The sequence below is a fragment of the Salvia splendens genome, chromosome 7, assembly GCF_004379255.2.
Source record: "Salvia splendens isolate huo1 chromosome 7, SspV2, whole genome shotgun sequence".
Taxonomy (NCBI): Eukaryota; Viridiplantae; Streptophyta; class Magnoliopsida; order Lamiales; family Lamiaceae; genus Salvia; species Salvia splendens.
This window is the reverse complement of record NC_056038.1, coordinates 8,838,660-8,909,939: the sequence shown is the minus strand read 5'-3', so window position 1 is coordinate 8,909,939 and position 71,280 is coordinate 8,838,660. Positions and strand designations below refer to the sequence as shown.

Here is a 71,280-nt window from a genome sequence, read left to right as displayed (position 1 = left end):
TACACCAGACTATACGGAGTTTCACCGTTGGAGGTTTTGGGTGTAGTTCGGTAGGACCATAGGACTTGAGGGAGATTTTCTACCCATTGTCCTTTGGCTTGTTCTAACCGAGCTTTTAACCCTTTCACCAGAATCCGGTTCGTTACTTCCGTTTGTCCGTTTGCTTGGGGATGGGAGACCGAAGTGAACCGCTGTTGAATATTCAGCTCTTGGCACCAATTCTTGAACGTCTTGTCGGTGAACTGAGTCCCATTATCCGAGATGAGGATGTGGGGTATGCCAAACCGGCACACTATGTTCTTCCAGACGAAGTCCAATGCCTTTGAGCTCGTTATCGTAGCTAATGGTTCAGCCTCCACCCACTTCGTGAAGTAGTCCACGGCAACGATAAGGAATTTCATTTGCCGAGGAGCTTGAGGAAGTGGTCCCACTATGTCTATGCCCCATTGCATGAAAGGCCAAGGGCTTTGCATAGTGTATAGATCGGTCTGCGGCATCCTTGGGACATTTGCATGAATTTGGCACTTCGTACACTTCTTGACGAGCTGCACTGCCTCTTGTACCATGGTTGGCCAATAATATCCCCATCTCAGAACTTTTTTAGCTAAAGCTCTGGCTCCGATGTGGCTACCGCACGATCCTTCATGAACTTCTCTGAGGATGTAGTCCGTCTCTTCTGGTCCTACGCACCGCAATAACGGCTGGAGGTAAGACTTTCTAAAGAGGACTCCTTCATGAAGTTCGTACCGAAGTGCTCGGCACGTGATCTTCCGAGCTTCTCTCTTATCCTCGGGCAATTGTCCTTGATCCAGATACTGCAAGATCGGCGTCATCCAGTTCGGCGAGCTGGATACTGAATGTACCTCGGCTTCATCAATGCTTCGATGCATTAATTCTTCCGCCTTTGAGCTCGGATCTGAGGCCAACTTACTTAAGGTATCTGCTCGGCTATTTTCCGCTCTGGGAATGCGGATTATCCGAAAATAGGAGAAACTTCGGCTGATGCTTTGCGCTTTGTCCAAATACTTCTTCATTCTCTCGTCACGAGCTTCACTTGTACCCAACATGTGATTTACTATGACTTGTGAATCACAATGGACTTTGAGAGATTTGACGAGCAGACTTTGCGCTAACTGGAGTCCGGCCAGGAGGGCTTCGTACTCGGCTTCATTATTAGTAGTGGGGAATAGGAACCGAAGTGAGTAGGTTACCTCGTGTCCGTCGGGAGCGACAAGTAGAATACCAGCTCCACTTCCCATCTTGTTTGAAGCTCCATCTACGAATCCGCTCCAGCAGTCCGGCGGCTCTACTTCGGATTCCAAGGGCTGTGCTAGTTCGGCATTGGCAGAATTTTTCTGTTCGGCAATAACAGGAATTGCTTGATCGAACTTTGCTTCTGCAAGAAAATCTGCCAAGGCTTGTCCCTTGATGGCTTTCCGAGGTAGATATTCAATTGTGTGCTCTCCCAACTCTATAGCCCACTTGGCGATTCTGCCTGATGCTTCTGGTTTGGTCAACACTTGCCGAAGTGGCAGATCAGTTAAGACGCATACCTTGTGAGCATAGAAGTATGGCCGCAGTCTCCTTGCTGCATTTACTAATGCCAGAGCAATCTTTTCCAGAGGTTGATACCTGGTTTCTGGACCTCTTAATGCTCGGCTTGTAAAATAGATGGGAAGCTGCTTTAGGCCTTCTTCTCGTACAAGCACCGCGCTGATGGTTTGATCCGATGCCGCTAAGTATAAGAATATTACTTCGGCTTCGGTTGGAGCAGAGAGAAGAGGAAGCTCGGCTAGATAACTTTTGAGCTCGTCAAAGGCCTTTTTCTGCTCGGCTCCCCACTCGAACTTTGGTGCCTTTTTCAACACCTTGAAGAACGGCAGTTGCTTTTCGGCTGCTTGGGAAAGGAATCGATTCAGTGCGGCTAGACATCCGGTTAGCCTTTGCACGTCATGTATGGACTTCGGCATTGCCATGTTCTGAACGACTTGAACTTTTGAGGGGTTTGCCTTGAGTCCGTCCTTTGAAACCCAACAACCCAGAAACTTTCCCGAATCTACCAAAAAGGTACACTTTTGGGGATTAAGTTTGAGGTTGGCTTTCTTGAGCACGTTGAGAGTGGACTTGAGGTTGTGCTCGTACTCCGAAGTGCTTTTGCTTTTGACGACTATATCGTCAACATACACTTCGACCTCCTTTCCAATCAGGTGCCGAAAAAGCTTGTCTACCATCCTTTGATAAGTGGCTCCGGCATTCTTTAAACCGAATGGCATCTTTTTATAAGCGAAAATGCCGAAATCAGTAATGAAGGCCGTTTTTGAAGCGTCAATCTCATCCATTAAAACTTGATGGTATCCTTTGTACAGATCAAGAAAACAAAAAATTTCAAAGCCTATCAAAGCTTCTACTTTTTTATCTATGTTCGGAAGGGGATAGCAATCTTTGGGACAGTGCTTATTTAGATCGGTGAAATCTATGCACATCCGCCATCCTCCTTCCTTTTTCTTGATCATGACAGGATTGGCCACCCACGAAGGATACTTCACTTCGAATAACACATCCGCCTTCAATAATTGACGGACTTCGTCATGGATGACTTGACTTCGTTCTGCCGCAAAGAGTCTTTGCTTCTGTTTTATCGGCCGGACTGAAGGATCAATATTTAACCGATGAGTGATTACCTCGGGGGGCACTCCGGTCATGTCCAACGGAGACCATGCAAAGACGTCTTTATACTCCTTGAGGAGCTGGATGGTTTTTTCCCGAAGTAGGGGCGTTCCCGCGAAGCCGATCTTAACCGTTCTGGATGGATCGTCTTCGTACAGCTGAACTGTCATCGAGTTCGGCTCCGGTATGACTTCGGTCATCGCCTCTGACTCCGGCTGCTGTGATTGCTATGCTTGGTGGTGCCGATCTGACTGCTCGGCACTTCTAAGCGCAATTTGCAGACATTCCTTTGCTCTCTTTTGGTCACCTCGGATGACCGCTATCCCTCCTTTAGTAGGGATCTTGATGGTGAGGTGATAGGTGGAGCAAACGGCCCGAACTGTGTTGAGCCAGTCTCTTCCCAGGATGACGTTGTACGGGGACCGAGCTTTCACCACGAAAAACTCAATCATCGTACTGGAGCTAGTAGGCGCTTTCCCCACCGTGATCGGAAGGCTGATAATACCTTCAGGGCGGGTGTCCTCCTGGGTGAAGCTCTTCAGGGGAAGCGGAGCCGGACTGAGCCGAGCTGGGTCCACTTCTAGTTTGTCGAAGCACTCTTTAAAAAGAATGCTAACCGACGCTCCTGTATCCACAAACACCCTGTGGATCAGTTTGTTTGCCACTCCGGCTTGGATGACAATGGCGTCTTGGTGAGGAGAGATGGCCGGGACAGGATCAGCAGCCGAGAACGTAATCACTTCGTCCTGCTTCAGCCTTTTATGCGTTGGCTCCTCTCGATTGGAGCCTCTGCGTTCTGACTTTAGGGACGACTTGGTCTTCCCGGCAGGGAGCGCGTCAATAGTCTGGATTACTCCATCATATTGCGGCTCGTCATCGTCTTCGGGATCCGGCTGCCTTTTCGGATCCTGAGGAGCGCAGTTCGCACCACTCTGCTTTTTATTCTTCTTTGGCTGCTTGCTTCGGTATTTTTTCAATGTCCCTGCCTTCACAAGAACATCGATACCTGCAGCCAAGTTTCTGCACTCCTCAGTATCGTGACCGTGGTCTTGATGGTAGGAGCAGTAGCTATCCTGTGGTCGGCGCGCGGCTGATTTCGTCATCCGCTTTGGCTTTTCGAATAGGTCAGAGTGCAGTTCGAAAATTTCCACTCTCGGCTTGTTCAGCGGTACGAACTGAACGGGCGGCTTCTCGGGATTGAGACGAGGTCCCAATCTGTCTTGCACCGGAGCCCTTTGAATTCTTTCAAATGGAGTCCGGCGAGGATGCCCCTGATCGCTATGATCGGGCTTCCTTCTGTCTCCTCGGGTCGACGAGCTGTCTAACGACCGTTTGCGACGGTCTGCCTCATCGGCCCGGGAGTACTGGTCCGCAATGTCCCACATTTCCTGAGCTGTCTGCGGACCGCACTCAACGAGCTTTCTGTAGAGAGCTCCGGGCAGGATCCCATTTTGGAATGCCGAGATGACAAGCAGATCGTTGAGATCGTCTACTTGCAGGCATTCCTTGTGGAATCTTGTCATAAAGTCGCTGATTTTTTCGTCGCGACCTTGACGAATGGAAAGCAGCTGAGCCGAAGTGATTCGGGCTTCCGCTTTCTGAAAGAACCTCCTGTGGAAGGCATCCATTAGATCTCGGTAAGATCTGATGCTGCCCTGGGGGAGGCTATCGAACCACCTTCTCGCGTTCCCGATGAGCAGTTCGGGAAACAGCTTGCACATGTGGACCTCGTTGAGACCCTGGTTCGCCATGTTATATTGATAGCGCCCCAAGAAATCGTGAGGGTCCACGAGCCCATCGTAAGTCATCGACGGAGTTCGGTAGTTCTGTGGTAGGGGAGTTCGGGTGATGTCGTCCGAGAACGGAGTCTTCAGTGCTCCGTACACGGCGAATCCGATATCTCGTCGGTATGGAGGAGATTGAGTTCTCCTGTGATTCCGGTACCGAGGAGGAACTGGAACATGTGGGGGACGGGGATTCTTTCTCCTGGGAGATGCGACACTACTGCGGTAGTGACTTTCTTGTGCGGAGGGAGAAGGAGAATCCGTCGTTTTCGTCTCCGGCTGCTTTTGGCTTCTTCGCAGGAAGGTTAAGAATTCCTCCTGCTTCGCCGCCAAAAACTGCTTGACAGCCTCATTCAAATCGGGCTGCTGGGAAGACTCAGTGGGACGATTCTTGGAGCGGCTTGTTCCTTCGCCATGAGAACTGGTGGTGGATTTATCCCTAGGCTGTTTTCCAGACCTATGGGATGGATTGGCTTCCTCCTGGTTCTCACGGGCAGGAATACGGGTACTCTGCGATCTGGTATGCATTTTTTGGGTGGAAAAAATGGATCAAAAATTCGCTTTATCACAAATTTTGTTCTCTGTTTCCCACAGACGGCGCCAGTGATGGATCCGCGAATTTTTGATGTTAGTAAATGTTGGTAGAGAATGAAGATTACGATACAGAGAATTTACGTGGTTCGATTTACTGAAGTAAATCTACGTCCACGGGAAGAAGGGAGGGCAAGATTGTATTGCTTGATCTGGGATTACAGCTTACAACACAGACTTGCTATATGATGTTTTATCTCTAGAGAGCTTAACCCTTTTCTATCTGATCTAAGTTCTATTTATACATTGAACTAAGGTCGTGGTTTGCAGCCCCACTAACAAGATCGTGGGTGAGCAATAACTGCTCAATAACTGCTTCGTACCACTAAATAGATCGTGGGTATAGCGGAGGTCGTGGAGGCCTTTCATGAGTCCACTAACTCCTAGTTCGGTCGAATGCTGAGACCGAACTGCTGGACTTTACCGATCAGCTCTTGCCGATCTGAGAGGAGAGCTTGACTGGTCGGCTTTTACCGAGCTGTAGGCTGAGTCCGAACTCTTTGGTCGTGCCGAACTCTTTGGTGCCGAACAGATACTCTTTCTTGGGCTCTGGGCTGATGGGCCGTCACTGTTATTGGGCTTGCCATTAGGGTTTAGTTCGTACCCCATCAGCAACAATACGTGAACACATCCAGGGCGCCTCTGGCGTGCAGCTAAGTGCAGCGGCGTCGCTCCTTTGTGGTCTCTAACATTCACAAAACGAGAGTATCCCCTGCAGTAGTTTATTATTTAAGACTAATCAAATAAGTTTATTACAATCAAACATAACAAAATTAATCTAGACGGTTGCGTACCATGAAGCCGCCACCTGAGAGCTACGGGCTGCAGACAGAATAACTTCAACACAATCTGAGTGACCATGGTATGCAGCATGGTGCAAACAGGTTCTTCCGTTCACGGAATCAAACATCAGAATCTAACCCAAAATATTCAATATTAGCCATATTTTCATGAATATGTAAGATATGTAGATTGGACATACATAGGCTCCTGCTTCAATAAGCTTGGTCACGCATGAGATCTTGCCATGCATTGCAGCCAACATCAATGGAGTCTACATACATCATAATCATCAAAACAGATTCAATAATGAAGAACTAACTAATTAATATAGAACATTTCTACTAAAGAATTCCTTGTACAAACACAAAACATAAGGCTATGTGACCTGTTTATTCCGATTCAACAAATCCGGCTGCATCGAATGCTCCAGAAGGAATGAAAGGACCTAAAAGGAATAACCATATCAATATAAAAAAAAGTAGTACTACTTGTTCATTCACAAAGTCAGAGCTGGAGCTGGCCATGGGCAGCAGCAATATGTAAAGCAGAATTGCAATCATACACCGTAGAATGATGAATGAGAGTTGGATTCCTTTCAAAAACTGCCTTAACAGTCTGTAAATCGCCCAACTGAACAGCAGCAAACAGCCCCTGCTCTTGACTAGTCTTGCAACTCAGCCCCTGACCTGACCCATTGTTGTTGTATCAACAGAGGAGGAGGTGCTTGATCAGATAGAGTGCTTTCTTCGCAATTAGATATTTTGGTGCAATTTGTTGGATTGCTTACGAAATTAAATATGTACAAGTCAATGATGTTCATGTATTGTTGTTGCTACTTCCACTCTTTCAAAGGGAGTGATGGATAAGATTGACCACCTGCAAGTGGTTCACTGCTTGGAAACTTTCCTTACACTTTGATACATATGCACATCGTCTCATTAGGATCCAAAAACAGATGAACAACCTTCATTATTTTGTTGACGCTTTTAGTTAATTCAAAATAATATTTTTGTTGTCACTTGTTACATACTACAACAATATCTTTTTCAATTAACTAAAACCATAAATTTACGGCCCTTGGTTTAAGCAATCGATTATATATTGACTTTGAACTTTCACTAACCCAATCTGTATTAACTATTGGTATCAACTTGGTGTTGGACTTTCAATTCTAATTAATTATTGGATAATTGATAAATATACTAACTACTAAAAACAGGATACTACTATTATTCTTCATCATTCACTACACCTAATAGATTTCTCTTTACAAGCATTTATACAGTGAAGGATCACATCATCAAATTATACTGAAATGAATATGTACACACGCGTACATTGTTATATACTATATACCATGAAAGATAAATTATTAGTATGTCATTAAGATTCATTTATCGTTCAAGATCAATTATTCATAACTATTAACATAGTGTTACGTATTCGGTTATTAGTGGCCTAGACTACCTCCGACAGTTTATACACATCATTATTGTAAAGTTGATTAGTAGTATATATTTGAATGACACATGTTAAACTAGAAATGTCAATGTCGAATCCACTTAATTTTGGGGCAATTCCATTGATCTCGCGCTCTTCTTGTTCGATCGAACCGTGTCAACAAAATAATTATCAAAATATTCATCTTTAATAAAAGAAGTTTAATTTTTTGGGTCCATTCATCAAACCAAAAAGTGTATCCAAAATTATCTATATCTTGATAATTACTAATTGATACTACGTAAGGTGAGTCACCTTTCTCACACTGGATTTCCGCCAGGTCTGTTGCTGACCGCATCTGATATTCCTCATCACTCTTCTTTTTCCTCCTCCTCCTCCTCATGCGGCGGGAGCTATTTCTGCATATCGCAAATACATTGGCGGCCCGGGAAGAGTACTTCCAAGAAGGGTTCGACGCTATTGGTCGTCCCAGTCTCACGACGCTTCAAAAATGTACTGCAGCAATCCGTCAGCTTGCTATTGGACAAACGGCGGATTTATTCGACGAGTACCTGCACATTGGAGACAGCACTGGGAGACTGTGTTTGATGAACTTCTGCAAAGGCGTCCGGGCAGCCTTCACCGACGAATTTCTCAAGAAGCCAAGCACCGCAGAATGTCAGTTTTTGCTCCGACTTCACGAAACAGTGCACGGATTCCCCGGGATGCTCGGCAGCTTCGATTGCATGCATTGGCAATGGAAGAATTGCTCTGTGGCGTGGAGGGGATCATACACGAGCGGCCACAAAGGCACCCACCCCACCGTTATACTCGAGGTTGTTGCCGACTATCGGCTATGGATTTGGCATGCGTTTTTCGGAGTCCCCGGATCGAACAACGACGTCAACGTGCTCAACCAATCCAACCTCTTCAACGAAATTTTGAATGATAAAGCTCCGTCCATCAACTTCACCGCTACAACCGCCAGTATAAAATGGGGTACTATCTTGCCGACGGCATCTATCCGAAGTGGCCAACCTTCGTGAAGACGTTCAACAGGCCGATAAACGAAAAACAGACTCTTTTTGCTAAGAAGCAAGAGGCTGCTCGCAAGGATGTGGAGAGACCGTTTGGGATTCTACAAGCTCGATTCCACATTATCAAATCCCCGGCTCGTACGTGGTTTATGGAGAATATGGTTGACATCATGTATACGTGCATAATTTTGCACAACGTGATTGTCGCCGACGAAGGACCTAATGCGGGAAATTGGTTCGACCCTGAAACCCATGGAAGCTCTACCGCAAGTAATCCGTCTCGCAGTAGAGTGCATTCGTCTTTGCAAGAGCGACTGTGTGTTCGGGCAAGGTCACGTGATTCTATCGCCGATGCCCAACTCCAGGAGGATCTACTTCCATCTACTAGACTAAAACGGCCTTGATAGACCATTCTTCCATCATCCCAAACCAACAATTTTGAAGAGATCGGGTGCAGGGTTTTAATCTATGAAAAACTATATTTAATACAGAAACGCAGAACAATATCACACGTATGACTTTTTTAGATCATTGTTAATCTATTTTTAGGTCATGCTAACAAAGAATGGCCTAAAATATCTTAACATGACATTAAACTCAAATCTTATAATATGACCTAAAACTGCTTAATTATGACTTTACGTGTTTTGATTAATTATTGACCATTAGATCATCTAATTCTAAGGCCAAAATTTGGACTGCATTTCTAGATTTAGATGCATTCTTGTTTTGATTATTTTCTTGTGTAACTATAAGCGCTTTTATACAATAATTTACACAAAATATGTTAAAATTTGGTGATATTATATAATAAATAAAATATTTTTAAAATTCGTGAGGGGGCTATAAGCCCCTCCTTGTGTTTATGTGTTTCTACTAGTGGGTGCGGGTATCCATTTCAACATACTGCCTATTTGTATTCATATCATATGGTCATAATTATAGTAGTGATGCCTCGAATCATGAATGAATTAATGTTGGCAGCAGCAATTGAAATGCTTCTGCATGGCCAAAACATTTATAATAAGTGTAGCACATTACTTAGGGATTTGGATCCCCTGCGCACATCACTGCACCTCACAAAACAATAAAAAAATATTTTTTTTTATTATTAAAAAATTATTTTGTGAGGTGCACCGCAGTGATCCAAATCCATTACTTAGACTGACATTGTCAGTTAATGCTTCCACACATCTCATTAATTGAGCTTAGCTGATTAATGATTAATCGCACTAACTAACACAATTAGCTTAGAAGTTAGAACCATCTTTTGTCCGTTAATGCTTACCACACCTCATTAATTGAAAGATTTGTTGGGATTTACGCACACAAGGCTTACACACACTCAATAAGATCACACACACACTCACTGTTGTATGAGATCACACAATGCAGAAAACACACACACTCACACTTTGAGTATTGAAGATGATAAGCTTGGAGAGAAAACTGGAAAACTCTTTATTGATTAAACTCTTCTCTAAACTACATACACGGTGAGCTATTTAAAGCTCTATAATCAAGTAGCAACTGCTACTAACTAACTACAAGAAGAATCAAGAAAGCAAGAAGAATAACCGCTACATCTCAGCTAACTAACTGCTGCTCCAACGGCTAGTTCGGCTAGGTTGCTTCTACCTTCTCGGTTCAAGACCGAACTCCTTCCTCGGCTCAATACCGAACTCCTTCTCGGCTTACAACCGAACTCTTCCTTCTCGGCTCATTCCAGCTCAACGCCGAGCTTCCTTACCGAGCTTCCATACCGAGCTTCCATACCGACTTCTGCCTTCTTCTTCTTCTCGGCTAGTTCCAGGCTAGTTCCAGCTCGGTAAGCCGAGCTTACCGAACTCCTTTCTAGCCGAGCTTCTTCCAACTGAAATGAGCACTCCATTATTACAATTCTCCACCTGAGGGCTCATCTCAGTTCTTGCACAAACATTGATCCATTTCTTGCAATGGTCAAACTTGTCTCTACCTAGAGACTTCGTTAGCATGTCAGCCGGATTGTGCAAGGTGTTAATCTTAATCACCTTCACTCTCCCCTTTTCAATCTGTATTCAGCTTGGATTTGTCCACCAAAATCCATGTTTTGTTCTTGAGTAAAGACTCTATTTCCTCATTCATGGCTTCAATCCATCTTTCTCTATCTTTACTCTGCATAGCTTCTTTATATGTGAGTGGATCTGCACCATCAATACCTTCAGCTGCACACAGAGCATAATACACAACATCAGAGAACTTTGTTGGTGGCCTTGTTTCTCTTCTAACTCTGTCCCTTGCAAGCTGATAGTCCCTGATAGAGTCTGATATAGACTCACCAGCCTGGTTGCCCTGAGTTGGAGCCTCTTCTTTATCTGAATCAGACTCACTCCCTGAGTCAATAACTCCACCTGCTCCTAGGCCAACCCCCACAGGCTCCACCTTGAAGAAATCACCCTCATCTTCATTGGAGTCCGGCTTATCTTTCAGGAATGGCATCTGATCCTCCAAGAACACCACATCCCTACTCACCAAGACCTTCTGCTTACCGGGCTCAATACACCAGAGCCTATACCCCTTAACACCTCTCTGATACCCCAGCAAGATACATTTCAGAGCCCTAGCTTCAAGCTTACTTTGCCTAGCATGAGCATAGGCTGCACACCCAAACACCTTGTATTTTGAGTAGTCACTGTGAGCTCCATACCACATGTAATCAGGAGTTTCAGATTTCAGGGCAGTAGATGGGCATTTATTTATGAGATAGGCTGCTGTATACACAGCCTCACCCCAGAATCTGCTGCTCAAACCAGACCCAAGAAGTAGGCACCTCACCCTCTCTAGGATTGTCCTATTCATCCTCTCCACAACACCATTTTGCTGAGGATTACCAGGAACAGTCCGGTGCCTCTTCATACCCTTCTCTTTACAAAACAGATCAAACTCAGCAGACAAGAACTCTAGGCCATTGTCTGTCCTTAAGCATTTAACACTTCTACCCTTCTCTAGCTCAACCTCCTTACACCATATCTTGAACTTTGTGAGTGTTTCAGATTTTTCTTTAAGAATATATACCCACAACTTTCTTGTATAGTCATCAATGATAGCTAGATAATACTTTCCTCCACCAATTGAACACACCGGTGAAGGCCCCCAAAGATCACTATGTATGTAGTCTAAAGGGGCTGTAGAAGAGTGAATACCTGTAGGATAGGGTGCCTTCTTAGCCTTTCCAAGTATACATTGCTCACAGGGGTCCATCTTGTTGAAATCTCCAGAGATCAGACCCTTCTTGATGAGTTCTTTCAAGCTTCCTTCGGCTGGGTGGCCCAATCTCTTGTGCCATAGCATTATGGAATCATCTGACACTGCATTGCTTTCTCCATCAACAGCCTTAGCCTTCAGATAATAGAGAATATGCTCTCTGTCAGCCTCCATCATCACTGCATCTCCAGATTTCACAAACAATTTTCCTTGACTCATCAATATGGTGAACCCTTTCTGTTCCAGCATTCCCAATGAGATGAGGTTCCTCTTTACTTCTGGAATATACCTCACCCCAGTTAGGATCTTTATAGAGCCATCTTGTAGGCTTAGCTTTACCTTCCCTATTCCTTTGATCTGACAAATGTGGTTATTACCAAGAACAACCGTACCCGATGCTTCTTGAAGATCATGAAACCAGCTTCTATTGGGGCACATATGGAAGCTGCACCCCGAGTCCATAATCCACCTATGACTGACCCCACTATTACTGATATTCATGAGTTGAGCCGGGGGATCAGCACTCTCCACACAATCAGATTGATTGTGTCCCTCTGAGGCCATCTTTCTCTTCCATGCATGACAATCTTTCTTCAAATGTCCAGGTTTCTTGCACCAATAGCAAGCTCTGGTTTCCTTCTGAGCATCTAAACTTGAGGGTTTAGGGCCCTCAAACTTCTTCTTGAAGTTCTGCTTCTTGAACTTCTTCACATTCAAGGCCTCTGCAGCTTGAACATTGGAGCTTGCAGAGTCTCTGTTGGCTGTCTTCTGGAGTTCTTTGGCCATCAAGGCTGAATAGACTTCTGCATAGGTGATAGGTTTATCTCTTCCATAGATAATTGCATCACTTAGCTGGTCATACGAGCTAGGCAAGGCATTCAATGTGAGAATGGCCTTATCCTCATCTGAGATCTTGACATCAACAGATCCCAGGTCATCAATGATCTTGTTGAACTCCTCTAGCTGCTCAATGATGGACCTATCTCCAGAAAAACTATAGGCATACAGCCTCTTCTTGAGATACAGCCGGTTAGCCAAGGATTTGGCCAAGTAAACTTCATCTAACTTGTCCAAGATCTCCACCGCAGTCTTGGCTTCTTGAACTTCCCTCAAGACCTTATCTCCAAGGCACAGAATCACTGCAGAATGTGCCTTGAGCTGCATCTCCTCCATCTTTGCCTGAGCTTTTTCATCAAGCACTGGAGCCTTTCCTTTCTCATCTGGTTTTGCAAGAACTGCCGCCAAGCCTTGTTGAATTAAAACCGCCTTCATCTTCATCTTCCACAGGCCATAATCATTCTTGCCTGTGAACTTCTCTGCATCAAGCCTTGCTGCCATCTCTGAAACCGTTTGATCCTCTGCAAATCAGCTTCAATATCCCTTTCCCACAGACGGCGCCACTTGTTGGGATTTACGCACACAAGGCTTACACACACTCAATAAGATCACACACACACTCACTGTTGTATGAGATCACACAATGCAGAAAACACACACACTCACACTTTGAGTATTGAAGATGATAAGCTTGGAGAGAAAACTGGAAAACTCTTTATTGATTAAACTCTTCTCTAAACTACATACACGGTGAGCTATTTAAAGCTCTATAATCAAGTAGCAACTGCTACTAACTAACTACAAGAAGAATCAAGAAAGCAAGAAGAATAACCGCTACATCTCAGCTAACTAACTGCTGCTCCAACGGCTAGTTCGGCTAGGTTGCTTCTACCTTCTCGGTTCAAGACCGAACTCCTTCCTCGGCTCAATACCGAACTCCTTCTCGGCTTACAACCGAACTCTTCCTTCTCGGCTCATTCCAGCTCAACGCCGAGCTTCCTTACCGAGCTTCCATACCGAGCTTCCATACCGACTTCTGCCTTCTTCTTCTTCTCGGCTAGTTCCAGGCTAGTTCCAGCTCGGTAAGCCGAGCTTACCGAACTCCTTTCTAGCCGAGCTTCTTCCAACTGAAATGAGCACTCCATTATTACAAGATTCATTGAGTTACTGACACTGACGCTTTATTAGAACTCAAAACATAACAAATAGTAGTAGAAAACCTCAAAAGATTGAATTTCTCATCTCGGTCGATCTATTTGTTAGAAATTCTTGTATTCATCTAATGAGCGCAGCGAAAATTGCAGACAAGAATAACAGATCTTGATTCATAATCATATTGCAAGTTGAACACGTAATACACAACGGAACTAAATCTTACTTGTTGTTGTGTTTTCTTCTACAATTGTGTCCTGCAAGTTGAATCCACTACTATCGAGGTCCACGTGTATTCTGATCCGATGCAGGAACAATTCCTCGGTACAATCGCTCTATAGAGAAAGCTAGGAATTCTCTACAAAGCTTTACGTATTTTCTCTCTAATGTTACGATATTTCTCATCTCCCACAATGGAGAATAAATAACCATTATATAGACAAAGAGTCATTAGGGTTTCATGATTGTTGGGCTTATGGACTAATTATAATTGTAGCCCAACTATAATTATTTAATCCATATTAATCTAATCTAGCCCATATCCTTTCAATCTCCCACTTGGACTAGCATTAGATATAATACGCAGTTCCAACTTTGTACCCTTGAGAGGATCAAAATACACTTATAGTGTGACCCTTTAGGCCCTCATTATCGACGACGATCTAATCGAAGTCTGCACATAACTCCTAGACTGCGTTGGCAGCGTAGCTCGATATATGAAGGACGTTTACGTGAATTCGGTAAACAAGCCTTTACACAAAGTTTATAGTAACATCCTTTCATTCACGAACCACCCGATTGAGCCTAAGATTTGTCATGTGTAATCCAAATAGCTCAATCACTTTATCTCATCTTTATTAAATGACCCATTCGATCATATTCAATTACTTTAATTAAATATATCTTTGCATTGGCTAATGACTTAATGGTCAAGTAATATAGAGAATTTGAGTGTTCTCTCGAAATTCTAATCGAGGAATGAATCTCATTCTTGGCTCAACTACCATTTCTATTTATCTTATGATGTACCCAACACAAGTCCGTGTCTTAATCCTCCGAGGGGAGGCAAAGCGTTGTACAAGGTCAAAGCACACCACTCAACAAACAAAATGTGTAATGACCTCAGATCCAAGGACTATTATATACTTCATGTACTAATAAACTGTAGACACTCAACAAAACAGTTTAATAGTAGGGTATACCAATACTCTCCAAAGTATACCATGTGTCCATCACGAGTATCTAATATCTCATAGTTGTGAGAACAACTACATTCTCGAAGAATGTGATGCAAACCTCATGCTAACCTATAACATATCACCAATATCACATTCTTGATGATCATTGGTTATGGCTATTTTAGAATTATAATATATCATTAATGTCTCACACCATTAACGACAGTCACAATTCAAGGGAACAATATTTAGAATAAAATCAAACATTTAAAACAATTATTCCAATAAGTGCACAAAACCCATAGGAAATAAAATTTTCATATAATGTGATCAAGTAATATTGTCTCAACACAAAATGTTTCTAAGACATATAACTGTAACTCCCACTGATTCAAAGCCATCTACCAACATGCATAACACCTAAGCTCTCAAAGTGCTTGTTGTGTTTGCTATACATAACGGTTTGGTGAAAGGATCAGCCAAGTTATCATCAGTGGGTACTCTTTCTAATTTTATGTCGCCTCTTTCAATTATTTCTCTGATCAGATGATATCTTCTGGGAACATGCTTGTTCCTGTTCGTAGCTCTGGGTTCTTTTGCTTGCGCAACAGCACCAGTGTTGTCACAATACAAAGGTATTGCACTATTGGCACTCGGAATGACACCCAGTTCTTTGACGAACTCTAACAAAGCAACAGCTTCTTTGGCAGCTTCAGATGCAGCAATATACTCGGCTTCGGTGGTGGAATCGGCAGTTGTACCTTGTTTGGAACTATTCCAACTCACTGCTCCACAATTGAGGAAAAAAACATATCCAGACTGAGACTTATAGTCGTCATGGTCTGTTTGGAAACTAGCATCAGTGTACCCAGTAACTGATAACTCTGGTTGTCCACCATAGACTAAGAAATATTCTTTAGTCCTTCTAAGGTACTTAAGAATAGTCTTAACAGTTTTCCAATGTTCCTCACCGGGATTTTACTGAAATCTGCCTGTCATGCTAAGCGCATAGGCCACATCTGGCCTAGTAGAAATCATGGCATACATAATAGATCCTATCGCCGAAGCATACGGGATCCTTTTCATGATGTCTCTTTCTTTGTCATTAGAAGGACAATCCTTCTTTGACAATACAATGCCATGTCCCATTGGAAGAAAACCTTTCTTAGAATTCTCCATTGAGAAGCGCCTTAGCAACTTGTCTATGTAAGTGGATTGTGATAATCCCAACATCCTATTCGGTCTATCTCGATAGATCTTGATTCCAAGGATGTAGGAAGCATCACCCAGATCCTTCATCATAAAGGAACTAGAAACCATTCTTTCACGGATTGCATCATGGAACGATCGCTTCCCATAATCAAGATGTCATCAACATATATGATAAGGAAGACATCGTTTCCATTCTCGCGTTTACTATAAACACATGGGTCCTCTTTGCTTCTGACAAAACCAAACGATTTGATTGTTCTGTCAAAACAAATATTCCAACTCCTCGAAGCTTGCTTAAGTCCATAGATGGACTTCTTTAGCTTGCACACTGCATTCGGCCTTTCTTTCGATACAAAACCTTCTGGATGTGTCATATAGACATCGCCTTCTAATTCTCCATTGAGAAATGCGGTTTTGACATCCATTTGCCAAATGTCGAAATTGTAGTATGCAGCAATTGCAAGTAATATCCTAATGGACTTGATCTTAGCAACTGGCGAAAAGGTTTCATCATAGTCAATGCCTTCGCGCTGACTATAACCCTTTGCCACTAACCTAGCCTTGTAGGTTTGTACTTTGCCATCTGCATCTCTCTTCTTTTTGAAGATCCATTTGCAACCTATGGGGTAAACCCCATTTGGCAAGTCAACTAGTTCCCAGACTAAGTTGAAGTACATCGAGTCCATTTCAGATATCAAGGCTTCAAGCCACTTCTCTCGATCGGTGTCCGACACCTCCTCAGTATAGGTCTTAGGCTCATCATCATCTAAATCAACTACATCATCTTGGTTCTCAACCATTAGATTCAGTCTCTCAGGTGCACGACGAATCCTTCTAGGCCTATTGAGTTGGTTTTCTTCTGGCTCGGGCTGTTCATTCTGATTGTGAGTAGGCCCAGGAATATCACTATGATCTTCTTGAGGTAGATGTGATGCAACTATTGTATCATCTTGTATTTGATGCATCTCATTGTCTTGAGGAGGTTCTTCGAGAGTCCCTCTAAGGTCTCCTCTAATAGTATCTTCCCCTCCCAATAGATCATCAAAAACTCCTACTGAGTTATTGTTCAAACCATTTGACAATACATCATCCTCATTGTTAACTTGTGGTTCTTGAATTTCTTTAAGATCAACAGTATTTTGACCTTGTTCCTTGCAGACATAACTGTCTTCAAGGAACGTCACATTCCTTGATGTTATTACCTTGTGATTTTCAGGACAGTAGAAATCGTATCCCCTAGTTTGTTTAGGATATCCCACAAAGTAACACTTCTCACTTTTAGATTCCAACTTATCAGTCATTTGTTTCTTAACAAAAGCTGGACAACTCCAGGTCCGCATATAGTTAAGACAAGGCTTTTTGTCATACCATAACTCATATGGTGTTTTCTCAACTGATTTAGATGGAACTCTATTCAGAATGTAAATATCAGTCAATAAAGCATGACCCCAGAGAAATAAATGAAGACTAGCTAAACTCATCATGGATCGAACCATATCTAATAATGTTCGGTTTCTCCTTTCAGATACTCCATTCATTTGTGGTGTACCAGGAGGTGTCCAGTCCGACTGAATTCCATGCGATTTCAAGTAATCAAGAAATTCTCGGCTCAAGTATTCCCCGCCTCAATCTGATCGAAGAGTTTTTATACTTTTCCCAAGTTGTTTCTCAACTTCACACTTAAACTCTATAAATTTCTCAAAGGCCTCAGATTTGTGTTTCATAAGATACACATATCCGTACCTTGTCAAATCATCAGTGAAAGTAATGAAGTACGAATAACCACCTTTTGCTTGAGTTGGAAACGGTCCGCACACATCTGTGTGGATCAACTCTAGCACATCATTAGCACGCACCCCTTTCCCAGAAAGTGGCTTATTAGTCATCTTTCCTTTGGGACAGAATTCACAAGCACCATATGATTCAAAATCAAATGAATTTAGATAGTCTAACTTTCTCAATCTCGCTATCCTTTTCTCATTGATATGACCATGTCTACAATGCCAAAGATAAGTAGCATTATCCGTATTACATAGCTTAAGTCTTTTATTTTGTACATTGAGAATATCTAGTTTGCATTCAAGCATATATAATCCATTCTCTAAAGAGGCATTTCCATAAAACAATCCATTATTAGAAAACGAGCACCTGCTGTTTGCAAAATGGAAGGAAAAACCTTCGATGTCCAACATCGAAATGGAAATAATATTCTTTGAAATAACTGGAACGAAATAACAATTATGTAAATCTAGTCTATGTCCTGAGGGAAGATCTAATCTATAAGTTCCCACGCGTTCGGCAGCAACTTTTGCTCCATTTCCAACACGTAGGTCTACTTCCCCAGGCCTCACTTTCCTGCTGTCAATTAAACTTTGCACATTATTACAAATGTGTGAACCACAAGCGGTATCCAATACCCAGGATTGTGAGTTATTCATAGACATATTTATCTCAATGACAAACATAGCTGAGCTCTCACTCGTTGCACCTTGTGCCTTGAGTTTTGGGCAGTCTCTCTGCTACTCCGTGAAATTTGACCTAGTCAATTTGTTTGTTTCCATCATACACTCATAAGATAAGTTTGACATATTATCTGAACAGAAAATAAAACGAAAAGCAAATTAGAAAAGCATACAAAGATCACAATCGCACTAATCAAACAAGAGTTTATTGTATTGATTAGCTCCCACTAATTTTAACATATATTATGCCCCCAAACATAAAATATGAATTTATATCAAATATAAATTTTAGTGGTCCAAGATCCAAGTCTATATAGTTGTAGCCTCTGCGAGGGCTGATGACTACAATAATATCACCAGGTAAGCCTCCAAGCCAATTGTAACAACAATTTTACAATTCTTGGTTTATTAATCTAATTAATATGCGTCCATAAATCATTTGGTTGCGAGGGCTACTCAAAATAATTTAAGCAAGTCAACCCCATCACACGATGCCAACTATGCATCTATGAATGTTCCTAAACCTTGTGGATTTAGAGTAAACGCGAGGGCGCAAAACTCATGGTCGAAAAGGCTAGGAGCATCAAACAATTGTGATGGACGACGCGTTTGTTTCAAAAAACAAGACTTATATTTTGTGGGGAAAAGTGTGATACTAGTTCTGTGAATATAATATCTGATATTAAATTTCAAACATTTACTGGCCGCCGCCTACCCAGACATAGTATAACACAAACTACAAATACTGGGCGCCGCCTACCCAGACATAGTATAACACGGACTACACATACTGGACGCCGCCTACCCAAACAATAAAACGGTCTCTAACTACTATAGTTGAATAAATAAACATAAAATCAAATAGCATGCTTATCACATAAGAAATCAAATAATGCTCAACAAATAAAATCAAATTTTATTCTCTAATTAAAAGTGGATTTAATTATTTATATTAATTCTAAATTAAAATAAAATTATAAAATATTAATCCAATTAATATTTCTTTACAAATTAAACGTTGACTAACCATTCATATTAATTCTAAATTAATATACTATTAAATATTCAATGATTTAGTCAACCATTCGTATTAATTCTAAATTAATATATTAAATATTCAACGATTTCCACGTATATTGAATATAGTTCCGGCTTAATTGGGAAAAATACGGTCGGGCCGCTGTTGTGGAGAAGGAGTCGGGCCTTCGGCCCTGCTACAATATCTCCGGCGAGATGGCGGTGGATTTGCCTGAACTGACGTTCCAATTTAAAAGCGGCCACCGACGAGCACAATTTCAATACGCGATAGTCGAATTCGGAGATCGTCGATAAGTTCGGGCTTGATGAAGGAGATCAAGTGCATCGAGATTATCGAGAGCAGGCCACCGCCCTTCTGCACATATTATGACGATCTCTCGACGGAGGGGATTAACCCAACCGCCGCGCGCCGCCATGGGCTCAAAGCTGAGGAGCCTCATCCCCTCCGGAATCGGAGATGCGAAGCCTGACCAGCCATCACCGGAGAAAGACGTGACAACGCTGAATCCTTCACCGTTACCACCGTCAGAAAGTTCACGCCGCTTTTAGATCCGCCGATTACGCCGCCGCAATGCTTCCGCATGTGGCCGCTAAAAACGTGGCCGCTGGGAAGTTACAGAAGAATCGATTGGAGTTGACGAAGAGGCGCAAGATTAAGGTGCGGCCGGAGCTCCGGAGACCGGAGACGGAGAATCGCCGGGAGACGGTGTAGGGATTTTGAAATCCAATTTTATTACGTAAATTGAAATCTAATTACATTACGTAAATTTTGATTGAAATCTAATTTCAATTTTCCAACTTGAAATCTAATTTCTCATGTGGATTGTTCATTCCCAGAATTCAAAATTTATTCCAATTACATTACCACGGTTAATCCACAAATAATTCGCAAACAAAATAATTATGAATCGAGCCCTAAGCTCTGATACCACTGTTAGAAATTCTTGTATTCATCTAATGAGCGCAACGGAAATTGCAGACAAGAATAACAGATCTAGATTCATAATCATATTGCAAGTTGAGCACGTAATACACAACGGAACTAAATCTTACTTGTTGTTGTGTTTTCTTCTACGATTGCGTCCTGCAAGTTGAATCCACTACTATCGAGGTCCACGTGTATTCTGATCCGATGCAGGAACAATTCCTCAGTACAATCGCTCTATAGAGAAAGCTAGGAATTCTCTACAAAGCTTTACGTATTTTCTCTCTAATGTTACGATATTTCTCATCTCCCACAATGGAGAATAAATAACCATTATATAGACAAAGAGTCATTAGGGTTTCATGATTGTTGGGCTTATGGACTAATTATAATTGTAGCCCAACTATAATTATTTAATCCATATTAATCTAATCTAACCCATATCCTTTCACTATTAAGGTGACGTTCGGTTGTCAGGACTAATATCATGAGACTATCCATCTAGGATTAAGTTGTGAGATTATTTTAATTGGAGGGAGATGCTAAGACTAATTATCATGAAACTATCCATCTAGGATTAAGTTGAAGAGTTCAATCTTATGAACCAAACATGATACATATTTAATCAATTTAATCTTGACAACCGAACACCCACTAAATGAAACCAAAATTAGTAGTAATTCCAATCAATCAACCTATACAAGAGGAAAAAAACAAAAAAACTGGAATGAATAGAAACCTAAATGATTGCAATCTAGGGATTTATCGGCAGCGGCATCACCTGCACCGCCGCCGCTTTGCTAAGCTTAACAAAAGGAACATCATCGACTTCCTTCTCTTGACTACTACTCCTCCTCTCCGCTTCCTGCTTCCTCATAAATTTATCCTCTGCATCCTTTAAGAACTTGAACGTCGGAGGCGGCGAGGATCGCAATCTGTTCAGCTCCGCCTCCGTCATCGCCTCGCCGGTCCACAAATTGGAAGCCCTAAACGCCGGCGACGGGATAGGGCTGCCGATGCCGAAGCTCATGCTGTTGCTGATTCTCGATTTCCCATCCTCCGATTCCAAATCCTCCCTGCTGCTTTCCTCTTTGATCGTGAACAGGAATCGCGGCGGTCCGCACAGGTTGTGCAATCTCATCAACTCCGATTCCACCCCTTCCTCGCCGTAACCCTTCGCCTCCGAATCCGATTTGTTCAGCCCTGCTTCGACGTCTTCTTGTTCGAACTGGCTTCTGATTGAATTCGTAAGCTCTCTGCTGCTGCCGCCGCCGACAGAATCCGAATTCTTCCAACACAGGGGAAACGAGAATTTCTCCAGATTTTCGATTTTGGCGCTGCGTGAACGCACTGATCTCTTCTTCCGCCATAGCAGATAACAAAGCTCTGCAACAAACCCCATTAGAATGAAACCAAAAACCAAACTCAGCGCAATGCCTAATCCACTGAAAGATCCAATTCAATTACAATTGCAGTGATGTGAGATTCTTTGAATATGTGTAGAGATTGAGCCGAAACAGAGAATTTGGAGGGTGGTGGGATGATTCAAAGCTAGGGTTGAAAAAGCAAAGAATCTGGTACGACACTTTTTACCCAGCATTTGAGAGAGAGGGAGGGTAAATAATAAAATATGGTTCCCACATTCTAAGGAATTGATTAAGGTAATTTTGGTTGTGAAGGAAAAGGAAGGAAAATGGCCTTAATAAGATGGGATTGAAGAAGGAAAGCTTATTATAGAAAAGTTGTTTGAGAAAGAAGAGGAATTCTGCGCAGAAAGCTAGACTGGCAAAGTGGAAGGGGGGCCGACGGTGTGTGTCTCTCTCTCTATATTGACATGGCTTGCCAAAACAAAACCAAGCGCCTCATCTCAAATTTTTATTCTTATTAACCAAATAAATAAACAACAACAATTTGCAATTACAATAAAATCTTTGGTCCTTAAAAAAAATATTTAAAACATAACAATTTTTAGCTATAGGGTTTGGAAGGTACTGATACAATTTTGCAGTGAATAGAAAAGAGAAGAAAGGCTTAATTTCCATAATAAGATGCTTAATGCTTGAGTGGCCCACACCTTACTAGTAGCTCTTCTCATCCCTATTAATTATTCATTTTCATTTTTTATTATAAATGATAAATATTGCATGCTACTAATTTATTTCCTTCATAATTTATTATAATAGTGTGATTCATATTCTAATAATTTATTCAACTTTCCTTTATACTATTTCTTAAAATGCGTGTCAGAGTCAAAATGGACAATTATTGGAAGACGGAGACAGTATTAAATTAATTCAAAAGAATATAATTCAAATTTTCAACAATAAAATACTTAAATTTATTTATTATAATTGAAAATCAAATTTTATAAGAATCTCCAGTCTTCCTTTAATTAGAAAATAAAACAAATCCTTAGATTCAAGGGCAAAATAATAAGACTAAGATTTATAGTAGTAGCACTTTCTTTTTATTTTTCATAGATTCGTTATAATATTTTAAAATCTTAAATATCAAATTGCTTTTTAGAAACAGAATCAGAAGTTTATGAATTACTCCTTATTACTAGTATCGAAGCTAATTAATAGAGCATACCTAATATTGGGCCACCTCAGAAAGTGCACTGGACCCAAGAAAACCGGAAGCGAAGCCCATTGAGTAATAATACACCTTCATCATGGGCTCGACGAAATCACTTTTAGTATCAAAATTAAGAAGATGGGTTGATATTTCCCGTCGATTTGGACCAGATTCAGTGACAGATTTAATCATGTATATATATATATTGTGATAGGATTACAGATCATGATCTATCCCCCTACCCCTTCCGATAAAAAAAATCTTAGGCATGTGATTAATGACTATTCCATTTATCAGATGATACTACGCTACACCTTCTCATTATTTCTAAGTATATAGCTATTATATTTATTTTAGAGGGAAAATCATTTTTGGTCCACGAACTTTGTCAAAGTATCATTTTAGGTCCTTGAACTTTGAAAATATCATTTTAGGTCCTGTGAACTTTGAGTTAGTATCATTTGAGGTACTTTTTACTATTTCCAAATTTTTTTGGACGAAAATACCCGCAATACCTTAAAGTGTATATATTTTTAATAAATTTATCATATACTCATATTTTTTTATAAATATCTTTACAATACATTTTTGACAAATTTTCTAAATATAATTTGACCTTAAATATTATCACTTAATTTTGTGACATGCAAGTAAAATTACTTCTTCAATTTTTTATATTAATTTTTTTTAAAAATTGAATAAACAACTTTCTTTAATAATAAAAAATTGAATAAAGATCTTTTTTATAAATATCTTTACAATATATTTTTAACAAATTTTCTAAATATAATTTGACCTTCAATATCATTTAATTTTGTAACATGCAAGAAAAGATCTTTATTCAATTCTTTATTATTAAAGAAAAATTGTTTATTAAATTTTAAAAAAATTAATATAAAAATTTGAAGAAGCAATTTTACTTACATGTCACAAAATTAAGTGATAATATATAAGTTTAAATTATATTTAGAAAATTTGTCAAAAATATATTGTAAAGATATTTATAAAAAAATATGAGTATATGATAAATTTATTAAAATATATATACACTTTAAGGTATTGAGGGTATTTTCGTCCGAAAAAACTTGGAAATAGTAAAAAGTACCTCAAATGATACTAACTCAAAGTTCACGGACCTAAAATGATATTTTCAAAGTTCACAGACCTAAAATGATATTTTGGTAAAGTTCGTGGACCAAAAATGATGTTCCCTCTTTATTTTAATAATAGTAGGAGTACTAGCTAGATATAACATGATAAATTTTTTGCAGTGGATTATATTATTCGATTAATATGTAAATTGTTAAGTCAAATGTGCATATGTGTTAATTTTTTTTATATTCCTACAAATTGTAAAAATCATGGATTAAATATGCCCGGTCAATGGATTTTGACCAAATAATAAATTTGACGAGACATTTAATTTTGTGAAATTAAATGACATAGCGTCGATCTACATTTTACGTAGATAAATGTAGTATATTCACTTTCTCAAATCCGATTTCCGGTGAGTGAGAAATAGTGGATTAAAGTTGGGCATAATTAGCTTTTAATTAAAGCTTGGAGTTGGAGCTTAGGGAATAATTAACTAGTGTTAATTATCCCACATTGGAGGATTAACACATCTTTTAATGTGTATAAATTAAGTGACTTTATGTTACTTAATAATTATAGTGGACCAAGATGGGTGAAAGAGCCCACACGCGCGCGCACGCGTTTCGCCGCCGCCGCCGCCCGCCCGAGCCCGTGCACGTGCTCGGGCCCGGGCCCGATCTTGGACTTGGACTTGGACTTGGATCTTGGCAATTGGTCTTGGATCTTGGCAATTGGTCTTTGGGTGGTCTTTGGGCTCGGGGCTTGGCCCGTCGGAGCTCTACTGATTGCGGTGCTGCATCAATAGAGACGTAGCCGTTTTACCTTTGGGGACGACACGCCAAACCGAAGAGCACTACCGGGGCGTATCGCGTCTTGCGGGAAGAGGCCTCCTCGACTCGGCTAATCATACTGGTTTAGTAGTTTCGATTCTACGTTGTAATTTTTAAGTTCAGTTCCTCCTTTTCCTTTCTTTTGGGTTGTATTACGCCCGGTTCTGTTATCTCTTGTAATCCAGAAACCAACAATCGCAAGACGAGATAGCTTGCCTTTGAAGGGATTTGGACCTCCTAAACTGAACTAAAACTTTCGAAACAATTAAAACCTTTGTTGGAGATGTCGACTGAATCCAACAACGCTGATGCCACCACCACCGCCGCCATTCCCTCCACCATGGCGACCACTGGACCGGTCAACACTTCATCGATTCCCTCGATGATGCCAACCCCCGGCTTCCCAGCCGCCTCATCCACTGTCCCTTGGGTTTGGGACAACCCCTTCGGGGCGTCCACTGGTTCCACCTTTGGTGGTTCGGTTGGTTCCACGTTTAGTGGTTCCTTCGGATCCTTTAATGGATCGAGTGTTGGTGCCTTCGGGCTCAATACTGGTGTTGGATCTTCCGGGATCAACACGAATGTGGGGGGCACTATGCCCAACACGAACATGGGGGGCTCTATGCCCAACCAAGTTGTTGGCTCCTTCGGGGGCAACGGAATTGGTTCCTTCCAAGGACCAACTGCGGCACCTTTGGCACCAAGAATGATGCCACCTGCCGAGAAACCACCCAAGTTTGGAGGATCAGACTTCAAGAGGTGGTATCAAAAGATGTTGTTCTACTTGACAACATTGGGCGTCGCCAACTTCCTCACGGAGAACGAGCCGCCCGCGCCAAGCGACCAAGAGACTAGGCTCGAAGTCATGGCAGACTATGAAGCTTTGAGGAAAGGAGATTATCTTTGTAAAAATTTCATTCTAAGTGCATTAGATGATAGTTTGTACAATGTATACTCCAATGTAACCACATCTAAACAAATGTGGGAAAGCCTAGAAAAGAAATATAGCATAGATAATGCTGCAGGGACTGAACAGGTCGTAGCATCCAAGTTTATGGACTACAAAATGGTCGACTCTCGACCCTTCATGGAGCAAGTCCAAGAGCTCCAAATGATCTTCCACTCTTTAGTGGCTGAAGGGATGACCTTGCCCGATAAGTTCCTAAGGTGCACGATCATTGACAAGCTCCCTCCAAGTTGGAAGGACTTCAAGAGTTATCTCAAGCACAAGCGAAAACAGATGACCCTTGAAGACTTGATCGTGAAGTTGCGCATTGAGGCCGACGTGCGCAAAAGTGATCAAAAGGCTAAGGGCTTCACCCCAAATGAAGCCAAAGCCAACCTGTTGGAGCGGGGCGGTCCCTCCAACAAACGCCCTCGCCCAAACCGTCCAAACGACAAAGGGAAGGGAAAGCAGCCTTCAGAGAAGTTTGAAGGCGACTGCTACAAATGTGGCAAACAAGGCCACTTTGCTAAAGACTGCCGCAGCAAGAAGAAGAAGCCGGCTGCCCACGTCGTTGAGAAGGAGTTCAAGGACTGGGATGAAAACGACCTCATTGCTGTGGTCACCGAAGAGGTTAACCTTGTGGATAACAAGGGTGGCTGGTACATCGATACCGGCGCTACTACTCATGTCTGCTCAGATAAGAGCAAGTTTGTCTCCTACACTGCTGCTGAAGGGAGGAAGATCAACATGGGGAATCAAGCATCGTCCGAAGTCCTCAGCGTTGGTAACGTGATTCTCATGATGACGTCTGGCGTCACGATCACTTTGAAGGATGTGCTGCATGTCCCGGACATCCGCAAGAACCTAGTGTTAGGATCAATACTAGTTAATAAGGGGTTTAAACTTGTATTTGAGTCTGATAGGTTTACTTTGTATAAGTTTGGAAAATCCCTCAGAAAAGGTTACGTAACCGATGGGCTTTTCAAGCTTAGTGTGGCAACTCGCAGTGTTGCAAAGCCTTTGGCTAATAAAAATAAAGCATCTACTTCCTCTTACTTGACTGAGTGTTCAAATTTATGGCATTGTAGATTGGGACATGTAAATTCTAAAGCCATTAAAAGATTAGTAAATTTAGATTTACTAAAGGCTAATGAATTGGATATCCAAGATAAATGTGAAATTTGTCTTGAAGCAAAAATGACTAAGTTGCCGTTTCACTCGGTTGAACGAAGCACAAAACCCCTTGAATTAATTCACACGGACGTATGTGATTTAAAGATGGTGCAAACTAGAGGTGGTAAAAAGTACTTTATCACTTTCATAGATGATTGCACAAGGTATTGCTACATTTATCTTTTAAGAAGTAAAGATGAAGCAATAGAAGCGTTCAAAAATTATAAGAACGAAGTTGAGAATCAACTTGGTTGTAAAATCAAAACGATTCGAAGCGATAGAGGAGGCGAATATGTAGCCTCGTTTGAGGAATTATGCAACGAAAGTGGTATAATCCATCAAACGACTGCACCATATTCACCACAATCTAATGGTGTTGCAGAACGCAAAAATCGAACTCTAAAAGAGATGATGAATGCACTGCTTCTAACTTCAGGATTACCACATAACATGTGGGGGGAAGCTGTTTTGACAGCCAACTATATCTTGAATAAGATCCCTCTCAAAGGAAAAGATGTCACTCCTTATGAGTTGTGGAAGGGAAGGAAGCCATCCTACAAATACCTTAAAGTGTGGGGGTGTTTGGCAAAGGTGATGGTTCCTCCGCCCAAAGAAGTTACAATCGGACCTAAGACGGTTGATTGCATCTTCATTGGATATGCACTTAACAGTAGTGCATATCGATTTGTTGTTCACAAGTATGAAATATCGACTATCACAGTAGGAACAACAATTGAGTCGAGGAATGCTGTATTTCTCGAAAATACATTTCCTTGCAAAGACAAGGAAAAAGTCTCAACCAATTCTGAGACAAGAATTGAAGAAGCCACTAGTTCTAAACAAGTGGAAGAAGAAGCCACTAGTTCTAAATCAGCGGATGCGGAACCTGAATCGCGCAAGCATGCAAGGCCCGATCCAAAAGATACAGTACTAAGACGTGGTAATAGAGTCAAAACACCAAAAACTTTTGGTCCTGACTACATTGCTTTCATGTTGGATGAAGAACAAACATCGACAAAAGTAGCCTTTGCTGGCCCAGACGGGCTGCATTGGAGAGAAGCTGTTCAAAGTGAAATTGATTCAATTTTGCTAAACCACACATGGGTGTTGGTTGATTTGCCCGAATGTGCTAAACCTTTAGGATGCAAATGGGTTCTTAAAAGAAAGTTTAAGGCCGATGGAACAGTTGATAAGTATAAAGCCCGATTAGTAGTAAAGGGTTTTAAACAAAAGGAAGGACATGATTTCTTCGATACCTATTCACCTGTAACAAGGATTACATCTATCCGGGTGCTTCTCGCTATTGCTGCATTGCACAATCTTGAGATTCATCAAATGGATGTAAAGACCGCGTTTCTGAATGGTGAATTAGAAGACGAAATCTATATGGAACAACCCGAAGGGTTTGTAGTACCTGGACAAGAGAAAAAGGTATGCAAGCTCGTAAAGTCCCTATATGGATTGAAACAAGCGCCATTGCAATGGCACTTGAAGTTTGATAATGTGATGTTATCAAATGGGTTTAAAATCAACGAGTGCGACAAATGTGTCTACATCAAGAGCACTAATAACGGTCATGTTATAGTGTGTCTCTACGTTGATGATATGTTAATCTTGGGTAGCAACACTCAAGCAATTAACGATACAAAGGCCATGTTAAAGAGAAACTTTGACATGAAAGACATGGGTCTAGCCGATGTAATTCTTGGAATGAAGATTCTAAGAACGAATGATGGAATCATCTTAACACAATCACATTATGTTGAGAAGATATTGAATAAATTCAAAGCCTATGATGGCGCGCCGGTTAAGACTCCAATTAAACTCGACGTTCACTTGAGCAAGAACAAAGGCGAGCCCGTTGCACAAGAAGAGTATGCACGGGTCATCGGGTGCATTATGTACTTGACTAATTGCACTCGACCTGACATTGCTTGTGCCGTGAACAAGTTGAGTCGTTACACGAGCAATCCAAGCAAAGAGCATTGGAGAGCTCTTGTGAGGGTTTTGAGATATTTAAAATATACTCAAAATCTTGGGCTACACTTCTCGAGATATCCCCGGTACTTGAAGGGTACTGTGATGCCAATTGGATATCCGATAATAGAGACTCACTTTCAACAAGTGGATACGTCTTTACTATTGGGGGAGGTGTTGTATCGTAGAAATCCACAAAACAGACATGTATAGCCCGATCAACAATGGAATCGGAGTTCATTGCCTTAGATAAGGCGGGTGAGGAAGCCGAGTGGCTTAAGAACTTCCTTGAAGATATTCCATGTTGGTCTAAGCCAGTGCCACCAGTGCTAATCCACTGCGATAGCCAAGCGGCTATTGGAAGGGCAAACAATGGTTTCTATAACGGTAAGTCTCGACATATACGTCGACGACATAACATCATGAGACATTTGATCACAACTGGCGTGATTACAATTGACTATGTGAAGTCAATAGATAATCTAGCGGATCCGCTAACCAAAGGGTTAAACCGTGATCAAATGAATAAGTTGCTAGAGGGAATGGGTTTGAAATCCACAAACTAAAGAATTATCATAGCGGTAACCCAACCATGATGACTGGAGATCCCAAGAACTTGGTTCAAGGGGACAACTAAGCTATGAGAGTTCATGAGAAACACTCAACTATATCTATTCCCTAGAGAGCAATAGAGTGTTAGAGAACTTGCCTAGTGGTAAAGGCTAAGTCTATGACTTTTAATGGTTCTTAAGGATCTCAAAGAGATGGAGCTCTCAAAGAGACCAAGTATGGCAAGGTACTTGACTAAGAATCACCTATGTAAGTGTGAAGTGTGGTCGCTTCATAAAACACACTTATGAATCCAAAGTGGTGTCCAAGACCGCAATGGACACAAAACGTGAGAACGGATGAGGTTGAGGTGTTTAAGCGTTAACACCATTGTCTCGGTGCACGCCGTGGGGGATTAGTTCAAAGCATCGCGCTACTAAGCCGCCTGTGTATCCGATGGTGTCGACTATGGAGGGTTCAAAGTCAACAACTACCTATCCTTATGTTTATATACCTCTCGAGGGTTGAGCTTGTGTCTGCATGCATATGCATTTGGCTATTTCCACTCATGTGGGGGATTGTAAAAATCATGGATTAAATATGCCGGTCAATGGATTTTGACCAAATAATAAATGTGACGAGACATTTAATTTTGTGAAATTAAATGACATAGCGTCGATTTACATTTTACGTAGATAAATGTATTATATTCACTTTCTCAAATCCGATTTCCGGTGAGTGAGAAATAGTGGATTAAAGTTGGGCATAATTAGCTTTTAATTAAAGCTTGGAGTTGGAGCTTAGGGAATAATTAACTAGTGTTAATTATCCCACATTGGAGGATTAACACATCTTTTAATGTGTATAAATTAAGTGACTTTATGTTACTTAATAATTATAGTGGACCAAGATGGGTGAAAGAGCCCACACGCGCGCACACGCGCGCCGCCGCCGCCGCCCGCCCGAGCCCAAGCCCGAGCCCCTTGCCCGTGCACGTGCTCGCGCTCGCGGCCGCGGGCCTCGGGCCCGATCCCGATCTTGATCTTGATCTTGGACTTGGATCTTGGCAATTGGTCTTTGGGTGGTCTTTGGGCTTGGGGCTTGACCCAAACTATTATTTTTGGACCACCGCCGAGTCAGCAATCCAAGTGGCTTGACACGTCGTCAAGCGAGGCACAGTCACGGCTGCCACGTTAGAAATCCACACGCTCCACACACGGGTGGCACACTCCAGCCACACGCCTGTAACCGACGTCGGTTACGAATTACCATGATGAGCCTTCAATGGCTGGTTGACCCTGCATGGTGGCTTGGCCTATAAATAGGCTAGCCATACCACTGCATTATGACACACATACAAGCATTCTCTGCATAAGCTATCTCCCTCTTTCTGCATTGTCCTTCTGTCGAAGCTCTGCCCTCTCCTCCATCCCGTTCGTCGGAGCTCTACTGATTGCGGTGCTGCATCAATAGAGACGTAGCCGTTTTACCTTTGGGGACGACACGCCAAACCGAAGAGCACTACTGGGGCGTATCGCGTCTTGCGGGAAGAGGCCTCCTCGACTCGGCTAATCATACTGGTTTAGTAGTTTCGATTCTACGTTGTAATTTTTAAGTTCAGTTCCTCATTTTCCTTTCTTTTGGGTTGTATTACGCCCGGTTCTGTTATCTCTTGTAATCCATAAACCAACACAAATTTGGTGCAGTGTTTGTTTTCATATATTTTAACCATTTAATTACCTCCTTAAGTCACAGTTTAAGTAATTTCAGAGTCTAAACTATTGTGTTTATCATCTTTCTCCAATTTCTCTCGTCTCAAATATTCACAGTAAAAATATACAATTAATTACATCTTTTGAAGTATATTTCTAAACCTTAGACATATTATTTTAGATAAATGCATGAGTGTATTGGTAAATAGTATTCCCTCCCTCCCTCTGTAGCCGAGTCGTATTCATTTTTGGGTTGTCCCACTGTAGCTGAGTCATTTTTTTTTGGTAAAAATTATTTTACTCTCTCTTACTTTACTCTCTCTATTTTTTTTTCTTTCTACTTTATTCTCATTTTACTTAACTCATTTAAAAATATTTTTCTTAAATCTCATGTCGAAAAGAAATGCATTTACTACCTAGGGACGGAGGAATTACGTACTATTAATTCTGTTGTTTGTTTGTAACTATTCAACAATTGTTATGAGTACCATTCAAATACTTTATTTAATCAAGATACTTTATTTTGTTTAATAAATAGACCACTATCTTAATATATAATTATTTTTAAAATAGTTACTCTTTATAAGTGAGATCTACTCTCTCCGTTCCATGTTAATAGAGTCATTTTTTTATTTCGGGAAGTTCCAAGTTAATTGAGTCATTTCTATTTTTGACAAAAAAGTAATTCTCCTTTTACTTTATTATCTCTTCATCTCTCATACTTTATTCTCTCTTACTTTTTCACCATCCATTTAACACACTATTCTTAAACATCGTGCCAAAAAGAAATACTCCCTCCGTCACGTGCTACTCGCACGTTTGCTTTTCGGCTCGTCACAAAGTCCTTACATTATTTATAATTTAAGTTAGAATTAATGCATTTAATTAATATGTTAGTTTAAGTTAAGAGCTCTTTTATTAAGTGATGTCTCATTACACCTAAAATTCTTTTTTAATTACACAAAAAAATCAATCCCAAATTTACGGCCTAAAATGAAAAGTGCGAGTAGCATGAGACGGAGGGAGTACATCTATTAACAAGGAACGGAAGAAGTATTATTTTTAGGTCATCCCACTATAAATGATGTAAATTGCAAAAAGCAACCCTCTATTTCTCTTTTTTTTTTTGCCACCCTCTATTTCTCTTTTACTTCATTATCTCTCCTACTATTTATTTCTGATTTTTTCAATGCTAAAAATTGTCTCATAACGGGATCGCGAGGGAATACATCAGAATAATATTGACCATTTAAAGATTATGTACTTCGATTTATATGGTGAGATTAAAAAAAAGTGTGTGAGTAGTTGATTGAGCTTTCGATTACTGATAATGTTCGTTAAATTCTGGGTGGACATTGTCGAACTCAGAATCTCAGATCTTCAAAATTATTTCTTTGGAATTACAAGCTGAAGGTAATTTTTGGCTTTTTTATGTTCTAGCCCTTTTTTCTCTTGGAATTCGTTTCCCTTGTCGGATAGCCCATCATTTTCCCTACCCCGTATGTTTAGCCCTATTCTTTATGCTCATCTGGGAGTCACAGATTCGATCCAATTGATCAAATCCGTCAGTACCTTTTTGGAATTTGATGTGATCTTTGTAAAAATTAGTGTTACGGTGATTATGTAGGGGTTCCTTGCTGTGGAACTTCTCCAAAAAGGTGCGGTTTTTTTGTGCTTTTGATTTATTGATTGTATAGAGCTTCCTGACAGTGGAGCTTTTGTATAAAGGTGCGGTCTTTACCCTCTTGACTTGATTTTGGTGGGTGTAAATTGAAATTATTGAGTGTCTGGATATAAAACCTTAATTTGTTGAGTGTAGGAGGGAGGGTAAGGGTAGGAAATGGGGGAAGATTTCTTGACTAGCTTAAGCATTGAGAATTATCCCCCTTCAACATTCTTGTCTATGGATTCAATAGCTACCTGTCACGATGAGTCGGAACGCGACATGAATAGGCAGGTTATTCTTTCCGGGCCACCGGATATTAATCTACCATTGTCTGTGGAGCCAAGCCCTCCTCCTCAGTCGTGGAACCATGACACATTTGATATGCTTGAGGTGGGGTTGGGACACCAAGTTAATGAATCGGATAAGCTGATTGATTTGCCTAAGATTGGGAGAAAGTGTGCCGGCAAGAGATTGGATAGTGTGTGGGGTGCTTGGTTCTTCTTTAGGTTCTATTTCAAGCCTGTTTTGAAAGAGAAGTCCAAGTGCAATGTGGTTTGGGACAACAATGGTGTTTCTGGTTTTGATAAATCTGATCTTGAACTGGATGTATTCCTGGTGCAACATGATATGGAGAATATGTATATGTGGGTTTTTAAGGAGAGGCCCGAAAATGCACTAGGTAAGATGCAGTTAAGAAGCTACATGAATGGCCACTCGCGCCAGGGCCAGTGCCCATTCCCATTTTGTGCTGATAAGGGTTTTGTGCGGTCTCACAAAATGCAGCGGAAGCACTACAGGGGGCTCTCGAATCCCCAATGTTTGCACGGGATAGAGCTGGTTCCATCGCCCAATCTCATGGGCCTCGATGATGAGGAACAGAAGAAGTGGGTGGAGCTAACTGGTAGAGATCTAAACTTTTGCATCCCGCCTGAGGCAAAAGAGTTTAGTTCGTGGAGGACCCTTCCAAATACGGATTTTGAGCTTGAAAGACCGTTTTCGCAACTGAAGAACACTGCACAATCACACCCTGCGAAGAAGCTGCTTAATGGGTCGGGCTTGAACTTATCAACTCAGCCGTCTAACCATGTAAATGGGAACGGGATTGATCTCTCATCTTCTTGCAACAAGAAAAGGAAAGAAATCTTCACAAATGGGCATGATGAAGACTGCTGCTTGCCTAATGATCTCAATGGGGATCGACATCAAGATGTAGAGTTTCATCCCGTGGAGCCTCCATGGTTGAATGAGTTTACCGGGGTGGTGAGAAACGTATATGGCCCTGTTACAGCAGCCAAGACTATTTATGAGGACGAGGAAGGATATCTGATTCTCGTTACTCTGCCTTTCACTGATCCTGAAAGGGTGAAAGTGCACTGGTGGAACAATCTCACACACGGTGTGGTGAAGATCTCGTCAGTCAGCACAGCGTGTATGCCTTTCATCCAGAGGAACGACCGGACATTCAAACTCACCGACCCCGCCCCGGAGCACTGTCCACCGGGAGAGTTCAGACGAGAGATCCCTCTGCCTACACGGATCCCTGATGATGCTAAGCTTGAAGCGTACTTTGACAATAGTGGAACAGTTCTTGAGATCAAAGTGCCTAAACATCGCGTGGGACCAGAGGAACATGAGGTTCTCGTCTGCCTTCGCCCGCCTAATGAATTTGTGTTGTCTTGAAGGTATATTAGTAGATGACACCAACTCGTTAGCATACTGATTGAGTAGGTTTTAATAAGCAGTGGAAGAAGTAATATGCATATTTATATTGATTTTTCAACTTAGCTCTACAATGTAGGGGTTCTCTTAAAAATACCATATTGCAGCATTGGATACGCGCATGGTGTGATTCGCGTGGAGTGCGTATCAGATACGCCACCCGACGAATCCTGAAAAACTGATCACGTATAGGGTGAGTCCACCTCACTAATCCGGTTCGTTTTCGATGCGTTTTGGGTTTCTTTTTTCCTTTGTTTTTCTTGTATTTATGGTCATTTGGGATGGTTTTAACAATTTTACCTTCTGGGATCCTTTTGTAATTATTTTTTATACAGTATCCTAAACTACTCATGTTATTTGACTAGTTCAATTTAAATTTTATTTTAACTATTCTAATTCAAATTTGAAATACGATATTTTGTGTATGGATTTTATGTATAATAGTATATAATAAAATTTCACCTTATTTTTATAAATCCTTATTCGTTATTGAGGCTGTGTATGAAATTTGAATCTTGTGCTTTCAAGTTCATTATACTTGGAAATGATTGATGATATTGACTGTGGTATTAATATAAGATGGTCTTGTATCCTTTGCTTATCAAGTGGAGTACATTAGAGTTCCTTGTTATTTAAAACACTTTTACCTGTTATTAATACTTAATACGGCTGAACTAGTGTTATTTTTTGAACTTGTAAGAAAAATTGTTACTCCTACTATATTTTTCTGGCTAAATGTATTCTTTATTCTCTTCTATATTAATAAGATTTAGATTAGCAGCCTTCATGATCTCATTATTATTTAGATGGGTCATTATAAAAAAAATCAATAGAGAAAAAGAAAACAGATTATCCATTATTTTTATATATGATTGGTTTTACATCAGGAGCAACCAAGCTAATTAATAAGTGAAAGCATCAACATTAGTCAAAAGGAGCTAAAAATGAAATTAAATGTATATTAATTTGAATCAAATTTGATCTTAAACTTTGTGTGTAGACCCTAAATTGTCATAAACTTTAACAATATCAACAGAAATTTTAAACTGTTGTTGACCATGTACAGAAACGACCTTTGTAATATTTTTGGTCGATGAAATTCCAACTTACAGAAACAAAGTTGTGCAAAAACATTACAAGAAACTACGAAACGAGTACAAATAGGATGATATGATGAAATAGTTATTGTAAAGACAGCCACTTTTGATATTTGTGATACCAAGTCGGTGGGTACTGTCTTTTCAGTGGTGTCAACTTGTCAGAGGATATAAATTCTCTTTTTTCCACGAGAGTATAGAAGTTGATTATGAATTTTAATGCTCAATTAATAAAATAAGAGAGATAAAAAGAAAAGATCATTAAAGTATTATTAGTGGAGAATGAATATTATCTCGATAGAGAGAAAAGGGTTTCCAGAGTTAGAAAGTGCATACTCTTGTGGAACAGATTAAAAAAAACTATGTACTCTTGTGGGATAGAGAGAATATCAATTAGATTAAATTAGTTTTGAGCTTAATAGATCAAAAAATAAAATAAAATTTGTATAATTTGTCATTAAGTTGTCCAAATCCTGCTTCAATTTGTTGAATCTCGACGATTTCTTGAGTGATCGGATCAATCTATTAAAGCAAAAGAGATAATTAAAAAAAAGGTAAGGTGTAGGTGCCCACGTTGGGTATCACCGTATGTATTTTTCCTCCTAAATATGGTGTTGATACTCGGTTTTTGGGTGCGGATACCCGTTTCGACATCCCACTATTTACGGTGGGATGAATAAACCTGTTGAACATTAAAATATTGGGTCGATACGAGTTTGAACTAATAATCACGGGCTAATTATTTTCTATAGCTTCAAACAGGGGACTGGATTTATTAGGATAGGACCATATTGTTGGATTGCAGAGCCGACATGGGATGGGATGTGTTTGTAATCCAATAACTTAAACTCCCTCCGTCCACGAAAAATAGGACACATTGTGAATGACACAGACTTTAATGTTTAACTGGTAAAGTAAGAGAGAAGTAGTATTAGTGGAATGTGGAGTTCATATTAGTAGTACTAAGAGGAAGAAAAAAGTAAGAGAAAAGTAGTGTTAGTGGAACGTGAGGTTTATATTCTTAGTAAGAGAGAAGGAAAAAAAGGTAAGAGATAAGTTGTTGAAAACTTTAATTTAAATGTGCTCTATTTTTCGTAGACAACCAAAAATGACAAATGTGCTCTATTTTTCGTGGATGGAGGGAGTAAGACTAGAAGGGCTTTTATGAACACATTTGAATTAGGGACTAGGCAAATAGTCCAAATTAATAGGAGTAATTGCCCTTTATAAGTTCTAACACAATTTTTTGGTTTCCACAGTATCGAAAATTGAACGCATTTTAATTTGAGACTAGGCGAATAGTCTAAATTTTTATAATCATATCTGAGCGGTCTGGTGTTTGTTAAGGTTTTGTTTTTAATAAAGCTAGGTTGTCATATTATGGCCCGCCATAAATTAATTAAATAACAAAAAAAACTGATTTTTTTTCAAATTTTTGGTTTAATACTACTTGATTTTACTTTTACATCCTTTTCATTATTTGTTGCTCAACATGTTACTGCTGCTCTTTCGTAATTTTTGCTCAACTTATTACTACTGTCATTTCTTGATTGTTGCTCAACGTATACAGTAATTCGTGATATTAATGTGTTTTACATAATGAAATTCAAAGATAAGTACCAACTCACAAGTTCATTTACACGCATATAAGGTTATATAAGTAATTCTAATTTTTTTATATATGTAAATGGACTAAATTAACTCTTTATGGCCGGTCATAATATGACCATTTAGCATCACTCTTTTTTTAGATCACTCTTAACAATTGAAACACCTATGACTATGTCTAGCAAGTAAAGTTCATTTGAATAAATTCAATGTCGGCACGCCTGCTACTAATTACTCCAAGATTATTGACTCATATTCATTTTTGAGTTCTCTCAAGATAATTGAGTCAATTTTTTTTTTGGCAAAAATTTTATCATTTCTCATACTTTACTCTTTCTTCATCTCTTTTACTTTGTTCTTTCTCTTGCTTTATCCTCTCTACTTTAACCTTCAACGCATCAATTTCTTAAATCTCGTGCCCAAAAGAAATGGCCGAACTACCATGGGACGGAGAGAGTACATAATTTGTCAGTGAAATTAACTGTTTTTTTTACTGCGCATACCAACAACAAATGGCGTGAATTATTTACAAAAGTGGCATCGACAACTGAGGTAGTAGGGAATATAGGGATAGACTCTCTTATTCCAGAAAGAGAGTTAGTTGATTCCACAAATATGTTAAAAAGAAATTGGCATCTGGTGAATTGCCTGTCCCTTAATCATAATCACAATCACAATCATAGACCAGTACCCGGACCAGTACAAATATAAGTTGCTGAAAATTCAAACTCCAACCAACCTGTTTCCTTTATAAATTTGAGCATTACATATAGATGTCTAGAAAATAAACATATCCTCCACCTCCACTCCATGCAAAACCACTTGATTCAATGATGGCCTTGATTGACTTCAACTCAAGATTATGATGAGGGTGAAGAAGTCAACTCACAATGAGAACAAACAAAAACCACAGATTTCTCCCACCAACAATTCTCATTATTCTCTCTGCTTTGCTTATATATCTCACTTCATAGTTTCTACACCTCCTTCATTTCCCGCACTGCAACCTTAAGATGAAAACACTACACACTTTATTTCCTTTTCTCCTTCTATCTATCCTACTGCTTGCATTTCAACAGCACTATGCTAATTCCGCCACATTTCAAGAAACAACAAAAGGTAAGCTTGAATTTCACACCATCCAACGCAAATCAGCGATTCCAGTTCTAACAAGACCTACTACCTATCATATATCTGCTGTAGGGAATTCCAAGATCGCAGCTGCTGCATTTGACACAGGGGGTAACAGTCAGGAAGACAAGGTAAGCACATTAGAAGAATCATTTTCCTCAACTCCGATACCTGTTTGATATGTTAACAGCGATGAAAGTATGCTCATTTCTGTCAACAGACAAACAGAAAGGAGGCATATGTCCGAAAGACACCATCCGGACCCAGCCCAGTTGGAAATAACCGCCCACCATCAAAGGCCTGAAGAAATGCACAACTCTTGTATGTAGGCCAAGTATTTCCTTTTAGCTATTGGGGGGTTACCAATAATTTTTTCGATCTTATGATCATAGTACTTTGTAATATGATTCAAGTTCTCAGATGATTCAGTTCAGCTTATTTCAGTTTGTGGCCAACTACTATATAAAGCCAATCATAGCTATGATTAGAAACTTCACTCAATCACCTAGAGTTGGTGGGACACTTATTATTTGGTCTTACCAATCACCTAGAGTTGCCAAGATATTAATGCTGCTAACAAGGCAGGAACTCTCAGAATGGAGTTCATCGATTAACATAGTTAGTCTCGTGAAGCAAGCTCAAAAGTTTAATGAGTTACCAAGGAAGGGCTTGCAGTTTTTGGCTCAAAAGCACGCGAGCTTATATGTTTATCGTTACAACTTACGATCCTGTTCAAGCTCAACTTGTTTGTTGCTTCAAGCTTTGTATCACTGATAAGTGGATTACACTTGAAACAATCAAGCTCAAACTCAATTTTATGCTAAAAAATTGAAGCTAGGCTCATTGAGCTTGAAAATGAGTCAACTAACAAATGAGCTCATGGACATAAAAATCTGAGGCGAGTCAAGTTCAAGTTTAACTACAAAAACTTGAGCTGAGATTCAGTCCACTAATATTTGTCTAATTTAATAGAACTGCATAGAAATTTACATGGTTGGTTTTCGAATTTTCTGTGTAGTTGGTTTGAAGAATAGAGGTACTATAGTCACTTTCCATTTGACATAGCTGGTGCATCTGTCAACAACCAAAATGTTGTTTCTCCGAGTGTAGAGTGTTCCTTCAGAAGCTATCAAGATGTTCAAATGTTGGATTCAAAATCAAAAATACCCCCCACCCCCCAAAATATGGAATAACCCACTTGCGATTTATTTTTTAGATAGATTATAAAAATAAACCCCTTAGACTTTGTACGTTAACCCTCGTTTCAATTTTAAAACAACACCACATCAGTATCACTTTATAAATTCCAGAAATCTTGTAAGATTCAAGAGTTCCTGAGGTTTACTGTATTTTACTTTATAGGATGCTGAGAGCTTATAAGTAGTGCCGATATACAGGGAACCTTATAACTTCCAAAATAAAACAGAATATCAAAAGGTTTATTGGAAATGTGGTACGCAATATATAGTCTTAATCATATTATGTTAAGTTACCAAAAATTATCGTATTCATAAGTTTCGTCGTTCTAGTTATATTCAAATTCCACAAAGTTTAGTTGCAGAATCTATTTTTTATTAAGCTCCAAAATAATCCTATAATTCCCATCACCTTATAGAACATTTAAGATTATTCTATAAGCTTATATGCGTTTAAAGAATAAGAATAGCAAGCAAAAAATCCCAGCGGTGCCTGAGAGGGGACGAAGGATAACACTGTAGAACTCTGGCTCTTAACATTATGATCTTGCGTCAGAGAAGTTGTAAAAATCTAATCGCTACAGTATCTTAGGCCAGATTGTCAGAAGTGTAATCTTCCTAGGAAAAACAATGTCACGGTTCTCTTCTAGTCAGATAAGGAAATGAAATACTATTCATGATTCTGTAACCCCCAACTTCTGATTTACACTTCTACACTTGACAGGCTGAATGACCAGTTCAAATTGCAAGGTATAACCAATCTCAACCTAACAAAATCTGATGTTGATTATATCATGAACCTTAAACTATTTGCAGGAAAGAAAATGGCCACTATATATTAATTTGATATTTCAACAAATATACAACGTTCATTGTAACTACAAAATTTCTAGGAGTCATACCGCGCGCTTCCGTTTTGATCGCTTACTTCTCTTAGGCCCTGAAGGAACTGTTTTTGCATTACTAGATGTATATGCCTCTTCAAGAACTTCCTTATCCTGATATAGAAACCAAGAGGTACTCTTAACTTAATTCATCTTACAAAAGATAGCATGGATAGATGGATAAGTCATAACATGATGTTATCTCTAATGGTATATATTAACCCCTACTGTAAAACCTAATAGCTTTGCTAAAATATAAACACATTTTTCCTATTACAAGGAAATATAAATGTATACAACTTGGGCTGAAAGAGTGATGTTTGAAAACTAAAGGTTTTACTTCAATGTGTAAAAATGATAATTTGAAGTGAATATCTACATTAAGAAATGGAAAGTTATTGATGGACATTCCAAACAAGAACTATGAAGTTATTATCACACGCGTGGTGCATTTTTAAAAAAAGTTCTTTATCATTCTCTTCAAATAAAAAATTACTATATTAGACACGGAATATATCAGGTGCATATTCAAGAAAGTCATCCCTAACTACTGAAACTGGCAAGCATGGAATGATGATGAAAATCGAAGAACTAACACTCTCTGACCAAAAAGATGCTAGAAGGGGGAACAAAGAGTGTTAGGATAAATCCCCCTCCAGAGCAACTTTTAGTTGTTTGGGTAACATAAAAGCAGAGCACAGATTTCCTTTCCAAGTGAAAAGTAAAGTTATGGAACACATTTTGACACTACAAGACAACTCAAAAGAAATTTAGGCCCTTCTTAAGGTGATGGAATGGAATGAAGATACGAATGAAATGACAATTTTTTTGCAGTTCCTTTGCATTTTCATTCCGTTCCCTCCTTCATTCCATTGTATTAAAAATGAATAGAATGGAAGTAGGTATCACATTCCATTCCATCATACCAAGAAGGGCCTTGGCAGTTTATCTCATGTGAATAATGAGCTAAAATGTACCTTTGGTTCAGTATCATTGTTTGAGTCATCTTCAGACTCAGAATCAGCTGGGTCTGAAGCCTGGACAGTATCTGCGGGCAGAGCACTAGGTTTTTGTTTCTTCTCTTCCTCTTTAAGCTGCTTAAATCTGTTTCAGGAATAATTCTAGTTATGGTCTGAAGGGCATTGAAAAGGATAGCAATAAAAATAATTGAATCACAAACCCACCTTTCGCCCGTTCGTTCTGGCTGAGCACCTGACCGTTTTGCACGTCCTGCACTGATTATCCCACTGGCATTTTCAGCAACAACAGGCTTTGCACCTCCCAATTTCCGTAGCCAAACTTGCTGTGCTGTGCTAAGCACATTATTCGTGAACCTAAATGATAAAGCATCTTAAGTGGTTAGCTTTAAGTTTAACAGTAACATAGAATGTCACATAAAATGCCATTCAAGCAGTATTCATATGAATTACTAAGGTTTATGGCTGTCTGATAAAACCACAACTGCAGTTTCGTCAGCAGTTTTTGACGAACCAAAAGTATTGCTGATAAATATTACAGAATACTTTATGGTAACCTAAAGTATTGTGTATTGCCAATTTCGTCACTCATTCTACAATTTATCAAGCATACAAAATTGATAGAATTCTGTGGATGTGTTAACTTTTTATTCCCTCGGATGCTTATAAGTTAAGGATAGATCTTAGTATGCACATGAAATATAACTATAAGATAATGAAAATTACCAGTATATTGACAAGCCAGATGGAACTGACAATGAAAAGTAGCCAATCATGAGGGGCAAAAACTTTAATACAAGAAGCGTGTTCTTTTGATTTGGATCATCTGTCTACCAGAAGAGGATTAAGGTATCAGTGCAATGTCGCAAGAGAAATGATTCAGGTATAGGAGAGAGAGAGAACTACGTGGAAACATACTTGTGGAGGCTTCATTATTTCCATGGAGACATACTGTGACACAACAAGAAGAACAGGTAAAACAAGGTAAGCTGCAGTGTCATGCCAACCAAGTGGTGGATGTCCATCCTGCAAAATGTAATGGAGAATGCATGTTAACCATTTATTTGAATACACCATGATAACTTATATTCCACTGGTAGAAAAATTTTCAGGAAAAATAAAAAATGCCAGTGAGACCAACTAAACCTCCATCCTATCATATGGGTTTCAGCTAGGACATGTATTGCTATCATGTTTGATGGAGATGCATGCATTCAAGTATAGCACTAACTTGTGCAATATTTATCCAAGTCCTTTTATTGCTAAATTTCAATTACCACAAATGGGAACAGCCACGAAATTCCTGCTCCGCTTTGTCGAGCAGCTATTGTTGTGGGCCCTCCCAAAGAGGGAATCCAAAAGAACCCTTCAGTCAGCAATCCCTGTTTAGCATTAAAGTGCAAGAGGAATAAGAGAACAGTTAACAGACCAAGCGATGCTAAATATGCCATCCTATCAACCAGTTTCTTGTTACCTCATTTGCCACATTTGAAAGAGCTTGATATAAACCTATCCAGACTGGTATTGTAGCCAAGGTTGGGAAACATCCTGGTGATAATCATTTGACAAGGGAAAAACAACAATCATAAAAGCAATAATGAAATTCACGACTAAAATGGAGCAGTTTTTGGTCAACACTTAGTGAAAAGTTAGAATGGTAAAGAGTTGTGGATAATAAACAATTAACATATGAATATTTGTTTGCAACACAAACGAAATACTTCATTTACCAAGAGTCTCGGTGGAACATCAGTAGTACAAAAAAGATCTCTGTGACTCCAAAGTACATTATCTATCTAGGATTGCGAAAATTTACAGCATGACTAGAAATGACAAGATAATTTAGGTTCATTAAATAAAAGGACTAAACCACCTTCAGCAAAAATTATACTTCCAAACAACCTCAATGACCACATCAGTTAAGGGTAAAACAGCCATTTTTCTACTGGATTGATAAAATTAAATAAATTGATTGACTTGGAGACATTAAGAATGCCCATGAATGGTCAGAAGAGATGCTATTTGTACCCAAAATGCTATAGAGGTGTGTGTATCGGCCAATTATGCAGCATCAAGCTAATTAAAAAAATTAGAATAGAAGGAAAATTAAACTGACTGATTAAAACTATACCTGCTAGAGGATTGACCCCTGCCTGTTTGTATAGACGAGAAGTTTCGAGTTGTATTCTTTCCTGAAAATTTCACTACATTAGATTTTAGTTCACCAAGGCAAGGTGGCAAGTGGCAAGAATCTATAGTAATTTTTTTTGTCTCAATGACTCAAAATATAAGAGTCTAGACTACAAAAACAGTTGAAGATGCTTGCCTGATTTCCAGCATATCTTTGTTGGATTGATTTGATCTTTGGCTGAAGATTCTGCATTGCTAGTGTAGACTCAACCTTACATAGAAAGAAATGCACATTACTCCACAGATACCATCTAGCTATTAAGAGACATTTATCAAAAGGAAATAATATGAATGAGGATAAAATGAGAACAGGTGATAATTACACAAAAAAAGGCAATTCAGCCTTCATAAAGAAAGAAATACGAGCAGGCAAGGAAAATATTAGTGGTATAGAGAACATGTCTCATATTTCAAATAGTTGCTGAAGCAACATATAACCTGTTGCTTGGTCAAAGGGAGTGTGGCGATTTTAACAAAAACGGTGAGCAATATTATGGCAAATCCATATGCGTATGGCACATGAACAGTTGAAAGTCCATCCTTCAGAATCTGCCATGATAAAAGCCAGTCGTTAGTCAAAAATGCTAGCGCATTTATCACAAATCTTTGATAATAATCTTAAACTACCAGAAACCTACTGATTTTGTTCGAATGATAATCAATGTTTATGATTACCAAAACTTAGGATAATTCCTTGCAGGACATCTTATTCCTAATTTACTCACTTTATGCATGTCTAAAATCATTTTTATCTGTAAAACTGATTTATTTAAAGCTCATCATCCTTTATTCATAAAAATATTTCATGTCACTAAATAAATAATGAAGACCTACAAGTATGATCTCAGGATGCATACAAAAACTGGAAACAGAATAGCACCAACGGGAAAAGGAAAAGAAGTTTTAGTGTAACTAGGTGTCCACACTATAAAATTTATTGTATCTGCCAATAACGTACAAATATGAAGTAAATTATTGATTTATTCCGTAATTCCTTCCGAAGCTGCCAGGTTATCAATGTGAGTTCCTCTTCATAGTCCATATCAAGTTAAAGATGGCATCATGTGGATGTGGAAATTGCTTGTTAAACTCTAGCCAGGAAATGACCTCATGCAACATGAAACAGCCCAGTCTAATAATAAATGCCAAAATGCCCCCTTCATATAAATAGTGCAAAGAATTAGAAAAGAGAATGACCTTCTTGAAGCTTGAACTAATGTAGTGAAAGGTCTCAATTAATTTTCCCTCTTCTGTTCAAGATTTTCACCCTAATAGAGTTGTACTAAAATAACCATTTTCATTTATCTTAGGAGACGACAAAAAGGCCCCAATTATGTTCAGGGTGGGTTTATAACTACCTATTCTGCAGTATTATAGCCTTCAGTTCTTTCTCAACCTTTTCCTACTGTATTTTTATCATAACATTAAATAGATTTAAGTATACTTGAGCTTCCAGTAGAAAGCAGTTGCTTATGTTGATATTAGAAAGCAATTCGTGCAAAAGAAATTTTATCGAGATGACCTCTTAAGTATTGTACTCCATGAAGTATTGCTAGGAAACTACACATAAATCAAATCTGAATTCTGCGTAGTCACTTAACAGACTCGGCTCAGACGACTTGTAAACGACCATTTACCTTGAGCACAACTTCCATGGCGTCTGAGATAAATCCGAACCATCCTCCGTTCTTCTGGACGGCAGCAGTAGCCGAGTCGGCCGGGCCAGCGGCGCCGTCCACGGCAACGGCAGCATCAGCAATTGTGTAGAGCAAGCTCTCAGCTCTCAGAACAATCGCAGCGAAGTCAACAGCGTGGTCGATAGGCGGCAGCTGGTGGAGGCTGAAGTTCACTGTGGTGCTGATGCGCCTGGTTCCATGGCGGGAAATCGAGGGAAGCCGAGTTCCGAAGAAAGACGGGGAAGAAATCAGGATCCTCGCCATGGGGAATTGGAAGAGGAAAAAGGAAACTAATTTTTGTGGATAGCTGAGTTCATGAATGTATGTTTCGAGTGTTATCCGTTAATGTTAGCTCTAATTTCCTACGCCGAGGGCGTTTTGGTCTTTTCACCCCATTTTCGACACCCATGGATATTCAACTTTTATTCAAGTTGGATACATAATTCGCTCAGAAAATATCATAAAAAACCACAATTGAAAATCTCAATTATGTGAAGGTTCTTCGAAATAATATCTGCAACAGATTTTTGATTTTCTGCTACATGAATCTAGTAACATAGTAGTAATACATAATACTCTAGCTCGAATTGTCTCAATGAAAAAACTATTTTGATTACAGAAACATATAGTAGTACTGTAGTAGTATTACAGAATACAACTCTTCTCAACAGAGTTTAATGAAAGATTAGTGTTACATGATAGCTACCCATCCACAAATCTAGTTTGGTCGCCTTGGTTTTATCAGGTTTTCCCATCTAGAAAACAGCAACCTCCACACGGAATACACCACAGCTTGTATACAAGAAACTACAAAGTTCCAACAAGACGAGGGCCAGTACCACGGATACAACAAGCGGAAAAACAGACTTATTAGATGTCGAGGGTATCTGCCCACCTGCAATAGAGAAGAAAAACAGCAGCGTCAAATAACAGAAACAAGCACATTATCTTGCTGAGAAATGAAATCCAAGGTAAAGTGATATGGGCACAATTCATTGCAGCAAAAAAATGAGCATGATATGCATCAGGTCATAAGACAGTGTCGAACAGAAGGGGTCAAATGGCCTTAATGATGACAACAGTGATGAACTCAGATCCAATACAGTTTGTTTAGCTCCAAACCTTCCTTCTTCCCCTCCCTCCCTATTAGTAAAATATCGCAAAATTCATGCCCACATACAACAATAAGGATTCTTTGTTTTAAGCTGGAGATTGTGGCCTCAAATGATTATAATCTTCTGGCAGCAATTAGATAACAAAATACCAGTCTCCTGGATGATGCACTGGAGTAATCCTTGTATCTTTAGTCAAGGAAAATATTCTCGAGGAATCTCTACATTGAAGGACTTGTCTAAATTCATGATTCTATCTCATCGGAAACTATTTAAAATAATTAGGCACCTATGGATGAAGGCCACCCTAGGGTGATTGCATACCTAAGTTTTTTTATGTATATACAATTCAAACCTGATGATTCCAAAAACTTACTGTATTATTTATCTCCCAATATAACCTCGTTTCAAAGTCTCAAATACCATACAGATTTAAAAGATCAAGCAGTAAATTAGAGTTTCCTAATGACATGCATAAGGAAGCAACAGAGAGGGGGGTGTATCCAGATTCTGCTAGCCATAAGCAACACATATACACCATCAACTAGCAGGGATTCAATTCACTCACAGGGAAAAGAAAATCTAAAGCGTCCCATGCAGCATGACGAACAGCTCTTGTTGGATACATAGGACCACCGGGAGATGTGAAGCTATAGAGACAAGTTTTCAATTTTGTACTAGTTGCCATTCGAAATTCTACACCTGTAGAGTTTACAAATATGGGGCCGTCACATCTAACAGATCCAAATAATTATTCAATCAAGTTACAGTGACATCATCCGCCAGATATGATACTTATGTACCTTGGAGAGATTTTATTTGAGTGAGGTAGTGCAGAAGTACAGGCTCCACCTTTAACTTCTGAAGCTGATAAAAGAAACATAATGGAAAATAGTAAGCAATCAGGTATCATTATCAAGATAACAATTACAACTAACTATGGAACAAATGTTTTCCAATTAAAACCTCAAAAATGTCTGCCATTAGTTACCTGATCAGCTAGCTCAGTGATAAATATATCAGGGCCGCCACCAACCAAGAAAGCATTGGGGTAATCAGGAAACTGCTTCAAAAAGCTTTGAAGCTTGTCAACTATAAAGTTCACAATCAAGTCCTGTTTAAGAAATAACGAAAATGGAACCTACAACTCAAAACAAGCTTACTTGCTAAATGCTAAAAGGTCTACAAACCTGCATCGTAGAAAAAAATGAATCTTGACAGGAGAAGAAACAAGTTTCGCTGAGCCTAATGATAATAAAAGCACAAAAAGTAAATTGTGAATTTGATATATTAGTACAAGTTTGAACTAAAAAATAAATAATAGAACTGAAAGATTTATGATAAAATTCTAGACCTGTATGGGGAGTTTCTTCAATCTCTCTGACTGTATAGCAACTTCTTCAAGCAGATACTACAATCATTTGAAAGTGTAAGAACCTAAAGTATGGTAGAGAGGTTAAGATGTAATAAAAGCCAATTAACAACTTTGCCGATATGCTCACCTTAAATAAACTCTGGAAACGACGTGTATTTGTTTGGATGTCAATCCTGTAATTAATAAGAAAGGTTCCCTTGTGAAATTTCTAATGGGCAGAATCATGAGAAACATAGAGGAGTAGAGGTCAGTGGCGTCCCTTATCTCTCTTGGATTTCTTCACTTATTTTGTTTTTCTTTTTTTTTGGGGGGGGGGAGTTGGAAAAACTTCATACACGATACATTATACATGCAAATCTAACATGATGTGGGTAAGCCCACTCCAGTCTCTCAAAATATACAAGGAAATATCAACCTGGAATAGTAAGGAAATTTTTGCTCACCAGTCTAATTGGCCAGCTACACTAGGCATTCTAATTTCCTACCAACATGTCCTCATAGATCCACATATAACTAGGTTTTGAGTACAAGGCAAGGCACTACATAGGCCACTACATATAGGAAGAACAGAGGGACTCAAAACGGCGACACGACACCACATAGTGCATCACCATACACATGTGGGTCTTTCAACCTTGTTCCTTCCTTCCTCATCTCTTATATTCTTGTGGTAGGGCTTTCATTTTGCAATTATATTAGTATAGTGCACCAAGCACCATATAGAGTGCACCATAGAAAGAGTTGCTATTTACAAGGAAGTAAAAATGTCTGAGTAAGTCATTTCACTACATACATGATGAAGCTAAAGAATGAATCGACTGAAATGGTATTGCAATCTAGATAATCACTTACATTATCCAGTTGAAATATGGTATCACTGTTTAACTTGTAATATGTAAAAGTTTCTTACCAGAAGACATTTGTAGCACCTTGTACAAGAGCAGAAGAGTACCGTAACAGGACCTCAGGACTATCGAGCTGAACCTCAAACAGCTGCAGTATGAAGTGTGTGTTAGGATATTGGAAAGAAAATGAAATAATCAACAAGAAAAGCAGTAACTAGGATAGGGTAAAGTTTCTCTAGAAGATGAAGCCGAGAGAGGAATATCATAATACCACAAAAACACTAAGTGGGAATGTGGGATGCTTATATCTCTATGTACACACTTAAACAGCTGACATGTAAGGTACCTCCACACTAACAAGACTTACCCATTTGTGGAACAGCAAAGAGAAAATATTAGATGCAAATGACTGGCTCCAAAGTTGCACAATCAAATCAAGGATTGATTTCCCGCTCTCTGGCATGCTAATGAAATGATCAGACAGCACATCATAAAAGCATAAAGGGCCTCCATACCCATCATCAGCCACAGAAATGGCACCCTCCTCGCCAAAAATTATATCTGTTTCAATAAATAGCAGAGAAATGTATCACACCATATAACCAATAGGCCTAAAAGTATTACCAGGAGAACCTGTGATCTTCTCTTGAACCATGTGCTTAAATACAAGATGAAAACAATAACACAATTGAGCCAGAAATAGAAATTAGTTCTTGTGTAGGACAAAACTCTATGGATTAGAGGCTGCTTTAGGATGGTTACTAATCTATGTAATTTGGAAAGATCCTATTCACCTCCAACTGTCATCAACTGCCAAAGAGCTATTACATGAGCAGAATTATTTCACCCTGCTATGTTTATGCATCTCCCATCTCGCGGTGTCTCTCCATCCGCCAGAAAAGAAAAACAAAATCCAAAAACTTGTGCCTGAAAAATAAGTGAATCACCTTTTGCGCGATCATCTACCTCGAGAGCTACGTCCGCAAACAACTCTTGCAACAAATTTCGCCTCTGCGTTGCCGAAGCTAACGCCTACCAAGGAAAAATATCAATCGCCGGAAACCACTGCCAATTCATAATATCTAAAATGCATATTGCCATATTGGATAAGGTTCAAAGGGACCGAAAGGGGGAAATTCCTCGAAAAAGGAAAAATGAAATAGAAAGTGAGAAGATTCGAATTCAGAGATTGGAGAGTACGTACACGTTGAAGCTTCTTCTCAATCTCAACGGCGAGCGCGTTGAGATAAGCGGGGCCGCGAGCCGTTGACGCCGGTGGCATTCTGATCGCTCCGATTGCTTACCGATCATTTGAGAAGGAAAAATAATTTTGCTGCCTCAATAGATGCGTGTATATATAGTTGAACACACAATTTTTACGGCATCGCTTTGATTTAACCAAATTTGGAGGTAAATTGACGTATCTTCTTTCCACGAGAGGTGAAATCATGCACGTTCCAATTCTATTTTTATTCATTTAAATTATTGTGAACGAAGCTGAGTCAGCATATAGATTAAATCACGTGTCCCACACGCTATAGAATTGAATTATTGAATAACTGGTTATAATCAATTGTACAAACCACTAACTCTAAACTAGCTTATTAAACTCAAATTTAAGTTATGCATTGTAAATTTATAATGCACACAATGTCATTTAAGGAAACTAAGATTAGAATATCATAATGTCAAAAATCCACAGATTAATCCCACTTATTATAACCGATTAATGACATAACGGTATTGTTGCACTTTTGAGTAGCGTGTTGGATTTTGTTTGATATATTTTTTTTGTAGTTATGAAATAATCAACAATGTTGTAGATTCATATGAATAATATCACAGTGGAGTATAGAAAATGCATTGACGTATTGTTATAATGCGATTAACATCACATGTCACTTTCAATGACAGTTGTCAATTCTTAAAAATCTAAAAAGAAATTCCAATATATCAAATTAAAAATAATTTTACAAGGATTATCAATTGCAATACATTCAGATAAAGAATTTTTCCCAAAAAAATGTAATTTGTATACATCTATAAGGAGCTATAGTATAATGGTCTTCATTGCCTATTGCATTGTTATGATATCCTACGACATACATAATGCCTTAAGCTCAATGCATATAATTCTAAAAATAATACAATGTGTACTTCCAAATTGGCTAGCAATTCTAGTTTAATGAAGTATACTCCATATACATAATGCCCCCCCCTAGTTTACTTAATTTTCGATTTCCCTTACCATCATGACCAGTTGACTACCATACCCATGTAATGACCTAAATCTGCTACAAAACGATACACGGGATATTTAATCTAGACGATTGGTTTATCGATCCAATGAGACGGATTTGGTCTTGGATTATGCACTATAGGAATGATACATCTATAACGCGACCTTATCCTGTGAGTCTGCCTTGCTATGAAATTTTTTCACTAAAATTTTATATGATGCTTGATGCTATACCTGGTGCTCTTTCTTCTCAAGGCGACCACTAAAATTTGTCCATACGAACTTGAGTTTGGACAATTTGTCCATACGAACTTGAGTTTGGACAAAGTAACCGCCAGAATATAGAATGCAGATCTGAGATCACTATCAAAATATCTAATCAAACTGCAGAGATTGTGAGTATCAACAGATGACATAGAGCAAGCCAGAAAAATTACATTAAGCACAAAATTGTTAATATGTTTTCGTTTCACTTCATAGGACAAGCATAATACCAAAGATGCAGACTCTCGTAAACCAAGCAGAACACATAAAAGTCTTCTCATATCATCAAGGCAGGAAGCGAAACATTAGGAATACTTATCCAATGGAACAAAGATTTTTGTGAGTAGAGAACGTTCATAAGAGGCATAGCATTTGTTGTCAATAACATTTTATGAATGACAAACAACCATCTGATCAACTGAAACAATTGTCATGATTCGAAATAGAAAATCAACCTCCACAAACTTTGGTTGACATATTATTTGTCTAGGAATCCAGTTGGAGATGTCTCAGCTTTGAAGGGCTTCCCCTGCTTTATTAAGGTCCTCAAGAGCCTTAGAAATCTGTTCCTCACTCAAACCTTCCAGGCGCACTCCCCTTTCCACACCAAATCCTAGATTAATGCAAATAACTATTAGTGAAAGTTATCATAGTATTGTCCTAATACTGGCATATATCAGTTGTTGTCGGAAACACGAAATAAAACAGGATAAAGTGCTCAGGATGGACTGCATAGGCCAAGAGCACGAATTTGAAAGAAAGACGTCAAAGTGAAACAGAAGTTCTCAGACTAGCATTTATATTTGAAACTGGATTGTTGTAACTTCTACTCTATAGATATTCACATATGCAGCGTCAGGGTGGTTATGTGGTTTTGAATCAGATAAATGAAAAGTTGAAGAGCAATACCAGTAAATTGGACCATTGAACTCATTAACGGCGCACATTGTGACTCAATTTGTGAATCCAATATGTACCTAATTTCTACGTATAAAAACCTCAAATAGTGCTTATACCACATTACTCTGTGCCCTAATCGCGGCGGCGACTTCATCCAGTATTCTAAATTGGAATGCAATACAGTTTAAAATTCAAAAATCATTCGTCAAATGCGAGTCATCTGTAGAAAAAGTTCTCATGGTATTCGGCTGAAATTGATTGGAACTGGTAATTGCCCTAGCAATCTAACTCGCGAAAACATTAAAAAAAAAACACAAAAGGTTAGCGCAGAAGAGCGTCTGATAAACTTCGATCTATATGAACATAGAAATAAGCAAATTACCATATCTCGCCCAAAGCTGAGGCTCGATGCCAGTGGCCTCGCGGATCAAAATGGGGAGCTTAGGGTTTTTTGTCTTCAGATCCTTGTAATTGTTCTCGATGAAAGCTCTGGTCAAACAAAGACGAAGCGCACACAATCAATTAGAATACATGACCAAACAAATGTGCTTGACAAAATAGAATTGAGAATGGAATGGCAAAAACCTAGTGGAAGAGCTGGAAGCCGAATTAGGAGCGAATAAGATGCGAAGCTCCTTCAAATTTCGAGAAAGCTGTCCCCTCCACGCCATTGTTGAAACCTCTCTGTACTTCGGTTCGGCTGTATGTTCCTCGTCTCCGTGTGACTGGTTACGGAATGGTAAATTAGTAGATCTCGCAATTAGTCCTTCTACTTTTATGATTTCACATAGTCCACAAAGTTTTGTGCAATGTAGATATTGAGCCCTAAATAGCTCGGACCTCGGAGAATAATAGTAGGAGGAATTTAATTAAAATACCATTAAATTAGCGAAAAGATAATTACATAGCAAGAGATAACGAAGATTAAATTTTTTTATATATATAGAAAATGATTATTTTAATTTTGTATGTCTAAAAAGGAATATGAATCAATTAATTCAGAACAAAATGAATACAATTATAATAATTATTTTTTGAAACCAAAAATATAGTAGTACTAGTATTATAAGTCGTTGGTTTGATCTTTCCATTTAGAATTTCAGAAATTTCTTTGAATTTATATATAAGTGATAATTGTAAAATTTTGCTTTTGCTAAAACTCCAAGTCGAGTTTTCTTATCCATATTCCTCTGAGTTTGAAAGAATATTTTTGTAGTAACTAAATAGCGGTTTGCAAGATTGTATCCCATGATTAAATTAGTAGTGTGTTTGGTTCATTAGATTTAATACCCCAACTCAATCCTAGATGAATAATCATGAGATAATTAGTCATAGTTAACCTCATATGACTAAAATAATCTCACAACTCAATCCTAGATTATATCTTGATATTATTTTATCTAGGAAACCGAACACCACCTTTTAAAATAAGTATTACACGAATTCGTAGTTTGCAAAATTTCACCATTTCTTTTGGCACAAACATAAGAGCATCCACAACCGTGCTCTTACTAGCGAGCACGGTTGTGGGTCCAGCGCCACTATTCTTGTCTGCTCTCTGGCAAGAGCACAACACCCACAGCTGTGCCCTTTCGCAAGGACGAGCACAATTCAATTTAAATTTCAATTAAACAAAAACATTTCCATAATATTAAAATTCATTAAAAAACCAAAATAAATATTACAAATTACAAATAAAATAAAAAAGACATAATTAAAATCCTAAAAATTAAAATTACATAATTAAACTCCTAAAAATTAAAAATTACATAATTAAAAGCTAAAAATACCCCCGTGGACGACTACTCATCCGGCGGCACTAACCCCAATTGTCTTTGGAGGCCCAATATCATGGCCTCGTGCGATCGAAGTTGCGAGGGGGTCATAGTGGACCTATTGGCCATATTGAGTTGGGCAAAAAATGTGTATTTTGGGGGGGAAAAAATAAAAAAAAAAACTTAAAAAGTAGTAAAAAACGGTAATAAACGGATATATTTTTTTTGGGAAGTGAATTTTTTTTTATCAGTTTTTTAAATTAAAAACCGATTTTTAATAAAAGAAAATTTCAAAGGCAACGGCTATGCCGTTGCCCAATCGCGTGCCGCCACGTCGCCTGCTCGCTGACACGAGCGTGCTCTTCGCAGCGAGCAGCGCCGTGCCAGCGGCGCGAGCGCAGCGGCGGTGGAGCTTGTCCGTGCCAGCGGCACGGACGGACGAACGCCGCCGTCCACCGCTGCGCATGCTCTAATGTTAACTCAAGAGTTCATTACATAAAAGTTAAAACGACACAATACTTGTTTTATAAAGATACTAATAGTTACTCCCTCCGTTTCGCCATAGTTGAGGCGGAACTTTTCGGCACGGAGTTTTAGGAAGAAATGTTGGGTGTGTTAAATAAATAATAAAAAAAGTAAGAGAGAGGAAAAGGTGGAGAGAATAAAGTATAAAGTGAATAAAGTAGAGAGAATAAAGTAAGAGAGAGTAAAGTAAGAGAGAGAGAAAAGTTACCATTTATGGAAATGACTCAACTATGAAGAAACTTCCCGAAATGGTAAAATGACTCAACTATGGTGAAACGGAGGGAGTATAAAATTGAAACATCTGCACTCTAATTTTCACGCGATGTATGAAAATTAAGAATCCCAGGAAACAAAAAGTTGATGAATTTCTGTAACATTCTGAGTGAACGTTAAGTGTAGCCTTAGCAATTTACTCTGAGATGATAGGAGTACTAAATGTAGTATCATATCTGCAATTTTTGGAATTAACTTACTGCAGCCAATCCATCAAACTTGTGTGCTGAAATCTCATATCTGTCACCAGGTGCAAAAGCATACAAACAAGGGAAGGCCTTGAAGCAAGAGGCTGATTGCTAAATCTTCAATTCATAAGAGAGGAAAATCTGAGTGTTGGGAGCCTTCTATTATTCTATAGGTGTTGAAGAGCATTCATCCTAATACAAAACAAAAGTCAGTGTCTTTCTTTGACAGAGAGACGTGCATAGAATCATAGTGCAAGCATTTACATTTGCTAAGGCATGCAAAAACTTAAGGACAAAATCATGGCAGTCGGATCAAATTTTAAAATATCAGAAGTTGAGGACAGATCAGAAACTGGTTATTCAACCTATTGAAGCAATAACCTTTTTTTTCAAGGGAGAGGCAAGATTGTGGTAGCACAAGTAGATTGTAGCCTTATCAAAGGATGTGGTGTCTGTCAGTTACTGTTTCATGTACTGACTTCTTATCAAAAGATTTAAAACTGACTGCTGAAAAATTATGTTTGTAAGAAAAGACAACTGCCTTTGAACACTAACTGGGACAGAAACTCGTATAACCAGTTTTCCAGAAACCAACCTAGGCAGCTAATTCAACCACCGAGCAGTCCTAGGTGCTGTGAAGGTAGATGGGAACATTTTTAGCAAAAGTGCAAATGTATCTCTAACAGTATTTACGCAGTGAAGCATCATAGGGGACTTCATTCAGGGTCCCTTTCCTGAGAGAATAAGGATATGGTGTTGATTGTTTCCTAGTTAGACTATTTCTAGACAATTTGCAGATGTTGCACCGCACCGTATGCCAAATAAAGTAAAGAGTAAAGGCTCATTTTGGTCCTTAGCATATTGCGATTTTACGATTTTTGTCCAAAACATTATCTTTTGAATTATTTGGTCTCTCACAAATAAAAACGGGCCACATTTAGTCCGAATTGGACGGTCTTGTTAAAATTTAACAGTCAACGAATCTTAATTGGATGTTGACCGGATTAAGTTAATAAATTCGAATTTTTATTTTTTTCAAAAAACTTCTAATTTTATTTGAAATTATTTTTAACAAAAGGAATTGCTTGTCATTTAGTTTTAACCCAAAACAAAAAAAAATATTGATTGCAATTCTTTGCAAAATCAAAAACGCAAAAAAGACCTTCTCTCCTGCAATGAGGAAGAGCTCAAGCTTCCCTTGAGCAGATTAATCACTCTTTCTCTTATGTCTCACCCAACCTGCACCTCCAACCCCAGCAAGCGCTCCTCCTCCTCCCCTCATTCCGCCGCCGCATCTCCAATTCTCCCCGCGATGAAGAAGGCCAAGTCTCACAATAGTACAATACTCCCCACGCCCACTTCTCCAACTCCCCCGCCCTCTCCCCGATGATTGAGGACGATACGTACGCCGCGCTCAAGGCCTCGTCCCCCTCGACGCCGGCTGATGAAGCTGATGACAACGCTGCACGACTCCCGACGCGGCGGTTTGGTAGCGATGGTGAACACGAACTTCAGCGACGAAGACAAGAGCCGGCGCTCACTGGAAAGCACGAGTTGCTGACGGCGGCAACCCAAAGAGGAGCAGGTGGAGGAGAGTTACAAGCGACAGTCGGCGACCTCGAGAGGGAAAAAGGAGAAGGGCGATGGAAGTTCTGGTGTCCCGGTTCGGGAATGGGAGAAAAGAGAGAAAGAGGAATTGGATGAACGGAATGAGAGAGAGAGAGAGAGAAAGAGAGCGTACGGATGAAGCGGGCGGCCCTAGTTCTTGTTTGGGTTAAGTAGATATTAGACATTAATAAACCCTAATTATTAACTTAATCCGGTTAACATCCAATTAAGATCCGTTGACTGTTAAACAGTGCCGTCCAATTCGGACTAAATGTGACCCGTTTTTATTTGTGAGAGACCGAATAAGTGCCATCCAATTCGGACTAAATGTGACCCGTTTTTATTTGTGAGGAACCGAATAATTCAAAAAATAATGTTTTGGACCAAAATCGCAATATGTTAAGGACCAAAATGGGCCTTTAGTCTAAAGTAAAATGACGAAAAAGAGAATCAATCTTTTCCAGCTCCTTTTCAGGAACTCTTTTAGGATGCAGGATGATACTAAATTGAATTCTATTCATGCTAGTAAAGACCCTGATTCAGAGAATGGAACAATGTGATAAGAGGTCAATTACCAAGCCAAGTGTTGGACCTTGTTAGCTATTAATGCATTACAAAATACTCCTCTAGAAATATGACTCCTGAAGTTCCATACTAGCTTTCTGTAAGTCTATCAAGACTCATATTTATAGGATCGTATAAAGGAGTGACACCTCTAGCAGAAAAGTAATGATCCAGATCTACGTGCTAAAGGAAGAGATGATGCTACCTCAGCGTGAGATCAATACTTTTAGCTGATCAGAATATTAGACAATCAGAAGTTTCACTTGGTGTACAACTCCAGTAACAGATTCTGTGAAGAACTCTACGCCCCATGTCAAGTGTTTTAGAGAATGAAAAATCATTATGCTATATAAGTTGACAACAGCGATGAAGAAACAACTTTATTAGTCTATCGCTATTATTATCTCTTGCTCGACCCAAACACTATTCAAATTTAGGTCACTTACCAAAAGACTGGGCAAGAGAATTATGAATGTTTAGTAAAATTCTAGTTCAGTATAACTTCCGTTTCTGATCAGTCACATGATAAGATGCTTCTTTCTTTCATCATAGGGACATCCAATATGGGGATAGTGACCTTCCCTTGAATGATAATTTATTGAGGTAGCTTGAGATGGAGAAATGAACTGCATGAAGGAGGCAGCAGTAACTAAAAGAATGAGTACAAATTAGAAACATTGATTGGACCCAATCACTCAATGTATTAGATTTGATTCGGTAACGTGCTCAGAAAGAATATAGGAGCACCAGATGTGGAATACATTTTATTGCCTTTCTTGTAACTAATGAGTTATCTAAGGAGATGCAAGAACGAGATAATCGAGCATGGTGTATGCCAGGAATTCCGCTTCACTTTATCAGCTCCCCCCCCCTGGTTATACTGTTCTCATTTTCCCATCTTTATCAGTCTTCGCATCCCTATTATTTGAAATCAATAATGTCTAGGCTGCTGGGCTGTCACAAATCCCCCCTGTACAAGGATACTAAAACTAGGGAAGACTGCAATAGCTTAAGTTGCTTACACCTTCCTTATGTGGGACAAACTAACAAACATCCAGCAGGAAACAAAATTTAGAGGGTGACTCTGACGATTCTTAACGTCAAAGGAGTGGTAACCAACATAAGATTCAGTTATAAAAGAACATTAATCTAAGTTTCAATAGAGAAACTTTTTAATAAACTAAACATAAAAACAATACTCCTTATAATGCATATAGAAGCCAAGGAGTAAGGACCCACATAAAAAGGCAGGAAATGGACCTCTTTTCTGTGTTGGAATTTCTGTTGGGATAGATCCAACCTCCCACCCCTAACAAATTGTATTTATGTCCTCTTTTACAAGTGGCCTCTTTTCTGTGTTGGAATTTCTATTGGGATAGATCCAACCTCCCACCCCTAACAAATTGTATTTATGTCCTCTTTTACAAGTGAATTTAAATATTTTTTCTAACATATTCATTTGAATCTTGATTTGTTTATACTTCATTTTCTATATTTGGATGGATGTAGTGTTTTCTCTCCCCTTTTCATTATGTGAATACTGTAGCTTCTTCAACATACCCTTCAGTATCAGTTCCTTGATCATTGTACAATGTAATCTCTGACAAACCGACTCATTTCTAAAGGACGTGCACGGAAAATCTGATCTCAAAATGTGCAAGTTACCAGTAACATGGTGCTGGCATCTATTAAAGTGAGGTCTTAAGCTTTGAAATGTTCAAACTAAGCAAGATAGAAAATGAAAATGAGAAAATCAATCAAAAGTAGGTAATGTTTAAACTAAGCCAGATATAGATCAATGGAAGAAGGAAACTAGGATTATATGGTGAATATAAAGCCACAAAGGTTCAGAGTTTTAGGCCCTAACCCTGAGTTCCTTGCTTCCCCCTCTGTGAGCATAGTGAATTCGGATATTCCTGCCATCGAGCAACTGTAAAAAGCACAAAATACAGGGAGCACTATCTAAGAATATTACTGAACCAAAGATACATAGGAATGTGAGAACAATGTAGCTGACACTTTGAGCATACCTGGCCGTCCATTTCTTTCAAGGCTTTGTTTGCTTCTGCTTCGGAAGAGTAGCGCACAAATCCATAACCTCTTGATTTTCCACTCACACGATCACATATTACCTTAACTGCTGATGTTATAAAATCATTTCCATGCCACAAAAAACTCAAGTAAATCATAGTAGTAATTTTGTAACTCCCCCACCTTCGACTATTTTACCATAGTTCTCGAACGCATCCTTCAGCACAGTTTCATTGGTATCATAAGAGAGTCCTGCAAGCAGAAAGCATTCCTTTTTTGAGAGAGTGACCATCTGAGAATACTAATGTACACTTACTGAATCAGCGTATTACAATCAAATGGTCCTTATCTACTTAGGCCTCTGAAATATTCTTAGCAAATTAATCAGTTTTTTTTTGCCACAACTGAAAATTGTTAGGAACAATCTGTTCTTATATAAATAGTGTCAACAGCAAATTAATCATTTCCACATATTATTGTTTACACTTCAACCTTGCAACTGAACAAGTATATATCATGCTTCCTGTTACTAATTTGCAAATAAATTGTGTAAACCTTCAGCCTTCATTGGAGCATTTCATCGAGCAGGAAATAGAACCATGAGACCAATTTATTTCAGAGACCCCAGTAAGGACAGACATTGCACACATTTGAAAATGCGAAGGGGGAGAGAGAGAGACCTCCGACGAATAGTTGCATGTGACGCCGTATGAGGCATCTATAGAGCGGCGAAGTAAAGGCGGGACGAATCTTTTGCAAGAAACGCATCCTCTGTAAAGATTCAACTTTTCCTCCAGAAAGGATTAAAAAGGTAAGCTATAGTGCTCATTTATTTTATGTTAGATTATTTCTCGAGGAAGTTTGTAACTGACCCCATCCACAGTCCACACCTATTAAAAACAGTACCTTTGCATCTGTAAAATCAATTCTCAGCAATATTTTTTAAAAATATTTTTAAAAAGGGAGAATAAAGGAAAATGAAAACAAAGGATTTTTGTTGGGAATCTAATTCTTACCATCAGATGATGAACAAAACGAAACGGCAAATCTTAGCGAACAATTCCCACAAAACAATCATCGATTCAAACAGCATAACAAACAAAATTCAGAAGAGAAATAACGAAGGAACCAAACGCGAACCACAAAATATGGCTAAATAAACTTGATTGATATTGAAAATGGGCTCTAAATCAACAGCACTATATAATTACAACCTTTAACTATATTACGCTGGATCCCATTCTAAGTCAAAAAATAGCATACAATTGATAAAAATCGCTGAACCAAATTTTCCATAATCTAAGCAGCAGCTTTCTTAGGTGATTTCGCAGCCTTGGCCGGCTTCTGCTCCTTGGTGGGCTTTTCACCGCCAGTCTTCTTCGGCAACAGCACCGGGTTGATGTTTGGAAGCACACCACCATGAGCAATGGTCACACCCTGCAACAACTTCCCCAGCTCCTCATCGTTCCTCACAGCCAACAGAACGTGCCTCGGGATGATCCTGTTCTTCTTGTTATCCCTAGCCGCATTTCCAGCCAACTCCAACACCTGAAATCCAATCATTTTCGACAAATCAACAATCTTAATTAAAACACGATAGCAGAATCTCAGATCCACACCACAATTCAATGCTGAACCTAATGAACTAAGCGAATCGCATTACAGATCAAAACAACGAATTAAACGCATCACGTAATCCTTTACCTCAGCAGCTAAATACTCGAGGACGGCAGCCATGTACACCGGCGCACCAGTGCCGACACGCTGCGCGTAGCGACCTTTCTTCAAGTAACGGCCAATTCTGCCGACGGGAAACTGGAGGCCGGCTCTAACGGAGCGGGAGATCGGCTTCTTCTTGGGGCCGCCGCCCTTCCTCCCCGCGGCGCCCTTCTTCGGTTTAGCGGCAGCCTCCATTGGAAATGACAATTGAACCCTTTGTGAGTATTGAAGCTGAACGTTTTTCTCGGATGCGTCGTTGGGTGGTGAAATGGGAATCGGAGATTGTGATTTTATAGAGTGGCTGGTGCAGGTGAGCTAAGGCTAAGGGCGATTAGGACCGTTGGATTACGGGTCGATCCGTGTGCTGTGTGATGGACCAATCGGAACCGAAGATAAAATTTGAAATTTTGGGTTGGAATTTTCGATTGATTCCATTTCTCCCGCCCCTAATTTCATTTTTTACCTTTTAATTTTATAGGCAATTTACATTTACTATACAGGTACATACACACTCACCTTAAGTTTTTAAAGTTTACAATAAATTGTTTCGTACCTATGAAATTAATACACTTTGCATCTTTTAAATTAAAAAGTTCCCGATAAATCATTTCATGCTTGTGATATTAATACAATTTGCATCTTTTTAATTAAAATTTCCTGATTAATTATTTTGTACCTGTGAAATTAATACAATTTGCATCTTTTAAATTATGGCAAATTGTATTAATGTCACAGATATGAAATGATTCATCGAAAACTTTTTTAATTTAAAAGATGCAAATTGAATTAATTTCACAAGTATTAAATGATTCATTGGGGTATTTTTAATTTAAAAGATGCAAATTGTATTAATTTCACAGACATAAAACAATTCATTGAAAACTTTAAAAAATGAAGGTGAGTGTGTATCTATCTGTATTGTAACTGCAAATTGCCAATACACAACATATGATTATACTCTACTCCAACCTAAACATACAAATTATAAGATAATTACGAAAAATGTCAAAGTAAGATAAACGAATATTGGACCAAACTTTATGATTTTTTTTGCCATAGTAGTACAACCTAAACATACAAATTATAAATCTCCTCGATTTATATATTTTTTTCCCTAGAACAAAGCTAAATTCGCACCCTTAAAATTGCTATGCAACCTAAACATAAAAAATACTATAAATCTCCTCGATTTATATTTTTTTTCCCCTGGAACAAAGCTGAATTCGCACTAATCATCAATAAATTCACCACAGTAAAACATGAATTCCAGAAAAATAAACCAACACAGCCTCTCATTGCTCAAATCAAATAGAATAAAAATATCATGATGTAATAATTTGTTTAAGATCAAGACCCCATTAATAAAAAAGGATTATACACGTACCTATAGTATATTCGTAGGTCAACTGGTGATGCTAATAGCAAAATTACTCTTATGACTAGTGTATAATAATGGAAAATGTCAATGACTTTTAGAAAATTAGAATCACTATATAATTTATCTTTTGAGGTAAGATAATCAAATAATGAGAAAATAAATTGGGTTTGGTTGAGGTTATTACCTTCAAATTCTTCGAGGAAGTTTCGCCAAGATCTCTCTGATATGACTCAAAATTAAGAAATACATAATATAGTTACTCAATCCTGCATAAAAATCGCTTTGAGATCGGGTTTTTGCTTTAAGTAAACGATACCTTGTTCGGCATTGTATATGCGGCTAGGGTTATAAGAGGGAAGTGATATTTATATGCGGTTCGAAACACAATTTAACGGAATACAAAATATACATAATTTTTAGAAAATAAAGTAGCGTGGTATTTATGTAATTTCATATGCATTCGGATTTGAATGATTATTTATTCCTCGGTGAACGAGAAATAAATTATCGTGAAATTAATGATCCCCGTATCACTCATACCAAGCTTTAAATCTTATGGCGGATCATACCATGCCAAACACACACTCAAGAAAAAAAAATTAAGACTGTATATGCCCAACTAATTACATAACATGTTTACTTGATTTAGCATAAAAGTCGCTTTGAGATCAAATTTTTCTAGAAGTAAACAATTCATTGTTCACTGCATATGCAGCTAGAGTTACATGAGGAAAGTTAGTATATACTAAGTATATTATTTGAACACAATTTGTCAAAATACACTGTACATAATTTTTAGAAAATAAAATAACAAGGCATTTATGCAATAGCCGGTGCACTCTAATTTGAATAATACTTTATCACTTAGTGATTGAGAAAATAAATTATCATGAGTTAATCTTCATATCACTTATATCAAACTTTGCAATTGCACATGATTTTTCAAATATTCTAAATATTTTTGGACTGAATTGTTACTCAAGTCATAAAAGGGAGTACTATTTTGATAACTTTTTACATCCAAATAAATAACCTATTGGGGGTACCTAAAGATATACTAGTAATAAATATAGTGAACATCAAATCTGGTCTCTAGAAAATAGAGTTTGTACATTTAAGTTTATGAACCTGAAAAATATCACCACGAATCTATAGAAAGCGTTAATTATTAATAAAATTTTATATTTTTCTCAACTTTTTCTTTCTCATTGCCCCTAAATCACTTGAGGGCATAAAAAACTTAAATTCATTAGTATTTTTTTTTAATTCAAATATATCATTTAAGTTTACATGTATTATTTTTATTTAAAAGATTACTCCGTATTTGCATATATTAATATATTTTTAAATGTATATTTATTACATTTAATAATAATAATATTACTGCTATTTTATTATTATATACTCTCTTCATTTCATAGAAATAGGCTGAATTTATTTTTTTTTTCGTCCGTCCCATAGGAATAACTCATATCCATATATGAAATTTTTTTCTCCTTTTCTTTTATTTATTTCCACCATCCACTACATTATTGATTTATTTTAACTACTTTTTCTCATCATATCTTACTTTATCAATTACGCATTAAGCACATGTCATCCACAAATAGTCTATTTTATAGGGTGGAGGGTATAAATCATGTAGGATATTTTAAAAAAAATACAAGGTGTAGTTTTAATTCTCCTATAAATTTATATAAATTCCTACATCCCAATTCATGTATTTATAATGTGTATTCTTAGATTGCATTTTCTTTATATTTATTATTTAGTTTTTCTTTTCTTTTATATTTTATAGTATTAGTTAATAATGAGTGCTATATTTATCATGTGATTATAATCTTTGAAGTCAAATTTTCAACTTTGGTAGAATGAATTAAAAAATAAATTATACTAATATTTACAATTTTATGTTGAATGGAATTATTAACAATCTTGTTCATACCAAAAAGTATCCTAGAGTTTTGAGATAGTACAATTTTACCACTAGAGAATATTTTTGAGTTTCAACTTTTAAAAAACATTTAAGTAAAATTGAATACTTTAATATTTTCTGGATCTTTTTGTACTATTTTTAATAATATTATTATTACATATAATAACATTCTATTATTGCAGAATTTATAAAAAACAAAAAATGGCAAACTTAAAATATAAAACAAACAAATCAAAACATAAAATGGAACAATTGAAATACAAAATTTAAGATACATAGTCAATGCTTAAAATAAAAACATTAGACAAATATTTAGAGAATATGTCATTCTCATCATCCTCCGTGAATAAACGCAAAAAGAGATTCTAAAGAAATAAGAAAATGTAGAATAGACAAAGAATTATATGTGGAGAAAACTCTTTATTGTGTGTAGAATTATAGCAAATGCGGCTATTTATTCTAAATGAAAATTTATGATTTTTTTTATATTCATTTATTTCTTTAATCTAATACTTCATCCGTCCCACGTTACTTGAGGCGTTTCTTTTCGTCACGGGATTTAAGAAAGTTGTGTTTATTGAGTTAAATAAAGTAGATGAGAGAATAAAGTAAGAGAAAGAAGATATAGTAAAGTAAAAGAAAGAATAAAATAGGTAAAATTAGATGTTTTGTTTTTAGCCAAAAAAATAAATGACTCAAGTAACATGAGACAATCCAAAATAGAATACGGCTCATGTAACTTAGGACAGAGGGAGTATATAAAAGATATTTAAAAATTAAACTAAATATTTATTGATCAATGAGGTTATGACAAGTGGCACAACCATATTGGTCAATATATTAAATCGGGGGAGAGACCACTTGGTCTCATTTACCCAATCGGAAGCCAATGCCCTTTGTCTAAATTAAAATTAAGGAGAGAGAGGGACCAAAGTAGGAGTAATTGATAAAGGCGTTTTACTTAATTACTTTATTTTATCATACTTTACTTTATTCGTTGCAGTGAATCTCAATTATTTTATTCTATCTTACTTTAGAGCATTCACACCGTGCTCTTGCCAACGAGCATGGTTGTGGGCCTGACCCCACTTTTTCTACCTGCTCTTAGGCAAGAGCACAACACCACAGCCGTGCTCTTCCGCAAGGACAAGCACAAGCCACAAGGGTCCCACCATTCTATTATTCAATTTAAATAAAAACATTTCCATAATATTAAAATTCATTAAAAAACTGAAATAATATTACAAATTACAAATAAAATAAAAATTACATATTTAAAATCCTAACAAATAAAAATTACATAATTAAAATCCTAAAAATTAAAAAATACATAATTAAACTCCTAAAAATTAAAAATTACATAATTAAAGGCTAAAAATACCCCCGTGGAAGACTATTCATCTGGCGGCACTACCCCCAGTTGTTTTTGGAGACCCAATATCATGGCCTCATGCTATCGAAGTTGCGCGGGGGTCATAGTTGACCTATCAGCCATATTGAGTTGGGCCAAAATCGCCCAAAACGAGTTGGTGGGGGGTGGAGGTGGCGCATAGGGAACGGGAGCGGGTTCGGGAGCATCGCCGGATGGAGTCGTGGTGCGACGACGGTTGGTTGTCGCCTTCTTCCTTCCTTGCGGTCGGCGTTGGGAACCGCTCGGGCCGGCGTCGGGGCTACCTAAGTTAGCTCCGACAAGTTGGCTAGCCACGTCTTCGGAGCCGGCGTCGGATAGGGATACCGACCTTGACCGTTTGGAGGAGTCTCTAGAGGAGGATGTTACTCCTCCCCTATACTTCGGATGCGACCGCGTTTCCTGCCAAATGTTGAGGTACTTGAACGGCTTGTAGTTCATGGATTGGTAGGCCGACAAGGCGGAACTGATGATGTCGACCTCGCTCCGGCCGCTCCCCGCCGACCGCTCTTCCTGGAGGTAATACCCCTGGAACTCTTGGATTTCTTCGTTGGCTCTGTATATATGGCGTTGCGCACCATATTCTCGTTGCGCTCGATTGTTCCCGCCGGGTTTTCATTGTACCGGCGATAGATGTGCCACCAATAATGATCGCCGGATTGGTTTGTGCCAACCTCTGGATCTTCGGAGATTGACAAGAACGCCTTGAACAATTGCTCCATCTCCGCCGGAGTGTACAGTGTGCGGACACCGCGGGTAGGAGGAGTCGGAGTTTGGGAGGGGCAGCTCGACCTCGCTCTAGGCTCGGGTGTCCACCCGTATAGCCCTTCGGGGGCATCTTGGTCGTCGATCGGGTTTCAACCGTGGGAGCCCGGGGGGTGATCGCCGTGGCCGGACATTGTTATGTTGTAGGAGTGGAAGAAAGATTGAGAACGGAAATGAGAGAATGTAGATGAGATTGGAAATGAGAGAATGTAGATGAGAATTGTGTAGTGTGGTGTGAATTTTTGGGTGTGAAAGTGGGGGTATTTATAGATGAAAATGTGTATTTTTGGAGGAAAAAAATGAAAAAAAATTAAAAGTGGGTAGAAAACGAATATAAATTTTTTGGGAAGTGGGAAAATATTTTTTTATTTTTAATCGGTTTTTTTTAATTAAAAACCGATTTAAAAAAAATCAAATTGCCAACGGCTATGCCGTTGGCCAATCAGCGCCTGCCACGTCACCTGCTCGCTGGCACGGACGTGCTCGATGCATCGAGCAGCTCCGTGCCAGCGGCGCGAGCGCAGCGGCGGACGAGGTCTCCGTGCCGCTGGCACAGATGGACGGACGCCGTCCTGCTCGCCGTTGTAGATGCTCTTACTCTTTATTCAACTTCTTTTTTATTTAATCTTATACTTTATTCTATCTTCTACTTTATTAGCAGCAGTTCACTTATCTTATAAAGGATCTGTTTGATTAGGCATATAGTAGCTTTTTTATTTTGGAATTGTCTAACTTAATAGTTTTTATCAAATGTTATCTTATCTATGTTCCCAATCAAACGGTCCCTTAAACATTTATTCTTTAGTCGCCGAAACAAAATGCCTCGAGTTGTTATAGAATGGATGACGTATTATACTATTTAAAATAATCCTAATTTTTCTTTAATTAATGGTCATGATTTTGAGATATAATATCTTAGTCAATATGATTTAATTAGTAATTTTACTTATTTTCCATATCTTTATTAATTTTGAAATTTATGATATTTTATGTGTGAACCTTCTTACTCTATAGATACTATAGATCAAAGATTATAATAAATTTTGATTTTGTTTATTTGAAAAGACAATTTTAATCTATTTCATGAATCAACATTATATTTTTACACATTTAAAATCAATCATGCTCTTGAGTTCCAGATGCTTGACGATGGACAAAAAAAAATAAGAAACGATGCAAGCTCCAAAGAAAAATAAAACACTCTTCGTCATGATGTCAATTTCCCATTAAGACATTTTTTCAAACATTTTGGTGTGAACGGATATGACTTTCCGTTATTTTTTGTTTTTTTATGACAAAAATTATTTCTAAAACTACGAAAAAAACATCGGTTAATCGTTGTATAAAACAATTTTAATTAGTTATTGGAAGAATAATCAATAAGGATGTATTAATATGACAACCCTCTTTATTGTAACACCATACCACCATATTAGGCCGTTAGATCTTAAGATCGTATTGTCCTCAAGCTGCCATGTGGCAGCCCATTTTAATAAAATTGGAACATAAAAAATCGATGAAGGGCAAAATCGGTATTTTCTATTTTCGTAATACTCCCTCCGTCCCATTTTAGGAGTCCCGGTTTACCATTTTCGGGTGTCCCACTTTAGGCGTCCCTGTTGGAATATTCCATAAATGGTAATAGACCTCATATTCCACTCACCTCTTTTCACTTACATTTTATTATAAAACTAATATATAAAAGTAGGATTCACATCCCACTATGTTTTTTCACCAACTTTCCTTTATATTTCTTAAAACATGTGCCGAACTCAACCGGGACTCCTAAAGTGGGACGGAGGGAGTAGTTTTTTAGCTTACCAGATTGCAGTGTTACCAAGTACTTCCTCCGTCCGCGAATAGGAGTCCCGTTTTGCGATTTTAGTCCGTTGTGAATATGAGTCACATTTCACTTTACCATAAATGGTAATAGGGTCTCACCATCCACTAACTCATTCCACTCACATTTCATTTAAAACTAATATATACAAGTGGGACTCCTATTCCACTAACTTTTTTCCACCCACTTTTTCTTAACATTTCTTAACACCCGTGCCGTCAAGAAATGAGACTCCTAATGGCGGACGGAGGGACTAGTATTTGCAGTTTATATATATTCTTTATTTTCAGTCTGTTACGCGTATGCATCATTCGTAATAATTTTTTTATCTTACCGGATTGCAGTGTTACTCTATAAATATTGCAGTGTTACCAAGTACCATTTGCAGTTTACATATTACTTTGTACTTGTTCTTGATATAGTTTACTAGTTTATTTAAACGGTTGCAGAGTTGTCCTTGCAGTAGCTGATTATAGCTTTGTGGTCTACAACCTTCCTTCAATTTCAGGAATGCGGCTAAAATGTGGGATATGCCAAATCCGTTTCTCATTTAAAAATTTTTGAATTAACTAAAATACTCACGTCTGCAATATCCAACATATAAGACTGCAATTCGAACTCTAGTTCATCAATTTAATCATAGACGTCCATCTTATAGATCTAAGGGTTAGGATTAGTGTTATGGTGTCACTCTAATGCTCCCATATAATCGACATATCCAAAAAATAAATATATTTTGACTATTGAAAATTAGACTAGGAAGTGTTTTTTTAAAAATGGGTTTCGGGTGTCAGGTGTTACCCGATCCGAGCCATTGGGTGTAGGATGTCCAATACCAACAAATCTCGGGATTGGGGTCACGCTCAAGTATTAAAGATTGAAATTTAATTTTTAAATAATTTTGCCCCTAATTAGTAATCTACTATCACCGCTCACTGCAGCAAAAGGCGATTCCGTCGCCTTGGCGGCCCCCACACTCCGGCCCGACATCACGTGAGGGGGTTCAATCAGGGTACGCAGTAGCCCGTTAAAGGGGAGGCCTTAACCCACTGGCTGTCAGAAGCCCATCTCCCAAGACTTCACACTTGTGCCTGAGAGATAGAACACACACAGTTCAATTTCTTGATAAAACTAAGAAAATCTGTTGTCACGATCATGCTTTTCTAAGGATAGCAATATTTGGGGAACCACGAATAGGGAAGGAAATAGAAAGAGAGGAATAAGAATAATGGACAACGAGCAATTGCTTAAAGAATGAACGGTCCATCCAACCCAAATAAGAGTTAAACAATTGTCACAACAATCACAATCAGAGTTAGTACTACAAATTACTAAAGTATTTGTAACACTTTACCAAAAGATACATACACATTGAAAAGCATTATTGTCAAGCCATCATAGACCACCTCCATCGGTAACCATGGAAGGAGGGTCACCCATATAAGACAAAATAGTTATAAATAAAATTAATTGTAAATGAAATTAATCCAAACCACCCTCAATTTTCAGTATCACTCTGCCGCCCCATAGAAAAAGTGGGGGTCATGTACACATGTCTACCTTTTATTGGTTGAAGATTGAAAAGTTTTTATTTTTTTATTATTTTTAATTATTCATTTATTTTATTAGCGAGTATATGTTTTCGTATTGTGACAAATCTGCACAATAACAAATATACAATTCTACATCACGCACGTATTGACATTTTAATCTCGAACATTTGCACTAAATTAATTTTTAATTTTTTTATTACTTTTAATTATTAATTTATTTTATTCAATTATTATAAATTTGAATTATAAAGTAATTTATATAGCTTCAATATGATTTTTTTTATATATTTGAATAAATTATAAATTTTATATTGATTAAAATTATATGAAAAAAAATATTTAATTGGTTTGAGTTGGGGTCATTGAGGAAAGTAAAAATTTGTAAGTTGGGATTGTATACGTGAATGAGAGAAAAATGAATACTTTATTAAAAAGTTGATTGGGGTTGGGTTGGGTGGGGGTTACTGATGAAGATAGTCAACACTCAGGGTTTTCTCTTAAAAGACTCGAGTTTACTGAAATTTTTTGTGATTTTAAAGTTTATCGGATTAAACTAAGTTCTTTCCATGGTTTGCCTTATTAGAACATTTCGTACCACAAAGGTGGCCACCTCTCAACGACCAGCAAACTGGTCAACTCTCTTCAGGACAGTGGCAGATTCACTAAGGAACAAAGGGGTACCACTGTACCACAAAAAAAATTTAATTATTTTTTAATGTATTTTAGTACAATTTAAAAAAAGTATTTTATTTTATTTTTTATCTTCTATTATTTGTTTAAATAATTGAAACATATCTTAAATAAGCCAAAAAGGATGATTTATTATAAAAATAACGCGCAAAAAGATGATTTATTAGTAAAGATAACACGCTCTACAAATGATACTATGTATATATTATTTTGAATAATGAAAGTGATTTAGGTAGTATCATTAAATTAAAATAATTCACATTTATATATAATAAATAATGTTAACTAAAATAAAGGTTAAATTTTGAGTTAGAGAGCAAATTAAGGAGATAAAAAAAATCGATATTTTGAAACTTCAACCTGCTATAATTATTTATCGAGCCCCCAAACCGAAAATCTTAGATCCGCCACTGCTTCAGGACACACGGTTCACGTGTATCCTTAGCCCCAGGAGAGATACTATCCTAATTGGCACCGTAATTCGATTCATAACGTTCTTGGCCCCGCCAAGCAGACATGCATCTCACTAAAACAAATTATTTATGACATTAACAGTGATTGAAAGAATGAAAGTGTAAATTTTGAAAAAAAAAATCATTTAAAAAATTATTGATATATCATGTAATATTTATGATAAACCTTTTTATTAAGTACAAATGAAGTCTAGATCCGATATATCATTGATCGACCATGTCGATCAATGAAAATAGATTACTAACATTAAGTTTGTCAAGCTTAGCTAGTAACTCCAAAAAGATTAATTAAACCCTTATAAAACCCTCACTCTCAGGTTTACGTTTTTGGGATATTGACTATAGTGTTAATAAGTCGCGTTTTAAGCCTTGGTTACTGGTCAGGATGATAAGATTTAACGAATATTATGTTCAAGGAAGTTGCTGAAGTGTGCATGTTAGGGTTCAAGTCCGTCAGAAGAGAGTCG

At 38.4% G+C, this 71,280-nt stretch overlaps 7 protein-coding genes across 9 annotated transcripts in view; 1 reads left to right on the top strand and 6 right to left on the bottom strand.

Annotated features, from left to right (window-relative positions):
- Positions 1-6,572, bottom strand: part of LOC121740823 (putative E3 ubiquitin-protein ligase XBAT31) — a 12,991-nt gene extending 6,419 nt beyond the window's left edge. The window contains exons 1-5 of the mRNA XM_042133451.1: positions 6,388-6,572; positions 6,211-6,270; positions 6,025-6,096; positions 5,837-5,958; positions 5,658-5,754 (exon numbers count right to left, since the gene is read on the bottom strand). Coding sequence (XP_041989385.1) covers positions 5,658-5,754; positions 5,837-5,958; positions 6,025-6,096; positions 6,211-6,243 — 324 coding nt within the window. The 5' untranslated portion in view covers positions 6,244-6,270; positions 6,388-6,572. The remainder of the gene's footprint in view (positions 1-5,657; positions 5,755-5,836; positions 5,959-6,024; positions 6,097-6,210; positions 6,271-6,387) is intronic.
- Positions 6,573-20,901: 14,329 nt separating this feature from the next.
- Positions 20,902-22,375, bottom strand: LOC121811301. Its single transcript, XM_042212133.1, has one exon. It carries the CDS (start codon positions 21,749-21,751, stop codon positions 21,104-21,106), a length of 648 nt encoding a protein of 215 aa, XP_042068067.1. The 5' UTR covers positions 21,752-22,375; the 3' UTR covers positions 20,902-21,103.
- Positions 22,376-32,392: 10,017 nt separating this feature from the next.
- Positions 32,393-34,989, top strand: LOC121810871. Of its 3 annotated transcripts, none has more exons than XM_042211596.1 (2): positions 32,393-34,556; positions 34,701-34,989. In XM_042211596.1, exon 1 carries the CDS (start codon positions 33,049-33,051, stop codon positions 34,552-34,554), a length of 1,506 nt encoding a protein of 501 aa, XP_042067530.1. In that variant the 5' UTR covers positions 32,393-33,048; the 3' UTR covers positions 34,555-34,556; positions 34,701-34,989. The 3 variants fall into 3 exon arrangements, with proteins under 3 accessions (XP_042067530.1, XP_042067529.1, XP_042067528.1); XM_042211595.1 differs by having other exon boundaries at positions 34,660-34,989; XM_042211594.1 differs by having other exon boundaries at positions 32,394-34,556; positions 34,673-34,989.
- Positions 34,990-40,434: 5,445 nt separating this feature from the next.
- LOC121742623 (inner membrane protein PPF-1, chloroplastic-like) lies at positions 40,435-45,681 on the bottom strand. Its single transcript, XM_042135821.1, has 11 exons — positions 45,314-45,681; positions 44,115-44,225; positions 43,813-43,887; positions 43,618-43,678; positions 42,961-43,034; positions 42,764-42,868; positions 42,405-42,512; positions 42,213-42,316; positions 41,694-41,843; positions 41,487-41,613; positions 40,435-40,623 (listed from the first exon to the last, which is right to left on the bottom strand). Exons 1-11 carry the CDS (start codon positions 45,614-45,616, stop codon positions 40,522-40,524), a joined length of 1,320 nt encoding a protein of 439 aa, XP_041991755.1. The 5' UTR covers positions 45,617-45,681; the 3' UTR covers positions 40,435-40,521.
- A 258-nt stretch (positions 45,682-45,939) lies between these two features.
- LOC121742624 lies at positions 45,940-50,112 on the bottom strand. Its single transcript, XM_042135822.1, has 11 exons — positions 49,889-50,112; positions 49,632-49,716; positions 49,052-49,245; positions 48,750-48,832; positions 47,967-48,012; positions 47,819-47,875; positions 47,655-47,709; positions 47,456-47,556; positions 47,268-47,331; positions 47,033-47,166; positions 45,940-46,247 (listed from the first exon to the last, which is right to left on the bottom strand). Exons 1-11 carry the CDS (start codon positions 49,964-49,966, stop codon positions 46,071-46,073), a joined length of 1,074 nt encoding a protein of 357 aa, XP_041991756.1. The 5' UTR covers positions 49,967-50,112; the 3' UTR covers positions 45,940-46,070.
- A 1,323-nt stretch (positions 50,113-51,435) lies between these two features.
- LOC121742625 (NADH dehydrogenase [ubiquinone] 1 alpha subcomplex subunit 2-like) lies at positions 51,436-52,891 on the bottom strand. Its single transcript, XM_042135823.1, has 3 exons — positions 52,673-52,891; positions 52,470-52,576; positions 51,436-51,800 (listed from the first exon to the last, which is right to left on the bottom strand). Exons 1-3 carry the CDS (start codon positions 52,756-52,758, stop codon positions 51,697-51,699), a joined length of 297 nt encoding a protein of 98 aa, XP_041991757.1. The 5' UTR covers positions 52,759-52,891; the 3' UTR covers positions 51,436-51,696.
- A 4,632-nt stretch (positions 52,892-57,523) lies between these two features.
- On the bottom strand, positions 57,524-61,046 carry LOC121741114 (probable histone H2A.2). Its single transcript, XM_042133808.1, has 6 exons — positions 60,756-61,046; positions 60,390-60,599; positions 59,235-59,322; positions 59,051-59,157; positions 58,888-58,950; positions 57,524-57,646 (listed from the first exon to the last, which is right to left on the bottom strand). Exons 1-6 carry the CDS (start codon positions 60,963-60,965, stop codon positions 57,539-57,541), a joined length of 786 nt encoding a protein of 261 aa, XP_041989742.1. The 5' UTR covers positions 60,966-61,046; the 3' UTR covers positions 57,524-57,538.
- Between the last annotated feature and the right edge of the window lie 10,234 nt (positions 61,047-71,280).

Excerpts from the sequence above, each read along its gene's own strand:
- LOC121742623 (XM_042135821.1), bottom strand. The coding sequence starts at position 45,616 with ATGGCGAGGATCCTGATTTCTTCCCCGTCTTTCTTCGGAACTCGGCTT. Across the intron at positions 44,226-45,313 it reads CCATGGAAGTTGTGCTCAAG|ATTCTGAAGGATGGACTTTC; the intron begins GTAAATGGTCGT and ends TTATCATGGCAG. Across the intron at positions 42,317-42,404 it reads AAATAATGAAGCCTCCACAA|ACAGATGATCCAAATCAAAA; the intron begins GTATGTTTCCAC and ends CTCTTCTGGTAG.
- LOC121741114 (XM_042133808.1), bottom strand. The coding sequence starts at position 60,965 with ATGGAGGCTGCCGCTAAACCGAAGAAGGGCGCCGCGGGGAGGAAGGGC. Across the intron at positions 59,158-59,234 it reads CTATGGTAAAATAGTCGAAG|TTAAGGTAATATGTGATCGT; the intron begins GTGGGGGAGTTA and ends TAACATCAGCAG. Across the intron at positions 58,951-59,050 it reads TGAAAGAAATGGACGGCCAG|TTGCTCGATGGCAGGAATAT; the intron begins GTATGCTCAAAG and ends TGCTTTTTACAG.
- LOC121742625 (XM_042135823.1), bottom strand. The coding sequence starts at position 52,758 with ATGGCGTGGAGGGGACAGCTTTCTCGAAATTTGAAGGAGCTTCGCATC. Across the intron at positions 52,577-52,672 it reads GCTTCCAGCTCTTCCACTAG|AGCTTTCATCGAGAACAATT; the intron begins GTTTTTGCCATT and ends TTGTTTGACCAG. Across the intron at positions 51,801-52,469 it reads TCAGCTTTGGGCGAGATATG|GATTTGGTGTGGAAAGGGGA; the intron begins GTAATTTGCTTA and ends GCATTAATCTAG.
- LOC121810871 (XM_042211596.1), top strand. The coding sequence starts at position 33,049 with ATGGGGGAAGATTTCTTGACTAGCTTAAGCATTGAGAATTATCCCCCT.
- LOC121811301 (XM_042212133.1), bottom strand. The coding sequence starts at position 21,751 with ATGGGGTTTGTTGCAGAGCTTTGTTATCTGCTATGGCGGAAGAAGAGA.
- LOC121742624 (XM_042135822.1), bottom strand. The coding sequence starts at position 49,966 with ATGCCACCGGCGTCAACGGCTCGCGGCCCCGCTTATCTCAACGCGCTC. Across the intron at positions 47,710-47,818 it reads TGAAGAAACTCCCCATACAG|GCTCAGCGAAACTTGTTTCT; the intron begins GTCTAGAATTTT and ends TATTATCATTAG. Across the intron at positions 47,557-47,654 it reads CATTTTTTTCTACGATGCAG|TTGACAAGCTTCAAAGCTTT; the intron begins GTTTGTAGACCT and ends TGAACTTTATAG.